The sequence below is a fragment of the Nicotiana sylvestris genome, chromosome 5, assembly GCF_000393655.2.
Source record: "Nicotiana sylvestris chromosome 5, ASM39365v2, whole genome shotgun sequence".
Taxonomy (NCBI): Eukaryota; Viridiplantae; Streptophyta; class Magnoliopsida; order Solanales; family Solanaceae; genus Nicotiana; species Nicotiana sylvestris.
In genome coordinates this window covers 95,590,438-95,662,526 of record NC_091061.1, presented here as the reverse complement: position 1 = coordinate 95,662,526, position 72,089 = coordinate 95,590,438, and the positions used below count along the sequence as shown (strand labels likewise).

The following is a 72,089-nucleotide window of genomic DNA, read 5'->3' as shown; positions in this document are numbered from 1 at the left end:
AGTAAATTTCATATTACGGTATGAGTTTAGACTCAGGAAGATTAAGTGACTATGTAATGTGTATGACAGTGGAATACAAAATGTTAATTGGAGGCAAAACAGGTGGGTTATCTCATCCGGAGTGTTCTAAGGTGGTGTGATCCTTATGTTGTCTATTAGAAGATCTCATTCACAAGTGAAGAATATGCGTTGAAATCTAAATTGTGTTGCCTAGAGAGTGGGCTTAACTGTTGTGTGAGTGAATGCAAGAATTGTAGAAGAGTTAAAATTCCAAATGATTTGTGTTTCCACAAGCTTATGAAGGAGTGAGTTCAATCTCACTATGGTATTACAGCAACAATAGAGTATGTGCATTATGATTTATTGAGTACGTTTTATTATATGGCTTTGATCAAAGTTGGGGAGTATGCTATTAATTAAGTTGATTGCACGGTTAAGAGCTATATTGTTCCATTCTGCCACAGAGATGCCTCGGTATTATTTGATCCCGGTTCCACCTTTTCTTATGTGTCATCATACTTTGCTTGTTATTTGGGTACGCCCCGTGAGTTTCTTGTTTTACCTGTTCATGTATCTACCCCAGTGGGCGATACTGTTGTTGTAGACCGTGTGTACCGGTCATGTGTGGTGACTATTGGGGGTCTGGAGACCCGAGTGGATCTATTGCTATTGAGCATGGTGGATTTTGATGTCATTTTGGGCATGGATTGCCTATCTCCGTGTTGTGCTATTCTAGATTACCATGCTAAGACAGTCACTTTGGCTAACGTAGGGTGTACCGTGGATCGAGTGGCGTGGTGTGACTGATTATATCCCTAGTAGAGTGATCTCTTCTTGAAGGCCCAGCGTATGGTTGGGAAGGGTTGCCTTTCATATCTAGCATTTGTGAGGGATGTTGGGGCTGAGACTCCTAGTATTGATTCTGTCCCAGTTGTGAGGGATTTTCCCGATGTTTTTCCTACAGACCTGCTGGGCATGCCACCAGACAAGGATATTGATTTTGGTATGGACCTGGTGCCGGGCACTCAGCCCATTTCTATTCCGCCATATCGTATGGCACCAGCAGAGTTGAAGGAATTGAAAGAACAGCTTCAGGAACTCCTAGATAAGGGGTTCATTTGGCCTAGTGTGTCCCCTTGGGGTGCACCGGTTTTGTTTGTGAAGAAGAAGGATGGCAACATGAGAATGTGCATTAATTATAGGCAATTGAACAAAGTAACAATTAAGAACAAGTATCCGTTACCTCGCATTGATGATTTATTTGATCAGCTTCAGGGAGCGAGGGTGTTCTCCAAGATTGATCTCCGTTCGGGTTATCACCAGTTGAAGATCCGGGATTCAGATATTCTTAATACTGCTTTCAGGACTAGATATGGTCATTATGATTTTCTTGTTATGTCCTTCGGGCTAACTAATGCCCCAGCAGCATTCATGCATTTGATGACCAATGTATTTCGGCCTTATCTGGATTCATTCGTTATTGTATTCATTGATGATATTCTGGTGTACTCGCGTAGTCAGGATGAGCACACGGAGCATTTGAGAGTTGTGTTGCAGATACTGAGGGAGGAGAAGCTTTATGAAAAATTCTCCAAGTATGAGTTTTGGATCAGTTTAGTGGCTTTCTTGGGGCACGTGGTGTCCATCGAGGGCATATAGGTTGATCCGAAGAAGATAGAGGCAGTTCAGAGTTGTCCCAAACTGTCCTTAGCCACAGATATTTGTAGCTTTCTTGGGTTAGCAAGCTATTATTGCCGGTTTGTTCAGGGATTTTCATCCATTGCATCGCCCTTGACCTAGTTGACTCGGAAGGGTGCTCCATTCGTATGGTCGGACGAGTGTGAGGAGAGCTTTCAGAAGCTCAAGACAGCCTTGACCACATCTCCAGTGTTGGTTTTGCCATCAGCTTCAGGTTCATATACTGTGTATTGTGATTCTTCAAGAGTTGGGATTGGTTGTGTGTTGATGCAATAGGGTAGAGTTATTGCTTATGCTTCTCGGTAGTTGAAGCCCCATGAGAAGAACTACCCCGTTCATGATTTGGAGTTGGCTTCCATAGTTCACGCATTGAAGATTTGGAGGCATTACTTGTATGGCGTATCTTGTGAGGTGTTCACTGATCATCGCAGTCTTCAGCATTTGTTCAAGCAAAAGGATCTTAATTTGAGGCAGCGAAGATGGTTGGAGTTGCTTAAGGATTATGATATCACTATATTGTACCATCCGGGAATGGCCAATGTGGTGGCCGATGCTTTGAGCCGAAAGGCAGTGAGTATGGGGAGTTTGGCATATATTCATGTTGGGGAGAAACCTCTTGTAGTTGATGTTCAGGCCTTGGCCAATCGGTTCGTAAGGTTGGATATTTCAGAGCCCAGTTGGGTGTTGGCTTGTGTGGTTTCTCGGTCTTCCTTATATGATTGCATCAGAGAGCGACAATATGATGATCCGCATTTGCTTGTCCTTAGGGACAGAGTCCAGCATGATGATGCCAGAGATGTGACTGTCGGTCATGATGGTGTGTTAAGGATGTAGGGCCGGATTTGTGTGCCCAATGTGGATGGGCTTAGAGAGCTTATTCTGGAGGAGGCCCATAGCTCGCGGTATTCCATTCATCCGGGTGCCGTGAAGATGTATCAGGATTTGAGGCAGCACTATTGGTGGAGAAGAATGAAGAAAGATATTGTGGGATGTGTAGCTCGGTGATCAGCAGGTGAAGTATGAGCATCAGAGACCGGGTGGCTTATTTCAGCAGATGATTATTCCTTAGTAGAAGTGGGAGAGAATCACGATGGACTTTGTGGTTGGACTTCCTCGGACTATGAAGAAGTTCGATGCTATTTGGGTGATTGTGGATCGGTTGACCAAGTCTGCGCACTTCATTCCTATGTGTACTTCCTATTCTTCAGAGCAGTTGGCAGGGATTTATATCCGGAAGATTGTTCGGTTGCATGGCGTTCCTGTTTCCATCATCTCAGATAGAGGTACTCAGTTTACTTCGCAGTTCTGGAGTGCCGTGCAGAGAGAGTTGGGTACTCAGGTAGAGTTGAGCACAACGTTTCATCCTCAGACGGACGGACAGTCCGAGCGTACTATTCAAATATTGGAGGACATGTTGCGTGCTTGTGTTATTGACTTTGGAGGTTCATGGGATAAGTTTCTACCACTTGCAGAGTTTGCTTACAACAACAACTACCAGTCGAGTATTCAGATGGCTCCATATGAGGCTTTGTATGGGAGGCGGTGTAGATCTCCAGTTGGTTGGTTCGAGCCCGGCGAGGCTAGACTATTGGGGACAGATTTGGTTCAGGATGCCTTAGAGAAGGTGAAGGTGATTCAGGAGAGGCTTCGTACAACGCAGTCACGTCAGAAGAGTTATGCGGACCGGAAGGTTCGAGATGTGTCCTACACGGTCGGTGAGAAGGTCCTGCTGAAGGTTTCGCCCATGAAGGGTGTTATGAGATTTGGGAAGAAAGGCAAGTTGAGTCCTCGGTTCATTGGGCCTTTTGAGGTGCTTCGGAGGATTGGGGAGGTGGCTTATGAGCTTGCTTTACCACCCAGCCTATTGAGTGTGCATCCGGTATTTCATGTTTCTATGCTCCGAAAGTGTATTGGGGATCCGTCTCATGTTTTGGACATGAGCACGGTTCAGTTGGATGACGATTTGACCATTGATGTGGAGCTAGTAGCTATTTTGGGTCGCCAGGTTCGGAAGTTGAGGTCAAAGGATATAGCTTCAGTGAAGGTGCAGTGGAGAGGTTGGCCCGTGGAGGAGGCCACCTGGGATACCGAGCAGGAGATACAGAGCAGATATCCTCATATGTTTGAAGCTTCAGGTATGTTTCTTGACTCGTTCGAGGACGAACGTTTGTTTAAGTTGGGGAGGATGTGACGACCCAGCCAGTCATCTCATGAGTTACCGCTCCATTTCCCCCATTTCAGCTTTTTTACTCTTTGTTATCCGTATTTTATGGGATCGAGATGATTAGTTCGAGTTCGGAGAGGATTTGGCAAGAAATGAGACACTTAGTCTCTTTTAAGAAGACTTAAGTTGGAAAAGTCAACCGGATGTTGACTTATGTGTTAGAGGGTTCGGATGTGAGTTCTGATGGTTCGGTTAGCTTCGGGAGGTGATTTGTGACTTAGGAGAGTGATCGGAAGTGGTTTTGGAGGTACGGTGTAGAATTAGGCTTGAATTGGCGAAGTTAGTATTTTGGCGAATTTCGGTTGATAGGTGATATTTTGATCCGAGGGTCGGAATGGAATTCCGAGAGTTTCTGTGGCTTCGTTATGTCATTTTGGATTTGACTGCAAAATTTGAGGTCATTCGGACGTGGTTTGGTTGGGTTTTTGATCAAAAATGGAATTTGGAAGTTCTTAAGATTCATAGGCTTGAATTCGAGGTGATTTGATGATTTTGGTGTTAGTCGAGGTGTTTTGATGATTGGAACGAGGTTGAATAATGTTTAGGATGCGTTGGTGCTTTTGGTTGAGGTCCCGGGAGCCTCAGGTGCGTTTCGGGTGAGTTTTGAGCGAGTACGGACACCCCGGAACTTGGAAAAATGGAGGGATCAGCAGATTTGGCGCGGACCGCGCTCCTTTTCGCGCTGGGCGCGCTGGCCTAGTGTTGGACGCGTAAAAGTGGTCGCGGCCGCGGTCGTGAAGATTGCAGGTTGCTGGTCCTACTTCAGAAGCTCATATCGTTTGATACACAAGGAATTTTGAGGCAATTCAAAAACGAAAGTTGTAGCTCTTCGTATCTAATTTCCAGAAAGGCAACGATATCGCAATTTGGACATCTATAGCGATTGTTATGGCCAAAATACTAGAGTCTGTCCCTGCAGAGCAAGACCTGCGCGGCCGCAGTCATTTTTGCGCGGACCCCTCTGATTTTGCACGGACCGCGGTCATTTTTGGGTTTTATTTGATATTTTGACCTAGAGAGCTCGGATTTTGGCGATTTTTCGATGGTTTTTCAAGAAAATTCATCGGGTAAGTGATTCTAACTCAGATTTTGGCTAGAGTACATGAATCTATCACTGAATTCATCATTCAATTCGTGATTTAGGATGGAATTTGGGAAGAAAATTGTGACCTTTAAAAAATGTAAAATGATGATTTGAAGGGCCAAATGGTATCGAAATTGGATAATTTTTGTATGGTTAGACTCGTGAGGGTATGAGGATTCTGAAAATGTAAATTTTACCCGATTCCGAGACGTGGGCCCGGGGCTCGAGTTTTGCTAATTTCGAGATTTTTGATATTTTTCGTATGTTTTCGCTTGGGCTTTGTTCCCTTAGCATATTGTGACGTATTCGTTCTGATTTTGGATAGATTCAACGCGCGTGGAGGACAATTCAAGGGGAAAAGGCGTCGTGAGCTAGAGAATTAGCCAGTTCGAGGTGAGTAATGGTTGTAAATGATGTTCTGAGGGTTTGAAACCCTGGATTGCACGTCGTAGTGCTATATTGAGGCAAGATACGCGCTGGATGATGAGCATGGGGTTTTCACTACTGGGGATTGTGACTTGGTCCATCCCGATTGATGATTTTACCGAATATTTGACTGAAATTCATTTTTACCATCATGATTTGGGATGATTGCCATAATTAGGCTTCGTGCCAACTATTTGGACCCTTCGGGGATTTTTATCATTGTTTCCTTACTGCTTGACTTATTATTTGAACTCAGTCTTGTTGATATCTACTGTTTTACAAACCCAGCCACTTTTACTCAGATATGAAACTTAAATGATATTTCTACATAATGTTTCGGGCTGAGAACTATTGGTTTACTAATGCCCAAGGGGCTTATGATGATTTCTGGACTGAGTGAGGCCGAGGGCCATATGTGAGGATATGCTGAGTGATATGAGGCCGAGGGCCTGAGATACTATTTATGCCATGCGGTGGCTTGAGTGATGTGAGGATATGTTGAGTGATGATGCCACGAGGTGGCTTGATATAGCGCTTGGGCCGTAAGGGGCCCCTCCGGAGTCTGCACACCCACAGTGAGCGTGGGTACCCATGTGATTTGAAACAATGGTAACAATGACACTGTTTGATGAAAGTTGGTCAGGTAACAATGGCTGACCATTATGCTGAGTGATTATGTGGTAGCCCGCGGGGCTGATACTGTACTGAGAGTGAGCCCGAGGGGCTGATACTATACTGAGCGATTGATACTATGCCCGAGGGGCGGATTTCTACTTGTTAATTACCTGTTAAATTACCTGTTTTACTTGTTTTAAAAAGCAATATCATTCAATTTCTTCACTGATTTACTGCTTTAAGTGATTTTACTGCTTGATATGGAATTGCTTTGTGCCTTTACGTGTTTTCATACTTTCAGCCATTGTTTGTAATTATTACTCACTGAGTCGGAGTACTCACATTACTCCTTGCACCATGTGTGCAGATTCAGGTATAGCAGAGTCTGCACCTGAGCGCTAATTCCTTCCAGGCTAGGCAGTGATTTGGAGTTACGAGGTAGCTGTTGACGTCCGCAGCCCCTCGACTCTCTTATCCTCTATCATTTATGTTTTCTTCAAACTGTTGTATTGGATCCCGTACTTTGTAGACCTATAGTAGATTCTGTAGTAGCTCATGACATGTGACACCCCGATTTAGGCTGTGTCGGGATGGTTCCTGCTGCTATTATCGTTAAATTCCGCAATTTATGAGCATTATATTATATGTTATTACTGTTTATGATGAGTAACTGTTTAAAAGAGGTGTTCCGTTTTTGTCTGGGTGGCCTTGTCTTCACGAGAGGCGCCATCACGATCAGGTTTGGGGATCGGGTCGTGACATGGATAAAGTGTTGAAGTTTCTTGGGCTAGAAATTGAGCCCAAAAGTGAAAGGAAAAACGGAGCAGGTACACGTTGGGCCTGATTTTAACAAGCTGCCTCATCTGGGCCAACATCAGGCCCAACTATTTTATCAAGAGGACCTGCAACGTCTATGCCCTAATAAGGCCTAATTTCCTTTACTTTTACATATGACAAAAAAGAACTACATAAATACTAGAACTACATAAAGAGCCTTCGACATTAAGGCCCAATGAGGCTCAATGTCCTCTAAATCACATGTAACACAAAACAATACAAAAATAATAGAAAAATCAAAGGCTGACAAACCATATCATAAGTTTAACCTATTAACATGTTATTAACAACAAAATATTAAACACTAAACTTATTCATGAATAAACTTATACATACAATCGCTTTAACAATGTTGAAAAGCGAAATATTTCAACTAAGTGTACCCAATAATCAAACATGGCCTACTTTGGGCATGTCCAGTACATATCCAGCATTCTCAATAAACGACCAAAGGAACTACTATAATTACATAGCATTTCAAAACTGTCAAAACATCACATGGAACAGCCAAACTATTTTGAACATTCATACTTACAAATATTTCAACTAAATTGAAGATTAGAACACTAGTTTTAGCATGCTTAAACAAAGCTAAAAAGAAACTATAAAGCTAAATACATAGAATACATCATAGGCAAAGAAAATGATCCGAAGTTCAATTTCAAAACAACATGTTACAACTTCATCTTTTGTCACTCAAAGTTCATGAGGTACTTGGATACAACAAAGAATAAAGTATAGTAAGAACTTCAGCAAGAAATGAGTAGAAGACAATTGCAAATCACAGCAGTACACAACTTCAGCTTATACCAAACTCGAATCAGAAAACCAGAAATCCCAGAGAGAGTTTTCAAATTTTTGCTAAAAACAGAGGAAAATAAAATCAGCTATCAATGAAACAGTAGCTTAAGCCTTTTTGAGTGTTTTTAGGGTTCGAAAATCTATCTCTAATGAATGCAATGGGTCTTATTTATGGGCATCAAAATGCCATGTGTTAAAAAGGATAAGGGAATTATTCCCTTCAGCCTACAAAGAGCATCTTTCAACAGATGGACAGTTGCTTGCCCCTAATTGGTTTCAGTATTTTTGTACATGCCAAATAGGGCGAGCTGCGCATATTCTAGAACCTTCTGACATGATCTTATCCCATTTTCCTTTTTTCCACCCCTCAAATGACCCCTCAAAGTTTCCTTTTGTTCAATTGAACCCTATAAGTTCCTAGTGACTTACAAATTAAGGAAAACAGAAACAAGCAAGCCAATATCAATTGACAAATCAAACAGCAAACAAATCTAGACAATGTAATTAAATTTTAAACGTCTGAAAATTTAAAAATAAACCTAAACCCTAAAATGAACCTAGTTGATAATGAACTCCACAAGCGCTCTTCAGACTAACAGGTTTGATGACTAGTATAGGCAAACAAGTTTAGACAAATAACAACAACACAAGACAACTGAATGAAATAAAAACTAACCCTACGCTAATTTGGCAGATATTAATTAAACAAAACTATTGAAGAGTCAAACTAATTAGGCAATTTAGGAATACTAACAAATGATTACGAACAACAAAAAAAAACTAAATGAACATGAATTAACCCAAGTTAATAAACCCCTAAAAAAGACTGATTTTTCAACATGACCAAGGATTGAAGCAGGGACGACTCTCAAACAAAACAAACAAATTAACGAACTAGAAAAAAGAATTTACTAACTCGATCCTAAAAAGAAGAGAATGGAGAGGACAGTGGTGATACCTTACCATTTATGAAATAAAAGAAACATAAGATGGCCTGAGATGTCTTTCTCCGCGCTAATTGACCAACAAAGGTCTTTTATTTCAAGGGATCCGGCCTTGCATGGATTTTGACCGGCTCTCCATGAAAGAAAATACTCATGGGAGCCTAAACCGTGAAGAAGGCATCAGAGAACAAGCCTTTGAACTTGAACACTGAGGAAATAGCGAACTCGAGAGTTTTTTTGAACAAACTAACTGCCTCTTAGATTTGGAATTCCGAAATTTTGTGTGGTTGTTTGGGGAAATCAATAAGGGATTTGAGTTTAGGGGGTGTGGAGGTTATGGGGTGTGATTTTCAGTAGATTTGGAGGAGTTTGGGTGAACTAGGGTTTGGGTTTCAGATGTGGAATTGACATACTTGGATGGTGATTTAGAGGAAATTGATAGTAGGATAGTGTAAAGGGGAGGCTTAGAATTGTTGAGGGTGAATTTGGTGATGCTCCGCCGTCGTAAGGCGATTTCCCGACGGCAGAGAGAGGCGGAGTCGGCATGGGGTGAGAGGGCGTCTAGGGTTTAGTTTATTTGGGAGAAGGAGACGGAAATGAAATGGGTGTATAAGGTTTGGGGGTGTCTCGGTCAGTTATAGGGTTTTAAAGTATTAAGTTCTGAGCCGTTAGATCAAATGAATCCAATTGATGTGATGAAAGAACGTGGAAATGGGGTAGTTTTGGGTGAGGGCGTTGGACCAGGTATATTTGGGTATTGGGCCTGGGTTTGAACAAGTATAAGAGCCGTTTGGGCCATTGCATTTAGTCTCTTGTGTGGCCCAAATCTAAAACAAAATCAACCCTTTTTTCTTTTTTTTTTCTTTTTCTTTAATTTAAAATCCTAAACTAAATTAAGTAAATTCTAATTTTAAATCTATAAAATAAAACTAATTGTCTACTTATAATAATTACAAAATTAGTTAATCCTAAATTAATGAAGAGAAAATTGTTAATCTAAAATAAAAATCTAAAATGTAAAATGAGCATTATTTTTTTGTGATTTTATTTTAATAATGCAATTAATTAAACAATTAATCCTAAAAATAGGAACATAAAATCGATTATTCAATGCATAGTATTTTTGATATTTTTCATGATTTTAACAAAATTAAACGTGTACAAAATGCAAATAAATTAATAAAAATACTATAAAATTCCTATAAAAATTGAAAAACCATTTGGAAAAAATCTATTTTCTTTTATTTTGTAGGAGTATTTCTAATAGGGCAAAAGTCACATGTTCACAGCAGCTCCTCTTCGGAAACACTAAGAGTTTTCGAGCAAAGATAAAATGAGAAACTACGAGCGATTTTTGCCCGCTTAAAACTCCATGGAAAGCATTTTTGGGAAAAAGTCTGACCGAACCTTGCTTTGGAGGTTGCCTACATATCCTTGGCTATAAAGGAATCAGGTCAGTGTAGTTCTAAAAGTTTTGGTAGCTGGGACTACCGAGAAACTGTGATTTCACTAATGTTGCTGATGTTTCTTCTTGATGAGCTCCTAATTACACCAAATGATAAATGAAAAGCTAAAGTAGCTAAGCCTATCAACTACGAGTTACAAGATTCCTATCTATGAACCTTCTAAAGCTTGATCTTGAGTGTTGGTTGGTTCTTGCTATAGACTCGGATCTGAATCTTGATGCTCGTTAGCTGCAACCGCGGGTTCATTCTTCTTCAGCTTTTCGGATCAAGGCAGGACATGCAAAGCTTGTGACTTCAATCATATCTTCAACAGTCCGCATCTTTTCTCCGCTCCTGCACTTAGAGTTCAACTTCCTTTCTTGTTTTTCTTTCCTTTTATTGGGACTGAGACTTCTTCTTTTAGTCATCTCAAACCTCGTGGCTTATGGTAAAAACCTGTTCAGGCACCAAAACAAATAAACGAACACATTTTTTCTGCCCAGTTTTCACTAGGAAAATTTCGTGAGTTATTGCAAAAAAAATCTAAATTATTTCTTTATTGAATGCAATAAAATTAGGATTGTGTATCCTTGAGAAAAAGATATTAGAGAGTGGAGACCCTATATCTAAAATAAAATCAAATGGCGATCGAAGGCCCTAAGTTGGAAAGATTACCCGGTTATGCTGACATCAACAAGGGAGCGGGACCCTATACTGGAAAAGACTACCAGGTTATGCTGGCAGAGTCATTGGGTTATGCCGGGAAAGTCCTCGGGTTATGCCAGGAAGGTCATCGAGTTATGCCGGAAAGGTCCTCGGGTTATGCTGGGAAAGTCATTGGGTTATGCCGGAAAAGGTCATCGGGTTATGCCAGAAAAGTTCTCAGGTTATGATGGGAAGGTCATCGGGTTATGCCGGAAATGTCCTCAGGTTATGCTGCGAAAGTCATCGGCTTATGCCGGAAAGGTCCTCGGGTTATGCCGAGAAAGTCATCAAGTTATGCTGGAAAGGTCCTCGGGTTATGCTGGGAAGGTCATCGGCTTATGCCAGAAAGGTCTTCGGGTTATGCCGGAAAGGTCCTCGGGTTATGCCGGGAAAGTCATCGGGATATGCTGGAAATAACTAGGGGGTGGGACCCTATGTTGGAAAGGTTACCTGGTTATGCTGGCATCGACTAGGGAATGAGACCGTATGTTAGAAAAAACGTAGCTAGAGATTGGAGACCCTATGCTACCATGGTTTTGAATTTTTTATTTTTGTTTATTTCACTTTTCATTTTATTTAGAAGAATGAATGAAGAGTTTGAAAGGTACCTCCCTTTTTCGGGTTAACTTTTGCTGCAGACCCGTTTTTGTCTCTGCGTATTTTGCTTTTATCGCACTTGCTCTTTGTTGAGTTGTTTTGGATTGTTCTTGTATACCTGTTTTCAAATCAAAAAACATTTTGTCAGTTTGAAACGGTGGTCAGTTTCGTGTCCTTGATTGTTTCAATCACTTGATCTTGGCCCATCTCCTTTAATAAAATCTCCCTTGCTCGCTGGCTCTCTGGAAATTGGTTTCATTTCTAATCCCGGGGATCTTGACTTTCCAAAGTTCCACATGATGATTGACCCGTGTGGGGCTTGGCCTTTTTCCATCTTATTTTGCCTTTATCGGCACTTGACTTTGATCTCCTTTATTTTTAAGACTTTTTGACTATTGAGAATCGGCCATCATAGCTAGTCGAGGTCGATTTGATGCATCTGCTGAGGTGGGGTGCTTTTCTTGAATTTTAGCTTTTGTCAAACAAAACCCTATAAAATCAATCTTGCCATCTTTTCTTTGTATTATTTTCGGAGGAGAATTAGACCGAAAGGGATACAAAAGAGTAAACAACGGACATGAAAATGAATTTAAACGAGAAATGTCCCTTTCGAGAAAAGGAAAGAAAGACTTATCTAGAGTGCATGCAGACTTTAATAGACATGACATGCTTCTTAGACTGGATACCCGATCTATTCAAACCGTCCAACTCTCATAAACCCATTGTAACCCATACCTCAAAATCGAGAAACCCTGTGCGGACTCTATTAGTGCCAATGGTTGTAAGGGATTCCTTTTTCTATCAGTGAAGCCCTTTGCGGGTTTTGACCAACCAACCTCTCTCATTTCTCTTCTCACTGTCACCTTATAGTGCTCATTGCGAGTTTCCACTAACAAGAGTCTCTCATTTTCAATTTCTCTGCTTACCTCGCCTTATGGTGCCCATGTGTGTTTTCACCAATAAGACTCTCTCATTTTATTTCTCTCATTTGATTGTATCAGATCCAAGTAACCACATCCTCCAATTTCAAACATCATTACCGATTGATCTGAAGGATTTGAATAGGATTTGGGGTAAAAAGAGTTTGGGGATTGAATTACAACTTTGGAACCTTTTAAGCAAACCTTCACCAAACCATTATAACTTCTGCCCCAATTTCAACCTTTGGAGAAATGTGGATTTTTATTTTGGTGTGACTGAACCCCAGAGAGAGGCTGCCTACATATCCTTTTGGAATCAAGTCGAACGTAGTTCAGGAATTCTTTTTTCTTGATTAGCTTTTTTGTTTTTTGCTGTTTTGCTTTGTTTTTTTATTTTCTTTTTGTTTTTTGTTGTTTTGCTTTGTTTTTTTTCAACAACAGTTTTGGGTTCCAAAGAGGATAATCAAATAAGGGTAACCAGCTGAAAGGGTTTGCGAAGGGTTAACATTGTTTGGGTAGCGAGAATGAAAGCCTTCGTCATCCTAATCGGAGAATATCAGTACCAAAAAAGGGTTAAACATAATACCTTTTGACCGCGTCTGCATTGACAGCTGTTTCAGGGTCACTTCCTTCAATGTCTCCCAAGTACAATGCTCTTGTTGGCAACAATTTTCTTATAATGTACGAATCCTTCCAGTTTGAAGCGAACTTCCCTTTTGCTTCCTTGTGGTATGGGAGAATACGTCTCAAAACGAGTATCCCCACTTGAAAGTTCCTAGGCTACACTTTCTTGTTGTAGGCACGGGCCATTCTTTGTTGATACAACTGCCCGTGGCAAACTGTGGCCATCCGCTTTTCATCAATCAGGGTTAACTGTTCTAGATAGGTATTGACACATTCATTGTCCTCGATCTCAGTTTAAATGATGATTCGAAGAGATGGAATGTCAACTTCTGCAGGTATTACGGCTTCATAAACCAATATACGGGGTGTTGCCCCCAGCTGATGTGTGCAGGGTTGTATGATATCCCAACAATGAAAAGGAAACTTTTCATGCCATTGTCTAGAAGTTTGAATTATTTTCCTAAGAATCTCCTTGATGTTTTTGTTTGCTGCCTCAACAACACCGTTAGCTTTGGGCCGATAAGGGGTAGAATTACGATGCATGATATTAAATTGTTCGCATACCTCCCTCATCAAATGACTGTTCAAATTTTCAGCATTGTCCGTAATGATAGTTTTAGAAATACCAAAATGACAAATAATGTTGGAATGCACGAAGTCCACCACTGCTTTCTTTGTGACAGCTTTGAGAGTGACTGCTTCAACCCACTTTGTGAAATAATCAATGGCAACTAAATGAATCTATGACCATTTGAAGCTTTCGGCTCGATTGGCCCAATGACATCCATACCCCAAGCAACGAATGGCAACGGTGCTGACATAGGATGCAATTCTGAAGGCGGTGCATGAATCAGGTCATCATGTACCTGACACTGATGGCACTTTCGGACAGAACTAAAACAATCCTTTTCCATAGTTATCGTGTAATAGCCTGGCCGAAGGATTTTCTTTGCAAGGACATATCCATTCATATGGGGTTCACCCACTCCTGCGTGCACTTCATTCATGATTCTTCCAGCCTCTTGGGCATCTATGTATCTTAAAAGGTTCAGATCTGGAGCCTTTTATACAAGATATCTCCGCTCAAGAAGAAACTACTAGTGAGCCTTCTAATGGTTCTTTATTGGTCTCCATTAGCTTGTTCGGGATATTCCTTTGTTTTCAAGAATATTTTGATATCATGATACCATGGCAGGACATCTGGTTCAATCTCAATTGTATTGCAATAACCATGTATTTCTTAAATTTGGATTTCCAGTGGGTCAATGCGGACATTGTCTGGATACGGCAGCATCGAGGCTAAAGTAGCTAGTGCATCGGCTAGCTCATTGTGAAACCGAGGAATGTACTTGAACTCGATGGATTAAACCGCTTCCTAAGATCTTCCATATGTTTCCTATATGGAATAAGCTTGATATCCCGAGTTTCCCATTCATTTTGAGCTTGTTGAATAATCAAGTTGGAATCTCCCATGATTAACAATTCTTCCACATCCTGATCGATTGCGATGTTCATACCCATAATGCATGCTTCATACTCGGCAGTTTTGTTCGTACAGAAAAACTAAAGCCGGGCTGTGGCCGGATAGTGCACACTATTGGGCGAAATAAAAATTGCCCCAATCCCGACACCTTTTGCATTCATAGCTCCATCGAAGAACATTTTCCAACCATTGGTGTCTTCTGTAATTACTTCAACTGAATTTACTTCCTCGTCCGGAAAGTAAGTACTCAAAAGTTGATATTCATCATCAATAGGATTTTCAGCTAGGTTATCCGCCAAGGCTTGAGCTTTCAATGTCGTGCGAGTGACATAGACTATGTCAAACTCGGTGAACAGGATTTGCCATTTTTCTAACCTTCCCATGGGCATCGGTTTTGGGAATATGTACTTCAAAGGATCCAATCTGGTTATGAGGTAGGTGGTATAAGCCAAAAAGTAATGCCTAAGCTTCTGAGTGACCCAAGTTAGGGCACAACAAGTTCTTTCCAACAAAGTGTACTTGGCTTCATAACTAGTGAACTTCTTGCTGAAATAGTATATGGCTTGTTATTTCTTCCCGGTCACATCGTGTTGTCCGAGAACATATCCAAAAGAGTTTTCCAATACTATCAAGTACCAAAACAAAGGCTTTCTAGGCTCGGGTGGAACCAACACTTACGGATGCGACATATATTCTTTGATTTTGTTGAAATTTTCCTCACACTCATGTGTCCATCTAATCACTACATCTTTCTTCAACAACTTAATAATGGGCTCACATGTGGAAGTCAACTGAGCAATAAATCTGCTGATGTAATTCAACCTACCTAGTAGACTCATAACTTTTTTCTTGGTTCTCGGAGGTGGAAAATCTTGAATAGACTTTATCTTTGTTTGATCTAGCTCGATGCCTCTATGACTGACTATAAACCCCAAAAGTTTCCCAGATGGTACTCCAAATGCACATTTAGCTGGATTCAACTTCAAGTCATACTTACACAGACGCTTAAAGAACTTTCTTAGATCTCGCACATGGTCGTCCTGCGTTCTGGATTTAATAATCACATCATCTACGTACACCTCAATTTCCTGGTGCATCATGTCGTGAAAGATGGCAGTCATAGCTCTCATGTAAGTTGCCCCGGCATTCTTTAAACTAGACGGCATGACCCTTTAACAGTAAGTACCCCAAGGTGTGGTGAAAGTTGTCTTTTCTACTTCTTCTTCATCCATCAGGACCTGATGATACCCAGCGTAACAATCCACGAAAGACTGTATCTCATGTTTGGCATAGTTGTCAACAAGGATGTGGATGTTTGGTAATGGAAAGTTGTCCTTGGATCTTGCTTTGTTCAAATCCCGATAATCAACACACACTCGGGTTTTCCCATCTTTCTTTGGCACTGGGACAACATTATCTAACCATGTGGTGTATCGGATCACACCCGCTTTCAACTTTTTGGTGACTTTCTCTTTGACCTTGTCACTGATGTCCATTTTAAACTTTCTCTGTTTTGTTGGACAGGTGGATAACCGGGATAAGTTGGCAATTTGTGCACCACTAAATCAACACTCAGTCATGGCATATCATCATAGTACCAGGCAAACACGTCTTTGAATTTGAACAAACGTTGGACCAATGCATCCCTAGTTCTTTCATTAACGTGAATTCTTATCATGGTTTCCTAGACCTCTTCCGAACTACCCAAATTAACTGGCTTAGTTTCATTTAAGTTTGGCTTAGGCTTATTCTCAAATTGTTCCAGTTCTCTGTTTATTTCTATAAATGCCTCATCTTCATCATCTTCTGGTTCTTGATTCATTATTTCACAGTTAGACAACCTGTTCGGATCTAGTCATGAAGTTCACAAGCATGTCATGTTATTTATGTCCGCATTATTAGAACTGAAAAGAGATATAAGAAAAATAACAAAAATTCGGAAGAATAAAGAGAGTGATTCATAGACGATGAAAAATTGATTTCATTTCATTGAATTTGAAGATAGAAGGGTTTACATCGGAATTTAAAAAGCAATAAACCAAAACATTCGAGTTACACCCTGAAATAACTCGGAATGCAGAAAAGATGGCAAGACTGAACTACCAGGATTCCCGCCTGACTAGGAACAGAGTGGCCTTTCAATTTTGAAGCATGGCATTGGGCCCCATATATTTCACCTCAGCAGTGCTTGAGCCTTCACCTAACTGGACCATGTGAGCCTCATATAAAATTTGCCTCATTGGCGTATAGATGTCCTCATTTTCTTCGGTCGTGAAGGCCTCATCTTCTTCTTCTATGTACCTTGGCTTAACTAACGTTCTAGTAAGATGTGGGACCAGCTGAGCCAAAACTCACCCATCGTTCTTACCTTTATTAGCCCATTTTACGTCGGCTTCTGTAGCTCAGAAGTCGACACCAAAGAAGTTCTCATTGGCAGTCAAAGTGATAGGCTCTCTAATGCCTTGCAAAGATGCCCCGAGCCCTTTCCCGAGCTTGTAACCATGTTTGATCATTTCACTAGCGACCATGATTATTGTGTTTAACAAGAATGGTTGAGGAAAGGGGGTTCCTTCCTCACACTGGTCCGCAACCACGATCTCAAAAACTTATTAGACTATGTGCTCACTACCTTCCCTATCCTCCAAACATAGGATGGATGGGTCCATATAGATTGATTGCTCATCTTCTTCGTGGACCACGATTTCCTGGTTTTCATGTTCAAACTTAACCATTTGGTGGAGAGTACAGGGTACGGCCCCTGGCGTATGGATCCAAGGTTTTCCTAGTAGAAAATTGTAGGAGGTGTCCATGTCCAAAACCTGAAATGTTACTTCAAAATTCACCTTGCCGATGGTTAGGATGAAATCAATCTTTCCTATCGTATCCCTTTTGATGTCGTCAAATGCATGTATGTAAACATTGTTGGGCCTAATCCTTTCACTTCCAATTCCCATTCTCTGTAGGGTCGAGAGAGGGAAGATGTCAACCCCATATCCGCCATCCAACATAACCCTTTTCACGTAGTATCCTTCACACTTGACGGTCAAATAAAGAGCTTTGTTGTGGGCAGCCCCTTTCAGAGGCAAGTCATTTCTACTGAATAAGATTTGGTTGACTTCAAAAAATCATCTGCCATTCTTTTGAATTGCTCAACTATGGTCTCGACCAGCACATATGCCTCATTGAGTGTCTTTAACAACACTTTCTGATGCTTATTTAAACTTATCACCAATGACAAAAGTGATACCTGAGAGGAGGACTTTCTGAGTTGATCAATCACGGCGTAGTCCGAAGGTTTCATTTTTCGGAAGAATTCCTCTGCCTCTTCAGCACTGACTGGGTTTTTAAGCGGAAAACGCTTCTATTTGGTCTTGTCCAATTCTTCCAAGTTGAGGTACTTTCAAGATGGGTTCATTTCATTCATCTCCCCCATGATTTCCTTTCCTTTGTATGTTACCGCTGCTTTATTTTAGTTACAAAGGATGACAGTGGGGTCCTTCGTAGGATTCTGCGGTGCGTGGCTGATAACCACGAGCTCAGTCAGCCTGGGTGAAATTATTAGCCTCCATGCCACATAAGTCCTCTTTGGTACGTACATCTTTGGTACATTCAGTGTAACCTTGTTTTGCTCCAACCTTTTGGGGGGACTCAACATAAACTGTTATTTTCTAGGGGCCCTGAGAACATAGAGAACGACATCTTTAGGGGGTGCTAACCCTGTCTTGGTTTCCACAACCTTTTCTATACTTTGAGGAGTGGAGCTATTTTTCTTTTCATCCTTAGCTTGCTTTGCTGCCGCTTTGGGCTTCTTTTCAACATCGTCAAGAGCAATGATAACTTTAAAAGCTGGGCCCAACTCTTTGTCCTCACAGATCATCACAATAACTGCCCCGTTGTTGTGAGCAGGCAATGGGTTATTGGTTACATTGGGGACCTCCTCATCACTCAACACTACCCATTTTTGTTCTATTAGGTTTTTGACCACTCTCTTAAGAGTCCAATAATCTTCAGTGTCTTGCCCTTCTGCCCTTGAATGATAAGCGCATCGGGTACCAGGTCGGTAAGAGTGTGACTCTAGGTTTTTCCTGTTTGGAGGTCTGACTGCAACAAACCCATTTGGACCAACTTTGGGAAAATGCTAGAATATGATTCACTAATGGGTGTGAAGTTGGTTTTTCTTGGTGGCTCACGGGCGCTAACGTTATATGGAAAATTATTTTGTGGTGGATGAGGATTATATGGAGCTTGGTGAGGAGGGCTATTTCTTGAGGTGGAGCTTCATTTTGGTTATAATGTTGTTGTGGCCGAGCATATGGCTGGGCATTCATTACTGCATAAGGCTAAGGAGTCATGGCATATGCCGCATCTTGGTGAGGGTAGTAATGTTGCGGGGTGCTTGAAGAGAAACCAAATTAAACATGGGGTTGAGGGGGTTTCTATAGGCTTGAAGCCATCATTGCCACTTCTTCTTTCTTTTTCCGGTTTACTGCAGCCCCTGACCCGCTCTAGATTGCTTGAGAGGTGGCTCTTATAGCTGAATGGCTCAGGATGCGACCCGTTTTCAAACCATTCTCCACCATTTCCCTAATCTTTATGGCTTCTGCAAATGGCTTACCCATAACGGACATCATGTTTTGGAAGTAATTAGCCTCTTGGGCTTGCAAAAAGACACTAACAATCTCTGTCTCATCCATTGGGGATTTCACCCGGCAGCTTGTTTATGCCACTTGATAGCATACTCTCGGAAGCTCTTTAAGGACTTATTTTTGAAATTGGATAAAGAGTTTTGATATGGAGCTAGTTCCACGTTGTACTAGAATTGTCTAACAAAGTCTCGGGCCAAGTAATCCCATATGTGCCAGTGGGAGATGTCTTGGTCCATATACCATTCGCATGCAATTCTGGCTAAACTCTCCCTGAAGTAAGCCATCAAGAGTTCTTCTTTCTCGCCCGCTCCTCTTAACTGATTGCAATACCTTTTCAGGTGGGCTATGGGGTCTCCATGTTCATCATACTTTTCAAACTTGGGAGTCTTGAAACTGACGGGTAGGTGAACATGAAAGAACATGCATAAGTCAGCGTAGGAGACACTCTCCTGGATACTCAGGACTTGTATGTTCTTGAGACTTTGTTCTATGCTTTTCATTTTTTGAGTGATCTCTTCTTGGTTGAGATTCTTTACTGTTCTCTCTTGTCTCGTGGTAAACTCATACCGAAGTTGTTGAGGGTAGGAGTTTGGGGTGACATGAGCCGTGTCCAATGGAAATGGTGGTATTTGGAAAGTAAAGGATGACGGCGCAAAACATTGTCTGGATAGTGTTGGCTATGCCGTAGCCGAGGTTGGTGGTGCGGTGAATATGTTAGAAGACACTCCCGAAATCAATGCTTGGGGCGAACCTCAGAAGGCATTCCAGCGAAATGGGCCGACATAGTGGGGTATCTGAATGGGGTGGTCGGGTAGTTTATAGGGATGTTGGAGGTTCCACTTTTTCCGGGAATCAACTCAGGAAAACCAGGTATTGCACTAGGCAGCTCTCTGTCATTATACCAAGCGTCCCACATTTCCAACATGCGGAGGCGCAATGTCCTATTCTCTTCAGCAGTTGCTGACTCCGACATCGGGATAACCGATAACGAGCTGTCCTCTATGGGGGGGGGAATTGTTGGTAGATGACTCTCTGATGTCATTTCGACACTTCCTTTGGATCTTGTAAAGTAAGGGTGTGAAGCCAGGTTACCACAAAACCAATCACCATAAACACAGAACCTAGTCTCAACAGCATACACAACAAACCGATTAGTTCGAGACAACTAACACATAGGGAATCACACGTTGGGGAATCAATGCACCTAGACAGTTAAATGTTTTTATACATGTTTTGCAATAGTTGCGTGCCTCATCTCGGCTTTTGTGACCTCCCACCTCTTTGAATCTTTTATTTTCTTTTGCGCTTTTCATTATTTTGCTCTCTTTTCTTTGCACTCTCTCTTTTGCATTGTTTTCTATCTTTTTCTTGTGTCCTATTTTCATAATTTTCTCTCTTATTCGAGTTATCTATAGTTATAACCGGATCTGATGGGGATTGCTTATGTATCACGACACCGCGTGAATCAGATTATTACGTAGTTCAGGGGATAAATGCGGAATAAAAGAAAGAAACAATTTGGGTTTTTCGAATTTTCATTAAAATAAAAACTTCTAATTTTTCTCTATTACAACGACTCCATCATACATACCTAAGAACTGAAAAACTAAGACAGACTCAAAATAGACTGTAAAAGGAAACTAAAATACAAACTCGAAAAGAAAAATCAGGAATACATAAGTGCCTCCAAAACTACTCCAGGAGTTCGCGGGACATCAGTCGGTCTCGACACGGTCCTACGTGCAAGATCTCTTTGGAGGCGATCCAAGTCATCCGTTATCTAGCGAACAAAAGGCATCACTGTGGTGAAGAAAATGGATCTATTCATATCCTCACACTCATGGCATTAATGACGATGTAGTCAGAAATTACTATAATCCTTACAGTGTAGTCAACAATTCCTTTAATCCTTTCTCTAATGATGCCTTTCTCTTGGAGCAGGTGCCCAATTTGTTGAGATCTAGCTTCAATAACCTGGGTGTCATTATGGCTTTTATCCTATAATAATTGCATGTCCTCTTCTAGTCGGGACATCAATGCATAACAATGCTCCCTCTCTTCCTTGAAGTTCTATGTCTGTTGAGCCATTTCATTCTCGAGGGTGGTTAGCTTTTTCATTAGATTTGCGACCTCTCTATCATATTTTCCTTTTAATTGCTGAACAAACTCTGCCCGTCCTTCTACGTTCTTCGCCAACTTTGCCTGGGCTCTTGCCAATCTACCTTCGAACTTTTCCAAATCAGTTCCATACTCGCATACTTTCCGCCTAAGACCGCTTATAAGTCTTTCATATGTTTGTCTCCTTCTCGGGTTTTCAGTATCTATCTTCATCTTTTGAGTTTGGGCTCGGAAGGCGTTGTTTTTTGTAGAGCCAACTTTTTCTTCTCCCCTTCATCAGCAGCAGCCTATACACTACTATCAAATTAAAGATCTCTGATTTGCCCTTCTAATTTGCTTATCGTGGCCCTGTAGTTTTTCTCTTTTGCTAACCAATTCCATTGTTCTTGAGACCCATCAGTGAACTGTTGTACGTGGGGCCTTTTGGCAGGCCGTTCAGGATCTTGATGGACTTGAACCCTTTTACCATACCAGGCCGTGTAGCTAGGCTCTATATCACCTTTGGCCAAATCTCGTACTATAGTTTTTGGCTCCAGGAACCTACACTGATGCCAAATATAGCGAACCTTTTCCTCCAGGAATGTAGCTTTTAGACCTAGTTCAATTACTTTTCAACTCAAATCTCCATCGTGAGGGACGGTTTGGTATCTGCCTAGCTGGCGTAGAACCCTACGTGGAGCATACGACTGAATACTCCGAAAACCCATTAACAAAAGAAAGCACACACCGGCCGACATATAGATAACTTCATTGACCGGAAGCCAACTGAATGTCCACTCAATTTTGCTGGCAGACAAGGAACTCAAATGAGCAAACCATGCCTTTGTACCTTCTAGAAACTCATGACCATTTACTCGATTTTCGTGCTCTTCAATGTAGTTAAGACCAGTCATACTATAATTCATGTACCCCGAAAGATGGCAAAGATGTTCTTCCATCCAGATTGGTAGAAGCAAGTTTCAACCTTCAAAAAACATTCCCAGCTCGACAAACAGTTAAGGCTCGGTAAACTTCTACCAGGACCATTGGTATGATAGTGCCATTAGCCTTTTTGATCATGAAGTCAGCCACTCCTACGAGCCCCAACTCTGTATGTCCATCACTCCTTGGGCAGATTACGGTGCCTAAAAATGCCACTACGAAGGCTAGTCCCCAATGTGCTTCCCATTTGCCTTTATTCCCGTGATGACTTAAACCGACATCCGGAGCCTCAAAACCATTGGGGTCCTCATAACGGCGGTATAGGAAGTTGAATGTGAAAAATCCTTCAGCCAACTTTCCATCTTTGACTTCCCGACTAATGCTCAGAAGATCCAGAAACTTGTGAGGGGTTACAGCCCTTGGTGCCACTGGGTATTGGCTCCAAAGATTCCCGTTAAGGCCAACATAACCCACTATCTCCTCAAGTGTAGGGGTTAACTCAAAATCAGATAAATGGAACTCATTGTGCGCCAGGTCCCAAAAAGGTATTAAGGCTTCAATTATGTCCATCCTTGGTTTAATCTCCAAAATACCAATGAGCCCGCCTGGAGCTTTTATCACAGCACCTCTGTTGACCTCCCCTAGGTCATTCCACCACATATGGAGTCCTATCGGGATTTTCTCTGAGCTTTGAAAGGTTCATTTCAATAGTGCTCATCCCGGGTTCCATGGTTCGAGCACGGTCTCTTAACTATTAATAATTGGCCTAATTATCTGATTTATTACTTGTTTTAAACCTATTGTGCATTTTTAACTTTATAACCGTTGTTATTTAACCACTTTTAGGATTTATTGATTCATTTATTGAACAAGTTACGATTGTCGTACACTTGCTTATTTTGGAACATGCCGCAAACCACGCTACATGAAATGCACCCGCAATTCGTGACATGTTTATTTTATTATTATTCGAATTTTGTACGATCATGTTACATGAAATACACACCCAAATTTGGGAATTAGGTATCACGACTATGCCACAGGAACCGTACCCATTGTCACGATAATTTATGATAAACGCGCCAAAATCAAACTATGAATGCTCAAAGTATTTTCCACACTAGTTTTAGTATTGACATGAGGGCCATAGATTATGGGATTCATTTGTGAATGGCACGCCTCAATTTATTTCAAAAAAATATTGTACTCAACTAAATCAAACTACAGGTATTCATACTAAAAAAAACTAATTTGAGGTTCAATACAAGGCTACCAATTGTAAGTAAGAATTGTAAGATAAGCTAGGCTTTTAATTATTAAAAAGATTTGGTCCAGCAGAAGGCCCATTGCATTATTAAGGACATCATTAAACCTAAAGGCTGCTGCCAACTAGGCTCAAAATTGAGCCCAAGAATGAGGATGTGGACACCAGCTTGCCTGACTTTTACTTGGCAAATGATCGAGCCAATAACATGACCAGTTTTTTAAAGAGAAAAGGCCTTCAATGTTAAATTTATTTTTTCATTATCTAAAAAGTAAACTTAGTGGAAAAAGTGCTGAAGTTGTTTGGGCTCGAAATTGAGCCCAAAAGTGAAAGGGAAAATGGAGCAGCTACACGATGGGCCTGATTTTAACAAGTTGCCTCATCTGGGCCAACATCAGGCCCAACTATTTTAATAAGAGGATCTGCAACGTCTAGGACCTAATGAGTCCTGATTCCCTTTATTTTTACATATAACAAAAAAAACTACTTAAATACTGGAACTACATAAAGGGCCTTCGACATTAAGGAACAATTGAGGATCAATGTCCTCTAAATCACGTGTAACACAAAACAATACAAAAATTCTGGAAAAATCAAAGGCTGACAAACCATATCATAAGTTTAACCTATTAACTTGCTATTAACAACAAAAGATTAAACCCTAAACTTGTTCATGAATCAACTTAAACATACAATCGCTTTAACAATGTTGAAATGCGAAATATTTCAACTAAGGGTACCCAATAATCAAACATGGCCTACTTTGGACATGTCCAGTACATATCCAGCATTCTCAATAAACGACTAAAGGAACTACTGTGCTTACTTAGCATTTCAAAACTGTCGAATCATCACATGTAACAACCAAACTATTTTGAACATTCATACTTACAAATATTTCAACTAAATTGTAGATTAGAAAACTAGTTTCATCATGCTTAAACAAAGCTAAAAAGAAACTATAAAGCTAAATACATAGAATACGTCATAGGCAAAGAAAAGGATCTGAAGTTCAACTGCAAAACAACATGTTACAACTTCATCTTTTGTCGCTCAAAGTTCATGAGGTACTTGCATACAGCAAAGAGCAGAGTATAGTAAGAACTTTAGCAAGAAATGAGTAGAAGACAATTGCAAATCACAGCAGTACAAAACTTCACCTTAAACCGGACTCGAATCAGAAAACCAGAAATCACAGAGAGAGTTTTCGAGATTTTGCTAAAAATCAGAAGAAAATAAAACCAGCTATCAATGAAATAGTAGCTAAATCCTTTTTGGAGTGTTTTTAGGGTTCAAAAATCTATCTCTAATGAATAAGATGCGTCCTATTTAAGGGCATCAAAATACCATGTGCTGAAACGGATAAGGAAATTATTCCCTTCAGCCTACAAAGAGCATCTTTCAACAGAATTGAACAGTGGACTACCCCTAATTGGTTTTAGTATTTTTGTAGAGGCCAAACAGGGCCAGCTGCCCATATTCAAGAACCTTCTAACATGATCTTATCCCATTTTCCTTTTGTCCACCCCTCAAATGACCCCTATAAGTTTCCTTTTGTTCAACTAAACCCTATAAGTTCCTAGTGACTTACAAATTAAATCAAACAGAAACAAGCAAGCCAATATCAATGGACAAATCAAACAGCAAACAAAGCTAGACAGTGTAATTAAATTTTAAACGTCTGAAAACTTAAAAATAAACCTAAACCCTAAAATGAACCCAGATCATGATGAACTCCACAAGCGCTCTTCAGACTAACAGGTTTGATGACTAGCACAGGCAAAAGAGTTTAGAAAAATAACAACACAAGATAACTAAATGAAATAAAAACGAACCCTAGGCTAATTAGGCAGACATTAATCCAAACTATTGACGAGTCAAACTAATTAGGCAATTTAGGCATACTAACAAATGATTCAGAACAACAAAAAAATGAACATGAATTAACCCAAGTTAATAAATCCCTAAAAAAGACTGATTTGAACATGACCAAGAATTGAAGCAGGGATGACTCTCAAACAAAACAAATAGATTAACGAACAAAAAAAAATTACTGACTCGAGCCTAAAGTGAAGAGAATGAAGAGGACAGTGGTGAAACCTTACCATTTATGGAATAAAAGAAACATAAGACGGTCTGAGATGTCCTTCTCCATGCTAATTGACCAACAACGGTCTTCTCCTTCAAGGGATTCGGTCTTGCATGGATTTTGACTGGATCGCCTTGAAAGAAAGGACTCATAAGTGCCTAAACCGCGAAGAAGGCATCAGAGAACAAGCCTTTGAACTCGAACACTGAGGAAATAGCGAACTAGAGAGCTTTTTTTGAATAAATTGAATGCCTCTTAGATTTGGAATTCCGAGATTTTGTGGGGTTGTTTGGGGAAATCGATAATGGATTTGGGTTTAGGGGTGTGTGGAGTTTATGGGGAGTGATTTTTAGTAGGTTTGTAGGAGTTTGGCTGAAATAGGTTTGGGTTTCAGATCTGGAATTGACGAAATTAGGTGGTGATTTAGAGGAAATTGATAGTAGGATGGTTTAAAGGGGAGGCTGAGAATTGTTGAGGGTGAATTTGTGGTGATGCTCCGCCGCTGTAAGGCAATTTTCGGACGGTAGAGAGAGGCGTAGTCGACGTGGGGTGAGAGGGTGGCTAGGGTTTAGTTTAGTTGGGAGGGGACACGAAAATGAGATGGGTGTATGGGGTTTGGGAGTGTGTCTTGGACAGTTATACCGTTTTAAGGTATTATGTTCCGAGCCGTTGGATCAAATGAATCAACGGCTGTGATGAAAGAACGTCAAAACGAGGTCGTTTTGGGGTAAGGGTGTTGGACCGGGTATATTTGGGTATTGGGCCTGGGTTTGAACAGGTATAAGAGCCGTTTGGACCATTGCATTTGGTCTCTTGGGTGGCCCAAATAAAAAACAAAATCAACCCTTTTTTCTTTGTTTTTTTTTCTTTTTCTTTAATTTAAATTCCTAAACTAAATTAAGTAAATTCTAATTTTATATCAATAAAATCAAACTAATTATCTACTTATAATAATTATAAAATTAGTTAATCCTAAATTAATGAAGAGGAAATTATTAATCTAAAATTAAAAGCTAAAATGTAAAATGAGCAATATTTTTTTTTATTAGTTTATTTTAATAATGCAATTAATTAAATAATTAATCCGAAAAATTGGAACATAAAATCTAATATGAAACACATGGTGCTTTTGACATTTTTCATAATTTAAACAGAATTAAACATGCACAAAATGCAAACAATTAATAAAACTACTATATAAATCCTATAAAATTGAAAAACCATTTGGAAAAAAATATATTTTCTTTAATTTTATAGGAGTATTTATAATAGGGAAAAAATCACATGCTTACTCACATAATGTCATGACCCAAACCGATGGGCCGCGACGGGTACCTGAGTTCTACCTGTCAAACACCCCTAAGCATGCGTTTAGGATATGAACATGTGTAACATCTGTTGAATTACGAAGATAACATAAATGAAGGAAACCTTCAAACAAGGCATATATATGCATACATATAGAATACATTGGGCGAGCCGGCAAGGCTGTTATAGACAACTATACATCCAATAACTGAAAGTCGACAAGACCAAATACAACACAACTTGACATACTGTCTACAGACCTCTAATGGAAACATAACTGTAGAAAGACGTGACTGAGCCACGTCATACACACACACACACATATATATATATATATATCGTACCAAAATCAAAAGCAGCTCCGGATCAAGTGGAGCACGCCAACTCTCGATGATCAAGGATCCTAAGAAAGGGGACTGTCAGCTTTCCTACTTGCACCTGCGAGCATGAAATGCAAGATCGTGAAATAGGGTGTCAGCACGAAAAATGTACTAAGTATGTAAGGTATGAAAATTAGTACGTAAAAGACATAGATGAAACATGGAATATAGAAACACATCTTTAAATCTGAATAACTTTCTAGATTCTGAAACATTTATAATGTCCTGCACGTGCGTATAAATGTTGTGTCATGCATAAGTATGGGTGTACATTATATCATCAAGCCACTGAAGGCATCCCATCATATCGTCTCGGCCACTGTGGGAAACATCATCAACATATATCAACTGATCAGGTGGTTGTGCATATATAACGTCGTAACCTTTCCCCATATCCCATATATATATATATATATATATATATATATATATATATATATACACATATATACGCGTATATAACGCTATCTAGTCATGGGTCAATGCACATGAATAAAATGGTGAAATGCATGAAAAATACGTAAAAATCTCAATATTCCTTCCGGATAAACTTTTTTGACTGCGTATTATTCTGAGACCCATGAACAAAAGATAATAATAATTCTCATAGGTAATCAAGAATATAGACACCCCTAGTATCTCTATGGATAGAGTAATTTATTGAAACTGTGCGTTTGCTCGTTTCTTCAGTATAATTTGGACCATGCCAAAAGAAAGAAAAGATGGCCTTAACATACCTGGAGTAGGGAAAGCTCCGTCTAATATTCTTGATGAAGATTGCACCGTACTCTTTTGAAACTGCAAATTTTTTATGGAATTATGCTAAAGTATCCTGAACGAAGATAAGCTACTGCTTCTTTGAAATATTTTTATGGAATTAGTTGAACGAACTTAAGCTTCTGTTCTCTTAACGTGTTTGAACCAAATGATACATTAATGGTTCAAGGATGTCCTAATCCTTGATCCTAATGAGATGGAGAAGAGACTTATAATTAAGTCTTATCTTGGTTAGGTTTTAACCTTACCCTTAGTTAGCCACATGGCAATAATGACCAAGAGTCATGTTTAGACATTGTGGCTTTATGCCATGTTTTTTGTGGGGGGGGGGGTATAATTTATAAAAAAATTATTTCACTTATTAGTTAACTGGGTAATGTTATGTTACCCGATAATTAATCAACTACCCGCATAATTTAAAAGTTGCCACAAATTTACTTAAAATTCTACTTATTTTTAATATACTTTATACATTATACTACCGTGGCCATATGGTACCTTTCATGGTACTAGTTTATAATTATCGGGTATTATCGCTCGACCCGTATTTTATTCCAAATTGGGCACTTTCAACGAAACTCGTTTTCTTTAATTCGTGTACCCACTTATCCTTCATAAAACTTATTTATCCCTTGTTATAAATAGCGTAAATATGTTAACATCATGATGATCTCATCCCTAAGTCTACGTCAATTAACTGAAGACGAAACTTTTAACGTACGAAAACGTGAGATGTAACATCCTCCCCCCTTAGAAACATTCGTCCTCAAATGTTCAACTCACCGTGATCTATACTTTGGCAGGGTCTCCTTTGTAACAACACTACTACCAACTCTCCCTGTTGAAGCTTAATAATCCAATGCCACACAGGACCACAATTATCAATAACGACAATGGCCTCACACGACCAACGACAATAACCAATAAAACAATTTTGTACACGTACCTTATGGTTATGATGTCTCAGTCGGAACCTTCTCTGGAGGAGGAAATAAGTAGGGATATCTAGACTTCATGTCTTCCTCGGTATCCCAAGTCATTTCTTCCACATTGTTGTTCCCCCAAAGTACTTTCACGGAGGCTACCTCTTTATTCCGTAGCTTGCGGATTTGTCGGTCTAGGATGGCAACTGGAATTTCCGTGTATGACAAGTCCTCTGTAATATGTACATCATCCATGGGCACAAACTCGGGTAGGATCGCCAATGTACTTCCTATGAAACTACGAGAATATTGTTTAAATCCAATCCTTGTGGATACGATATTATACAATACTATATTTGATTAGCGATTATAATTTAAGTGTGAGTTTTGTGCTCGTCAACTACTACTTTGGAGGTAGTCAAATTTCACTTGGATCTGACATTATATCATGATTTCCTATGAATTTCTACACCTAAAAGCTGGGATTTTAAAGTAAAATTTGGGGATTTTTGAGAAAACTTTTGGAAAGAAAATAATTGAGATTTGAACCCCGATTTGGAGTTTGTTTTAGATTAAACTTATATTACTGGACTCGTATTGGAATGTGTATTCGAGATTTGTGGGTTTTGTCAGATTTCATGGTGCAGGCCCGGTTGACTTTGTGTATTTGTATAAAGATTGAATATTTATTATTTGGGATTAGTTCCTATGGCTTTATTTGATGTTATTAGTTGTTTTTATTACATTTGGCTCATTTGGAATTGAATTTGGACAATTAGGCGATTATTGCTTGATTTGAGGTTGTCGAGTAGTGGTAAATCTCTTGTCTATCCTTCAAAGAGGTAATTGTACCCATAGGTGACTTGATTGTTATTTGATTCTTGATTTAGAAGCCATGTATATGCAAAGTGACGAGCATATATGCGTTGCTAGGTTTTCGACTGTATCCGATATTTATTGACTAAATTGTGCTTAATTGAATTATGTGAAGTTGCTATCCACGCTCAATTGATGCTATGACTACTAAATAATATATATTTATAATTTAAGAGCATGTCCAGGCTTATGAATTTTTGATTTGACATGAGGTTTATATTGCCATTTCGGACATTATTATAAATTCATAGTCATATGCTTGATTTGTTTACTCCATAATTGCTACAGTTTCTATAGCCTAATTTGCTCATGATAATAATATGATTAAGCTAGAAACACGATAAATAGCTTATTGATCTGTTATGATAATATAACTTATATGATTTACCATAAATATCAGTTAGCCATTTGGTCTTTTTATCCGCATTCATAATATCATGATTTGTGACCCTTTATTATATGCTTTCTCACACATATGCATGAGTGAAAAGTGGCTATTGATGCAAGTTATGGATTTTAGCACTTTAAGCACTTGAGCAGATATTGGCACTGATTATTGGATTGATGATGTTATGGTTTGGGCCGGGATGTGCGCCACAACATTTGATTGATGATAATTAAATATAAAATGATTGGCGCTTGGATTATGGATCCATCCCTCCGAAGTCAAGTGATTACCCATGTTACCTTGAGCCCTATGAGTGTATTCTCCCGTGATTCTTTTGGTGCTTGTTGGATATGTGGCATGTGTTAGGCACATGATTTATATTGTGAGTTGTTGAAAAAGCGATCCAGAGCATGCATAATTATATTTGTTTAGACTCATGCTATGAATTGAAGTAAGTGTTATTGACTGGTATCCGTTTTACTCGACAATTGGGATCAGTGTATCTTATTTGATTACAGTTTTTTGGAAAGCATGTCTAAAGTCTGTATGACTTGTAGTTTGTGCTTTTGTATTTGTTGATGATATAATCTTTGCCTTTCTATTGGATCATCTCTCTAACCTACTTATCTGACTGCTAGTGAGTGTTAGAGATGACATCTCGCCACTACTTCTTTGAGGCTAGACTTTATACTTACTAGGTATCATTGTTTGTATTCATACTACGCTTCTACATATTTTGTGCAGGTTCTAAGACTGGTACGAGTGGTATTCATCCGAGACAGTAGGTGGATTCGTGCAGAATTCGTGGTGAGCTTCTCTACTTGATCGATTTTCAGCACATGAATCCCCCCTCCCTACTTCTCTCTTATGTCTATCTATTATATTAAGACAAACAATGTGTTTAGATGTTTCTCATACTCCATTAGATGGTTATGATGATTGTGACATCCAGTTTTGGGGCAATATTGGCAATTGTGGTCATGTTTAGACCCTGCCTTGGATAGTTCTCTATATTATTAAACTTTAGAATTATTATGTTTCTTATCTTATTGAGCATTTGGTTAAAAACTAATTAATCTACTTTAGATTTATGATTATTGTTGTGTTTTCTTGCCTAGAAAGCGACTTAGGCACCAACACGACATTTGGTGGGATTTTGGGTTGTGACATTGGATTTTCATGACTGGAGCGCTAGAGTGAGATTTTTGTGCGACTTAAGGTTGAAGACTAGCCGGATTTTTGCCTTTTTTGGATTGTGTTCCACTTGTTCTATGCTTTACTCGATTGAAAAACTGTGTGAGCACCATGAACAATGATAGAGATAATGTTTAGGTTAATGATACCCTATTTTGAGCATGATGAACTATTCTTTATCACTGTTATATGTTTTTTTAGATGTAGTCACATGTATATTATAAACATATACATGTACTAGGAGTAGAGAGATATTTGCAGTTTCGTGAGACTGCACATACTGCATAGGTGAAAAGTAGGTATCTCACCAAAGCTTTTTGAGCAATACATGTCGTGTGTTATATGAAGTCATTTTGGAACATAATATATACCAAATTAGAGGTCTTGGAAATTAGTTTCTAATGATCTTAACCGGATAAAAAGATATAAGCGTCAGAAAAAGGGCCAACGTAAGGGTGCCAAGCTAGCACCTTAGTGACTATATATATATATGGTTTTAAATCCTCTATCTCCTCATTTTTCATTGAACACGACCAGAGAAACCCCCAAAAACTTACCTTTAAGCTCTCTACAAGGGTTCCAAATAAGATTAACATCACAGATACGAAATCAAGAAGCGATAACATTAGAACAATCCCTACGATGTAAGCATCGCATTATCGCCTCTCTTTTCGTTATATTTTGAGTTTTGGAAGGTACTTCATAGTAAAGAAAATGCATACTTTCTGTATTTAATCATTTAAATGTCAAGGAAGGTTGATAAATTCGTTTCCTAATAGTTATAACACATTGGACGGTGATCGGAAGTCGTGAATTTGATTTATTTCACTTTTAGTGGATTGTTTAATAGCCCACTTGTATTGGCCCCTTGTACTGATGTTTTATGAAGTTTTGGAGGAGAAAAGGTGTGGAGAAACACCACATAATGACAAAATGGTGTGCTGGTCATTCATATTTGAGTCCCAGGTAAGCATATTTTAAAATTGTATTTGACTCCCATGTACTTTCAGTTATTAAATTATCAGTTCAGCTTCAGTTTTCAGTTATTCTATTGTCTTTCATACTCGGTACATTATTTTATGCTGATATCCCTTTTTTCTGGGGACACTACATTTCATGCCTGCATGACCTGATAGATAGCTGGATAGACCTTCTTAGTAGACAAAGTCAAACATCAGCTTGGTTGGTAAGTTATACTTCCTCAGAGTTACCAGGTCTATACCTTGGAGTCGATTTTATATATAAGGGTTTGATGGGTAGGTCGAGACCTTATCCCGACCATGATACATTTTAGTTATCCCTAGAGGCTTGTAGACGAGTTCAGTGCATCTATTATATCAGTATTGTGGCTTTACAAGCCCTATGTAGACATTTAGTTTGGTATTGCCCGTTGATGACATTATTTTCATATGATTCAGAATATGGCCTCATCGGCCTATGTGGTGGGTTACCCCACCAGAGTTCATAGTTACAAAGCAGTATGCTCGGACCGAGTATGGCACTTGGTGCCGGCCATTCCTCTTCGGGTTTGGTGCGTGGCAAACTTGGTATTAGAGTAGTTCTACCCTAGGGAGTCTACAAGTCATCTCTAGTAGAGTCTTGTTTATAGGTGTGTTGTGCACCACACTTATAAGTAGGAGGCTATAGGGAATTTAGAATTGTCACTCTTTCTTCTTATTTTAGATCGTGTGGTAGACCTTAGTTGTAAGATTCAAACTCCTAACTTTTATTTTATTCGTAATACAACGGTACCTACATCTAGAAAGACAGTTGGTAAAAGATTGAATGTGGCTATAAAAGAGTTAAGTCTGAAGACTCGATTTTGCATCATGTCACGACCTAAATTCTCCCTCCGTGAACTGTCGTGACGGCACCTTGTCTATACGATCAGGTAAGCCTAAAAATTTGCATAAAATGAAGTAAGGATACAAAACTAACAATATACAGGTAAATATAATAAAAGGGTCTTGTGTGCGGTCGACACCAGGGGCCCCGATATCGAGGCCTTTATGGCATGTCAGGCCCAATCTCGAGGGGCTCGGAGTAAATATTGAAGTTCGACCCCGAAATGCATGCATAGAGAAAGCATGTCGAAGGCTCATCGCGACCTACCTCGAGGTAGAATAAAATCGATGACCATCATGGAAAGGCGGGAAAACTCCCAAGGATGCATGGTTAGAGCTGATCAGGTCTGCAAAGAAAGTACACGCTCGTACAAGTCTGTTACATAACTGTACCAATAGCATTTGTCTATCATGATTAGACTTGTACTGTGTTGGGATTCATCCCTCATATATAAAGGCGACCCAAACATTCTTGCAAGGCAACATTCTTTAATTTGGCATCACACATGAATATTGAATACAATAGAACATTCTCCGCGTTCTTGCCTAAACATGCTCAACAATTACTCTACAGCTTTATTGCTCCTTATTTATTGTTCATTACCAACCGTTAAAGGCTGCCCTCGAGGTTTTATATTGCTGAGCTTGGGGACCTCAACCTTGTGACCACACTGGTTTGCTTATCATTTCTTGCTCATTTACACTTAGCATTATTCACATAACAACTAGAGTCAAGACAAATCACGTATTTTTAGAACCACAAATCAAATATATTTGTTATTACCATTTTCAAGGTAAACAGTTTGGCGCCCACCGTGGGGCTAAAAATAATATTGATTGTTTTGGTGCGAGTTTTCGGATAACACACGTTATTCTTCACACTTTTTCTTGTCAAAGATTCTTTGATTTAAGGCTTAATCATGTCTAGCACAAAAATGCACCTCTTCATAATAGTGAAGGACTTGGAGAAAACAACGACAAAGGGCTTGCTGTACCACCTGTAAACCCTGAGGGAGTGCCAAACATGGAGTCTGTTGATATCAGCTCCCATAACGCTCTAAACAAGAAAGTAGGCACAGACCTCATAAGGAATTGATGCAGGAAAGCCCAGGCTGGAGGCCAAGAAACACGAGAAAGGAAGAAGGATAAGTCACCCTCCAAGTGATATTCGAGATGCTGCAAGCTCAGCAAGTCGCCATCGCTCAACTTTAAAGTCAGAATAGAACCCTTAACACCGCCAAACTAGTCAATATGCAACACGAACCAGTGCTAGAAAGACCCGATGAAAGCGGTTCGGGGGTTGACCTCACAATCATGAAAATGCTCGAGGATTTTACTAAAAGAATCGAGTCGGGAGAAAAGAAGATAAAGGCCAACGATAAAAAGGCAGAGAGTTATAACTCGAGGGTTGATCAGATCCCAAGCGCACCCCCGATTTTGTAGGGTGTAGATTCAAACAAGTGAGTGCAGAAACCATTCCCATCAAGTGTGGCTCCGAAGCCCATCCCGAAGAAATTCAGAATGCCCGATGTCCCGAAGTATAACGGTACCAGGGTCAATAATGAGCACATTACCACTTATACTTGTGCTGTAAAAAGGAATGACTTAAAGGATGATGAGATTGAATCTCTCTTGCTGGAGAAATTTGGAGAAACACTGTCGAAGGGAGCCATGATGTGGTATCACAACCTACCCTCGAACTTGATGGATTAATTTGCCATGTTGGCAGATTCTTTTATGAAGGCACATGCCGGTGCCATCAAGGTTGCTACAAGGATGTTTGACATCTTCAAAATCAAACAAAGAGAGAACGAGATGTTGAGGGAATTTGTATCTCGCTTCCAGATGGAGCGAATGGAATTACCACCGGTCTTTGATGACTGGGCAGTGCAAGCCTTCACTCAGGGCTTGAACGAGCAAAGCTCGATAGCTTCGAAGCAGTTAAAGCAAAACTTGGTTGAGTATCCTACCGTGACTTGTGTAGATGTACACAACAGATATCAATCGAAGATCAGGGTCGAGGACAATCAACTGGGAGCCCCCTCTGGCTCAGTATATCCAAGCACCCTCCTAGCAAAAGAATCAAGGTCTATGAAAAGGGAGTCGAGATCGGGCAAAGAAAGGTATCAACCATACTTCAAAGATCGAAGAGACACGTGGAATTGGAATATACCCGAAATGATCGAGGAGTAGTTTGAGGCCGATATTACCGGGGACTTTTGAGCAAGACCGGGTTTGTCAGGCATTTGAGGCCAATGGAGGCAACCCAATTATCATAATACAATTTCAACATTGGTGTCTCAGGCATCGTATCGACCATGGGTAGAATCATAGATACCAGATGGCCAAAGCCCGCATAGTCAGATCCTTCCCAAAGGAACCCCAACTTTATGTGTGAATACCAAGGCACTCACGGTTATAGGACCGAGTATTGCAGGTAGCTTCGAGAAGAGGTAGCCTGACTGATCAGCGAAAGGCACGTTCGAGAGTTCCTTTGCGACCGAGCTAAAAACTAATTTCGGGAAAGAGAGGAAAACATGAATAATGAACTAGAAGAACCACAACACGTCATCCACATGATCATTAGAGGGATCGACACCCCACAAGGACCCTTTGTCAAGAAAAGAAAATATCCATCACTAGGGAAAAATGAACTCGGGGTTACATACCAGAGGATGCTCTCACAATCGACGAGGACACCGAGACCTTGTCTCCACCTCATAATGACACATTGGTAATTTCTTTTCTTTTGAATAAATTCCAAATTAAACGTGTGCTCGTGGATCCAGGTAGCTCAGCCAACATAATCAGGTCGAAGGTGGGGGAGCAGCTCGGACTACTCGATTAGATCATACCCACTTCTCGAATCCTCAATGGATTCAACATGGCAGCTGAAACAACAAAGGGAGAAATTATCCTCCCAGTTAATGTGTCTGGTACAGTTCAAGACACCAAGTTTCATTTCATCAAAGGTAACATGAGGTACAATGCCTCACTAGGAAGCTTGTGCATACACAACATGAAGGCGATACCATGAGGTCGAATATGGGGATCAAGATCAACCCTGACAAAATCAAGGCCATTGAAGAAATCACAATGTTGAACAATGTGAAAGTCGTACAACGGCTGACCGGATGGATAGCGGCCTTAGGTCGATTCATCTCGAGATTGTTAGATCGGAGTCATCATTTCTTCTCCTTGCTTAAGAAGAAAAATATCTTTGAGTGGATTCCGGAATTCCAACATGCTTTAGATGAATTAAAGTGGTATCACTCGAGCCCGCCTTTGCTCCACACCCCAAAGAAAGATGAAACATTGTACTTGTATCTTGTCGTATCCAAAGTAGTTGTAATTTGTATAATGGTTCGGGAAGAACAAGGTACGTAATTCCTTGTTTATTACGCAAGTCGGACTCTAAGAGATGCTGAAACCAGGTATCCACACTTAGAAAAATTAGCTCTTGTATTAATAAGTGCATCTCAAAAATTGAAACCCTATTTTTGATGCAATTGTATTTGTGTTTTAAAAACGTACCCTCTTCGAAATATCTTGCACAAACCTGAATCATCAGATAGATTGGACAAATGGCCCATCAAGCTCGGTGGGCATGATATCGAGTACCAACACCGAACGGCTATCAAGTCCCAAATTTTGGCAGACTTCGTGACCGACTTTACGCCTGCTCTCGTGCCCAAGGTTGAGAAAGAACTCTTGCTAAAAATGGGTATATCATTGGGAGTATGGACCCTTTTCATTAACTTTGTCTCAAACGTGAAAGGGTCCGGCCTCGGTATCGTTCTGACACCACCTACTGGCGGCACAATTAGGAAATCCATAAAAACTTCAAAGTTTACTAATAATGAGGCTGAGTATGAGGCTATGATTGCAGGTCGCGAAGTATCCAAGGGCCTAGAAGCAAAAGTCATAAAAGCAAAATACGACTCCCTTCTGGTAGTCAACCAAGTAAATGGGAGCTTCAAGATTCGAGAAAACATGATGCAAAGATAATTAGACAAACTTTAGGCCATGTTGCATTGCTTCAAAGATTGGACTCTGGTCCACATTCCTCGGGGTAAAAATAGTGAGGCAGATGCACTCACGAACCTGGGGTCATCAGTTATCCAACTCGGTGATTGAAGAAGGCCACGCTGAGATCAACTCAACAAGTCTAACATGGGACTGGAGGAATAAATACATCGACTATTTGAGAAACGGGAAGCTGCCAACAGAACCAAAAGAATCGAGGGCCCTTTGAGACAAAGCAGCTCGATTTTCACTCGACGAGAATGGAATACTATATAGAAGGACCTCCGAAGGACCTCTGGCAGTATGCTTGGGACCGGGGGACACCGATTATGTACTACGAGAAATCCATGAGGGCACTTGTGGAAATCATTCTGGTGCCGATTCTTTGGTTCGAAAGGTGATCAGAGCAGGCTACTATTGGGATAGCGTGGAGAAGGATACCAAGGAATTTGTTTGACGGTGTGACATATGCCAAATATTTGTGCCAATTATTCACCAAATCGATGAACTGCTACATTCAATCTTATCACCATGGCCATTCATGAAATAGGGGATAGACATCATCTGCCCCTACCAATGGTGCTAACTAAAGCTAGATTTATTTTGTTTATGACTGACTATTTCTCGAAATGGGTGGAAGCACAGGCCTTAGAGAATATAAGAGAAAAAAAAGTCATTGACTTCATATGGGACCACATCATATGCTGATTCGGGATCCCCTCCGAGATTACATGTGATAATGGGAAGTAGTTCATAGGCAGCAAGATAACGAAATTCCTCGAAGATCATATGATCAAGAGGATCCTATCAATGCCCTATTACCCGTGTGCAAATGGATAGGTCAAGTCCACGAACAAGACCATCATCCAAAACATGAAAAAAAGGTTAGAAAATGTAAAGGGGAAATGGAGAGAGGCATTGCTCGAAGTACTATGGGCATACCGAACAACTTCGATGTCAAGCACAGTAGAGACTCCGTTCTCTATGTTATACGGGTCCGAGGAGTTGATACCGGTTGAGGTTGGAGAGCCAAGCGCCAGATTTCGACATGCCACCGAGGACTCAAACAGCGAGGCTATGACTATATCCCTAGAACTACTAGATGAAAAGTGAGAGGCTGCACTAGTCCGAACGGCCGCCCAAAATAGAGGATCGAAATATATTATAACAAGAGAACAAACCACCAATACTTCGAAGTCAGGGACTTATTCCTAAGGAAAGTCACCTTCAACACTTGAAACCCAAATGAAGGGAAGCTAGGCCTAAGCTGAGAAGGACCGTACTGCGTCCTCGGAGTAGTAGGCAAAGGGTCGTACAAACTTGGCACCATGGATGGCGAGCAGCTTCCAAGCAATTGGAACATATCGATGCTCAAATGCTATTATTGCTAAGGTGTAACCTTCTGCCTTTTCGCTTTATGTCTCATACTAATTTATTATAGGTGTTCGATAGGAGACGCTGAAGCACCCTTTGACTCGAAGACCTTAGGTTTTAAAACATTCGTCACACTCCTTTTCCCTTTGATTTTTATCCCAAATGGGTTTTACTGGTGAGGTTTTTAACAAGGCAACATCTATATGCTACCTAAGGAGAACTCATCAAGTATTTAAGGCTTCTTCTCAATCAACCTCAAATACTAGGGGGCATCACCTAGGGGGGTCACCTCTTCAAAGAAATTGAACTATGCCTAGAAGGACCTCGATAGGAGAATGTTGTATTAGGCCAAAACGGTCAATTAAACCGTGTTCATGTAGAATAGTCGAGTCTCCAAAGGCAAAAAACATGTGTGCATACATCAAGTAATTGATAAAGCCTCTTTTCTTATCAAAATACTTTGCACCTTGAAGAAGTTTACTATATTCACGCAAAACGGCTCAAGGGCAAAAATATCCTTGAACACTCGGGGACTATCATCGATAGTTAGCTCATTGAAGCCATCAAAAATTCGAATTCATAAGACCTCAATAAGGCAACCTTGAGCTCGTAAGACCTCAGTGAGGCAGCATCGAATCTGTAAGACCTCAATAATTCATGCCCAAACTTATAAGACCTTAATGAGGCCATACTGAGCTTGTAAGACCTCAACGAGGCGTACTCAAATTTTTATAAGGCCTTAAAAGGGCATAACCCCAATATGAAGGCCAAGGCTATATATTCCTCGATAAAGACGTTGAGGTCTCCGTACCTGGGGACTAAAGGATATTGCCGAATTAACGCGGCTAGGAGACATCCGAGTGCCGCCATAAAACTAAAGGCCTTCAAATACTTTGAAAATATTTCGAAAAGAACTGGTTAATCAAGCTATCCTCAGTATAAGAAAAGGAGATTCAATAATATCATCTCCGGACAATAATGAGGCTTCAAAATGAATCAGACTTTGATGAAAAGGCTTCAAAAATTTAGCCTTCGAGCGAAATCTCTAGGTACTCATCTATCATCACATATCGACTCATAATCGAGGTTCTCATTTGAACCGTCGAAGAGTTGGACGAACATAAAACATGCCAATGCATAATCAAAACTTCAAAAGTATTTAACCAAAATGAGGGAAAACAATTAGCCATATTAGAGGTTGCATCGACCCCAATCTAAAAAAAGCCTAAGGGCCAATGCATAAGAGCCTAAGGGCCAGTTTAAAGAGCATAAGGGTCAATGTGTAAGAGCCTAAGGGCCAACCTAAACAGCCTAAGGGCCAATGCGTAAGAGCTTAAGGGCCACCCTAAAAAGCCTCAGGGCTATCTTTATTTCGAGTTCGAGCGAACTCTCACTCGACTATTAAGCCCAAAGGCTACGTGAGTTCGAGAAAATTCTCACTCGGGGACTGTATATAAATCCTTAGGGCTATCTTTATTTCAAATTCAAACAATTTTTCACTCAAGGGCTACCCGAGTTCGAGCAAACTCTCACTCGAGGACTTTTTGTAAAAGCCTAAGGGCTATCCTTATTTTCAGATGATCAAGCAAACACTCCCGGTTGCTAAGTACAAAGGCTACCTGAGTTCGAGAAAATTCTCACTCGAGGACAATCAACGAGGCCCAAAAAGGCTAGCTTTATTTCAAAAATCGAGGCCCAACTCTCACTCAACTCGGACTCAGAAGTCCCGGTGGCCTAAGTTCAATTCAAATCAATACAATCTTAGTCAGAGGGATAACAAAGGACTTTAGGAAGCATCATATTAGTCAATTAAAATCATAGGGGTTTATTATGTTCCGGGTCCAGTATTCGGACTAGTCGTTAGTCATACACTTGAATTTTTCACAAACAAAGGCAGAATGAGGCTCAACTCAAATCGAAGGCGAAATGAAGAAATTATTATATTGATAAAAGATGTCTACAAAGCCCATGAGGGGCCCTTACACAGAAACAAAGGAAAACCTAATCTATCACCGAGGTCATTTGATCAGACTGAGCTCCCTTAGAAGTTGTGTCTTCAACGGTTTGGCCCTCTAGACCCAGAACATCAACGGCCTCCTCCCCTTCGGGGACTTCACCTTAATCTTCATCATCTAAGCCGCTGGTTGTACTACTTGCTGAACCATCGTCGGAAGAAAGAAGACATGCCGATTCTTCCTCTAGAGCTTTCACCCTCTTGATCTCAGCAGGCAAATCGATGCCCTTGCATGTACATCCTCTAGAGCTTGCCTCTGAGATCTTAATAAGGCATGCTTCAGGGCTCGGGTTAGTTCAAGCTCGGCCTCTTTAGATACCTTCTTGGATTGAGCATTTGCAGCAGCAACATCTTCTCGGTATGAGGTCATGAGTGCATCCATTTCAGACTTGGCTATAGATAGCACGGCGAATGATTCTGCATGGAGATCCTTATACTTGCTACTATCTTCCTTTACAACCTGAAGATGGTGCTCAATCGAGGTCAACTTCCCTTGGAGGGTATCCCTCTCGGAGGTTATCTCATCCACACGTTGCTTGAGTCCGAGAATCTCAATATCCCTGGCTCTGAACCCCTCCCTTATCAGGGCATCTTTCTTCTCAAGCTGCAAAAATAAACCCGAAGGTGGTAAATGATAAAGTCGGAGAAGCATGAAGATAAAAACATATGAAGACTGTGGTACCTACTCAGCAAGATCGGTCCTCTCTCGAGACACCGTCTCTAAACAAGCCCGAAGGCCATGGAGTTCTTCCTCCTTTTTGGTAAAAAGAGCTCTGAGCTCGTCAACCTCTGATGAGAGCCTCCTACACTCTTCCACACAGTGGGTCAACTCAGCTTGGGACTTAGCAAATGTCTGATTGTAAAGCAATATAGCCTAAAAGCGTGAAAACAAAATTAAGAAGATGAAGATCGAAGCTCAGAGCATAGTCGATGGAAGGTTACATGTTTGCAGAGACTCTCGGCTTTCTCGAAAACGAGCAAGGCATTAAGCTCGGGGTTTCCTTCGATCCAAGTGAAGAATCCTTCAAACACGTAATTTTCCCAAGGGACACCCCTGCATCGGAAGTCTCTCTATTACGGGCATCCCGTGTCTCCCTCGGAGGAAATGCCATACCTGGTGGAGAATCACCCACATCAATAACCCCGGCTGGATCGATAAGATCCTTCTCTTGCCTACGAGGAGCCTCAGAACTGGGCTCCTCTAACTCATCTACTGAATGCTCCTAGGCTCGAGGAATGTTTTGTCGTCGACCGGCTCAGGAACCCCATTTGATCGACCCTTGAGAGCCTCTTCGACATGATGTGGGATAACATCACCAACTTCTGGTTTAAAATCCTTTGGCTTAACAACCATCGGCTCAGCAAGGTTCGAAGTAGTCACGCTTCCCTTTCCCCCGTGTGCTAACAGGGATTCCTCTTTCTCTTCGCCCCCGGCTCGGGAGCTCTCTGCTACTTCTGAAGTTAAGGTTGTTCAATGGACCTTGGGCTTTTGAACATTAGCCTTCTTCGGCTTCGAGGACTCAGCTGGTGATTTATTCTTTCTCGTTTTCTCCTTAGCAGGCTTCGGGGTATCTGCTTCCCTAGGTGGGGGTTCCCTCTTCAAAACGGCCTCTCCAAGGCCTGCATAAGCGCAAAGGGTGGGATTAATATCAAGAGATACCTTCTTTAAGGAGCTCAAGTATGGTAGAAATAAAAACTCACCATAGTTTTTGCCCTCCAAATGTGACTTAGCTAGATCACGCCACACACGCTTCACATATGGGGATTGTCAAATCGAGTTGTCGGACCCAGCCCGAGAGATCATTGATAGAAACGGGGTACCACTCGACATCATCATCATCAAAGGGAGTTAGTTCAAAGGCAAGAAAAGATATCCGATTAGATAAACATGTTTACCTACGTTTCTTATTCCATTCCTCAGGGAATGGAATTTTCTCGGCGGAGATCAGATACGAGGTCTTGACTAGGACAAAGCGGATCATCCACCCTCAATCCTTGTCCTCGTCAATGGTAGCAAAAAAGGCCTTCGAGGATTGACGTTTTAACTTAATCAAGCCACCTCGATAAAGTCGGGGGCTAAACAATCTAATTAGCTGATCAAGGGTAAAAGACATCCCCTCAACCATGTTCGAGAAATGCCTAATCAGGTAAACAATGAGCCAAAATGATGGATAGATTTGTCCCAGCGTCACCCGGTATTGTCTGCAGAAATCGAGGATCACTAGGTCTATCAGTGGCAAAGAGGCTTCTACTAGGCCCAAGGTGAAAGGATATGTGTATACACTAAGGAAACCAAATTTGTGTTTGTTTATGTCTTCTTCACGTGAAGGAATCTCTACGTGCACCACCTTCCCCCAATGGCAGTCGACCTTCACTTTATCAGTTTCAGTTATTAGGATGATGTATCGAGACATAGGTTCGCATCGTCCCGGAATAGAGGATGGTTTTTTGTCTTGGAAATCAGAAGATGTTTCACAACGCCCAGGAATGCACTCCTCAATATGAGGTGTTACTACCGTTTTGCTCTTAGACGAGCGTGATGACGAAGGAACTTACTCCTTTTGGGGAATAGTTTTAGAGGTTTTTACCATTCTTGCTATAAAATTTCAGAAGGAGAGGAAGAAATCGGTTCAGAGATGAACACAAGAAAGAAGTAAGAAGAGTTGTTGAAAGTTCGGAGATATAATGAAGAGTAAGGAGTAAAGGATTGGAGTATTTATATGGGCCAGTACTGCGCGTTGGGGAAAGCCAAAGGATGGACAACTGTCATAATCAATTCGAGGCTTTTTGAAAAACAGTGCAAACGTGACTTTTGAACATCCCCTTTTGTCGCACCAGTCGGTTACATAACATGACTGACATAATGAATAGTTGAAGAATTCAAATCGTTACTTGTTATTTCATTCCAAGAAACCCGGGGACTATCTGTGTGCGGTTGATACCAGGGGGCTTGATAACAAGGCCTTTATGGAATATTAGGCCCAATCTCGAGAGGCTCGGAGTAAATACTAAAGTTTGACCCTGAAATGCATGCTTCGAGAAAGAATGTCGAAGGCTCATCGCAGCCTACCTCGAGGCAGTATAAAATTGATGACTGTCATGGAAAGGCAGGAAAACTCCAAAGGACGCGTGGTTAGAGCTGATAAGGTCTGCAAAGATAGTACAAGTCTATTACACATCTGTACCAATAGAATTTCTCTGTCATGATTAGACTTGTACTGTGTTGGGATTCACCCCTCCTATATAAAGGGGACCCAAACATTCTAGCAAGGCAACTTTCTTTTACTTGGCAACACACATGAATATTGAATACAGTAGAACATTCTCCACTTTCTTTCCTAAATGTGCTCAATAATTACTTTATAGCTTTATTGCTCCTCATTTATTGTGTTCATTTATTGTTCATCACTTGTTCATTTATTGCTCATCATTTCTTCATTTATTGTTCATTACCAACCATTAAATGCTACCCTTGAGGTCCTACATTGCTAAGCTTGAGGCCCTCAACCTTTTGACCACACTGGTTTACTTATCATTTCTTGCTCATTTACACTTAGCATTATTCACATAACAACTAGAGTCATGACAAATCACGTATTTTTAGAACCACAAATCAAATATAATTGTTATTAACGTTTTCAAGGTAAATAGTTTGGCGCCCACCGTGGGGTTAAAAATAATAGTGATTGTTTTGGTGCTAGTTTTCTGATAACACACGTTATTCTTCACACTTTTTCTTGTCAAAGATTCTTTGATTTTAGGCCTAATCATGTCTAGCACACAAAATGCACCTCTTCATAACAGTGAAGGACTTGGAGAAAATAGCGGCATAGGGCTCGGTGTACCACATGTAAACCATGTGGGAGTGCCAAATGTGGAGGCAGTTGATATCAGCTCCCACAACGCTCTAAACATGGAAGCAGGCGCAGACCCCACAATGTACGTGGGGAATCCTAGACTGGAGGCCAAGTAGCACGAGGAATGGAAGAAGTAGAAGTCACCCTCCAAGTGATATTCGAGATGCCGCAAGCTCGGCAATTTTGCCATCACTCAACTTGAAAGTCAAAATAGAATACTTAACACCGCCGAACAGTTAACATGCAGCACGAACTAGTTCTAGAATGACCCGATGAATGCTTCTTAGGGACTGACCCCATAATCTTGAAAATGCTCGAGGAATTGACTTAAAGAATCGAGTCAGGAGAAAAGAAGATAGAGGCCAACGATTAAAAGTGGAGACTTATAACTTGAGGGTCGATCAGATCCTAGGCGCACCCCCGATTTTGAAGAGTGTAGATTCAAAAAATTTCGTGCAGAAACCATTCCCATCAAGTGCGGCTCCGAAGCCCATCCCGAATAAATTTAGAATGCCCGATGTCCCGAAGTCTAACAGGACCATGGACCCTAATGAGCACATTACTGCTTCTACTTGTGCTGTAAAAGGGAATGACTTAAAGAATGACGAGATTGAATCTGTCTTGCTGAAGAAAGTTGGAGAAACACTGTCGAAAGGAGCCATGATGTGGTATCACAACCTACCCCTGAAGTCAATGGATTCGTTTGCCATGTTGGCAGATTCTTTTGTGAAGGGACAAAGGATCTCCTGGGATACCGTCCCATAGTCCAAATTGTAATGTGCAGGGGGATCTCCCGAAATACCTTTCTATAGTCCTAAAGTAAATATCCAGTATAGGGGATCTGCCGGGATACCGTCCCATAGTCCCAAATAGAAATATGCAGGGGGATCTCCCAGGATACTGTTCGGTAGTCCCAAAGTAAAAATACAACCAAATCAATATACACAACAGTCTCAAAAGAAAGTCTATAGTTCTATTCAAGTTTGTATCAAAGAAACAGGTAATTTGTACCCTAAACATACTACACAGAATCCAAGTAAGCAGATAAAGCATATAAGACAGTTAAGTCATGTGAGCATGTTTTCCTAAGCTAAACAGGAGGCTACATGTACTAGTATTGCTAAACTTAAAGGAAAACATAAATATTTACTTAATGAAAATGGGTTTCCCAAAATTAGCACGTGTACGCACTCGTCACCTAATGTACACGACATTCATATAACAACAGTAACAAAATCCTAATGGGAGTTCCCCACACAAGGTTAGGCAAGACACTTACCTCGAACCAAGCTCAAATCAATTTGGAATCACGCTCTTTCCATGAGTATCCAACTCCGAGTGTCCCAAATCTAATCAAATCAATTTCTTAACGTAAATATAACTATAAACTATTAGTTTAGATAATAAAATCGAAGCTAAGGCTAGACAATAGGAAAATGCCCAAAAATCCTTCCCGAGCCCACGTGTCGAAATCGGGTAAACATTACCAATTATGAACACCCATTCACTCACGAGTTCCCTCGTACAAAAATCTTGCCAAGCCGACATCGAATTCCTATTCAAAACTCAGATTTTCCATTGGGGAACTTTTTCCCCCATTTCCAAACATCCACCCTCAAATTCCTTAATTAGATGAGGAAAATAACAATAGATTAATATATTAGAACCAAATTAGAGTTAGAATTCGTTACCCAATAGTTCTCCTTCACAATCTCTCAATAAATCACTTCCCACCGAGCTCCAAAGGTCCCACAATTGAAAATGGGATAAAACCCTTGATTTGGCCCTTTTTATTCTAGAGATCCCGCTTCTGCAAGGGGTCCACCATATCTGCAAGACCGCAACTGCAGAAAAACCATCACAGGTGCGGAAATCACTTATCCAGGCTGGGGCCGCATCTGCGGTCACTAGGCCGCATTTGCATTTCCCCAGCTGCATCTGCGATCCCTGATGTACAAGTCCAATTCTGCTTCTGCTGTTCACTCAGCCGCTTCTGCGGCACTGCACATGCGGTCCATAATCTGCAGGTGCAAAAACAACAGGTTCAGCACTCCAGAAATTTGCCTAAGCCCAAATTCTCATCCGTTAAGCATCCGAAACTCATCAGAGGCCCCTGGGACCTCAACCAAATAAACAAAACAATCCTAAAACATTGTACGAACATAGTCGAGCCCTCAAATCACATCAAACAATGTTAAAACTACGAATCACTCTCTAATACAAACCTAATGAGCTTGAATTTCAAAAATTCTACAATCGATGTTGAAACCAACCAAACCATGTCCGATTGACCCAAAATTTTGCACATAAGTCATATTCAACACTACACACCTATTCCAACTTTCGAAATCAGATTCTGACCACGATATCAAATTCCACTACCTGCCCAAAACTCCAAAAATTCAACTTTCGCCATCTCAAGCCTAAATAAGCTATGGACCTCCAAAACACAATCCGAACACGCCTTTAAGCTCTAAATCACCCAACAGAGCTAACAGAATCGACAAAATTCCATTCAGAGGCCGTCTTCACACTGCTCCTACTAAAGTCCAAATTCTAAGACTTAAGCTCTCATTTAGGCACTAAGTATCCCAAAACACTCTGAAACTCAAGATGAACCTCCCCGGCAAATCAAAATAACATAACTAGACAACGGGAAACATTCAATAGGGGATCGGGGAATTAATTCTCAAAATGACCGGCTGGATCGTTACATCTTCCCCCTATTAAAACATTCATTCATCCTCGAACTAGCATAGAGACATACCTGAAGTGGTGAAAAGATAAGGGTAACGGCTACGCATATACTGCTCGGTCTCCAAAGTTGCCTCCTCGATCGGCTGACCCCGCCGCTAAACCTTTACCGATACAATGATATTTAACCTCAGCTTTCGAACCTGCTTGTCCAATATAGTCACTGGCTCCTCAACATGAGATAGATCCTTGTACAACTAGACTGAACTGAAATCAAAGACGTGGGACGGATCACCGTGATATCTCCGGATCATCGAAACATGAAATACCGGATGAACTCCTGCCAAGCTGGAAGGTAAGGCAAGCTCATAAGTCGCCTCCCCAATACGAGGCAATACCTCAAAGGGGCCAATCAACCTTGTGCTAAATTTTCCCTTCTTCCCAAACCTCATAACGCCCTTCATAGGTGAAACCCGAAGCAAGACCTTCTCTCTAACCATAAATGAAACATCGCGAACCTATCAATCTGCATAACTCTTCTATCTGGAGTGGGTTGTGCGGAGTCTATCCTGAATCACCTTAACCATCTCCAAAGCGTCTTGAACCAAGTCTGTGCCCAATAATCTATCCTCGCCCGACTCGAACCAACCCACTAGGGATCTACACCACCTACCATACAGAGCCTTATACGGTGCCATCTGAAGGCTGGACTGGTAACTGTTTTCATAGGAAAACTTCGCAAGTGGTAAGAATTGATCCCAAGAACCTCCAAACTCCATCACACATGCACGGAGCATATCCTCAAGAATCTAAATTGTTCTCTCGGACTGTCCGTCCGTCTAGGGGTGAAATGTTTTGATCAACTCCACTTGAGTACCCAACTCCTGTTGTACGGCTCTCCAGAACTGCGATGTAAATTAAGTACCTTTATCCAGAATGATGGAAACTGGAATACCATGCAGACGAACAATCTCTCGGATATAAATCTCTGCTAACCGCTCAGAAAAATAGGTGGTACACACAGGAATGAAGTGCACGAACATGGTGAATCGATCTATAATCACCCAAATGGAATCAAACTTCCTCAAAGTCCGTGGGAGTCCAACTACGAAGTTCATGGTAATTCGCTCCCACTTCCTCTCTAGGATCTCAATCTGCTGAAGCGACCCACCCGGTCTCTAATGCTCATATTTCATATGTGGACAATTGAGGCATCGAGCTACAAACCCAACTATATACTTTTGCTTCCTCCTCCACCAATAGTGTTGCCTCAAATCCTAGTACATCTTCGCGACACCTGGATGGATGGAATATTGCAACCTGTGGGCCTCTTCCAAAATCAACTCCCGTAGACCATCAACATTGGGTACAAATATCCAACCCTGAATTCTCAATACCCCGTCATCACCAATGGTCACATATTTGGCATCATCATGCAGAACCTTGTCCTTGAGGACAAGCAAATGAGGGTCATCATACTGACGCTCTCTGATACGATCAAACAAGGAAGACCAAGAAACTACACAAGCTAGGGCCCAACTGGGCTCCGAAATATCCAATCTCACAAACTGGCTGGCTAAGGCCTGAACATCCATCGCCATGGGCCTCTCAGCTGCTGGTAGGTAAGCCAAACTCCCAAACTCTCTGCCTGGAGACTCAAAGCATCAACCACTATATCGTCCTTCCCCGAGTGGTACAAAATAGTGATATCATAGTCCTCAGCAGCTCTAACCACCTCCTCTTACAGAAATTAAGGTCCTTCTGCTTGAACAGATGCTGCAAACTCCGGTGGTTAGTATAGATCTCACAAGGAACATCGTACAAATAATGATGCCAGATCTTCAAGGGATGAACAATAGAAGCTAACTCAAGATCATGGACAGGATAATTCTTCTCATGCACCTTTAGTTGTCTCGATGTGTAGGCAATCACCCTACCATCCTACATCAATAGCGCTCCAAGGCCAATCCTTGAGGCATCACAATAGAGAGTATAAGACCTCGAACCTATAGTAATATCAATATTGGGGCTATAGTCAAAGCTATCTTGAGTTTCTAAAAGCTCTCCTCACACTCTTCCGTCTATTTGAGTGGAGCACCCTTCTGGATCATCCTTGTCATATGTGTTACAATAGATGAAATTCCCTCAACAAATTGACGGTGATAAACTGCCAAGCCAAAAAAACTACAAATCTCTATAACTGCGGATGGTCTGGTCCAACTCTACACTGCCTCCACTTTCTTCGGATCTGCCTTGATCCCTTCACTCGATACCACATGACCCACGAATGCCACGGAATCCAACCACAACACACATTTCGACAACTTCACATATAATTTCATTTCTCTCAAGGTCCGAAGCACTATTTGCAGGTGCTGCTCATGATCCTCTCCACTCTGGGAGTATACCATAATGTCATGAACAAAGACAATGACGAACAAGTCAAGATATGGATGGAATACACTGTGCATCAAATGCATAAATGTTGTTGGGGTATTGGTCAAGCCAAATAACATAACAAGGAACTCGTAATGACCATACTAAGTCCTAAAAGCAGTCTTCGGGCTATCTGGCTCCCGAATCTTCAACTGATGATAACCTGAATGCAAGTCAATCTTAGAAAACACTCGAGCACCCTGTAACTGATCAGACATGTCATAAATACGAGGCAAAGGATATCGGTTCTTCACTGTAACTTTGTTCAATTGGCAATAATCAATGCACATACGCATAGAACCATCTTTTTTCTTCAGAAACAAGGAAAGAAGTACCCCAAGATGACACATTAGGCCGAATAAAGCCCTTATCAAACAATTCCTGTGACTGTTCCTTCAACTCCTTCAACTCAGGAGGAGACATTTGATAAGGAGGAATAGAAATAGGCTGAGTGCCCAACAACAAATCAATGCCAAAATCAATATCTCTGTCGGGCAGCATACCCGGAAGATCAGCTGGAAACACATCAGAGAAATTCCGTACTATTAGGACTTAATCAAGTGTATGGGTATCAATACTGATATATCTCACATAAGCTAGATATGCGTCATACACCTTCTCAACCACTCTCTAAGCTTTAAGAAATGAAATAACTCTACTAGGAGTGTGATCTAAAGTACCCCTCCACTCTAATCGCGGTACACTTGGCATAGCCAGCGTCACGGTCTTGGAGTGACAATCAAGAATAACATAATTGGGCGACAATAGTCCATGCCCAAGATAACATCAAAATCTACCATGTTGAGCAATAATAAATCGTCTCTAGTCTCAAAACCACTAAGAGGAATCAAATACGACTGATATACGTGGTCCACAATAAGGGAATCTCCCACTAGAGTAGAAACATAAATAGGGAAACTCCAAAAATCCTGAGATACACCCAAATGCGAGGCAAAATAAGAGTATACATAAGAGTAAGTAGATCCTGGATCGAATAGAACCGATTCATCTCTATGACAAACCGGAACAATACTTGTGATGATAGAATCGGAGGCAACATCCTCAACACAGGTAGGAAGGGCATAGTATCTGGATTGGCCTCCCCTTCTAGGGCGACCTCTACCTCTCTGACCTCCACCTCTAGTTGGCTGAGTAGGTGGGTTAGCAACTGGTGCTGTAATCATAGCTTGGGAACTCTACGGAGCACGCTGTGGCTGGGAAGTATGTGAGGTGCACCCTTCCTAAGTCTAGGGCAATCCTCACCACATGGCATGTGTCGCCACACTCAAAACAAGATCTAAGAGGATGTGGCAGTTATGACTGTCTCGGACCAGGTGTGGTGGACTGACCACTGAAAGCACCTCGTGCAGGAGGCACACTAGATACTGAAGGTGCATAATAAGTCTCCTGAGGTCTAGCAGGAGCTGGAATACCACTGGCTGTTGTAAGAGCTGAATGAACAAGGCGACTCACATAACCCCTACCATGACAAACTACAGCTGGGGCACGAGCCCCAGAATAATGGCCTGACTCTCGAGACCTCTTGGCCTCTTGCTCATCCTTATCCCGAGCAAGCATGCCCTCTACTCTCCTAGAAATGTTCACCACCTACTGATAAGCAATATCCACCTCTAACTCCCAGGCCATGCTAGACCTGATGTTGGGAATGAGCCTCTCAATAAACAGACAAACTCTCTCACGAACTGTAAAAACCAATGTTGGTGCATGCCTAGCCAAGTCACTGAAATGGACATCATACTCCAAAATATTCATAGTACCCTAGAGCAAATGCTCAAACTATTCGTGCCATGTGTCCCTGAGGTTGTGAGGGACATACTCCCTCAAAAACATATCAGAAAATTAGATACATGAAAGGGAAGCTGCCTCAGCCAGACTGTCCAACTCAAAAGTATGCCGCCACTAATTGGCTACCACTCGAAGCTGGAAGGCAGCGAAAGAAACCCCACTTGACCCTGCTACACCCATCGTGCGGAGGATATAGTGGCACTCCTCCAAAAATCCCTGAGCATCCTGTGATGCTAGACGACTGAATGTAGGAGGCTTGTACTTCTTCAACATCTCATGCTTCTGCTGCTCCTCTTCTGAAGGTGCTGCCCTATCCTCGGGCTGAATTGGGGCTACAGGCGGTACCAGTATAACCTCTGAGAGCTGATTAACCTAAACTCGATGCTCTGGGGTGCGGGCGGCGGGAGTCTGTGCTCCTCCCCCAGCTTGAGATGTGGTTGTAGTAAGGGGAATCAACCCTGTTTGAGCTAGAGTTGTGTACATGCTCATGAACTATGCAAGGGTCTCTTGGATAGCTGGAGTAGTAGTAGCAGTAGGCATATCAGGCACATGTGCTCCGGCTGAAGCTGCTGGTGGCTCCTCTATAGCAGCTCGCGCAGGTGCTCTAGATATACCACGTATGAATCCTCAGCCTCTACCCTGGCCCCATCCTCTAACGGCTCTAGCAGGGGGCGCAGGTGCCTGGTCATCTCCGGTAGCACATGTCCGCACCATCTATGAGAGAATAGAAGATAGAGGTTTAGAATTTCAATATCAATAATCTCGTATGAAGAAGGAATTAAGATAAGTACAGACGTCTCCATACTGATCTTTGAGACTCTAATAAACCAGCTTGTCATTCATGACTCCTATGAACCTAGAACTCTGATACCAACTTGTCACGACCGAAGTTCTCCCTCCGTGAACTGTTGTGACGGCAGCTAGTCTCTACGATTAGGTAAGCCTAACAATTTGCAGAAAATGAATTAAATATACAAAACTAACAATTTACAGGTAAATATAATAAAAGAGTCTAAAATGCCACTCAGCATATACAATAATAACACTCCCGACTAAACATATCACTCCCATGACCTGGAATCTCATGAATCACAAGCTAAAGAAATACATAGTGTTTCTAACTCAATAAATCTAATAACGAAGAAAAATACATAAAAAAGGTCTATAACTGAAGGGAAAATAGAGAGGGACTTCTAGGTCTACGGACGCGGAAGATATACCTCGAAGTCTCTAGATCGACTCGCCTCACTGGAACTATGGCTGAGAAGAATAACCTGGATGTGCACATGAAAAACATTTGCAAGAAAGGGCATGAGTACACCACAGCGGTACCAAGTAAGTGCCGAGCCTAACCTCGATCGAGTAGTGACGAGATCAGGTCAGGGCCCTACTGGTTATGAGTATATAACAAGGTAAACAGTATGAAATATGGTAGTATAGTTAAAATACAAACAGTCAATGAGAAATGAAATCACAGAAAGAAATAACTCAGTACATAGAGATAGCAACAGGGGATCTCCCAGGATAACGTCCTGTAATCCCAAACGTAAATGTGCAGAGGATCTCCCGGGATTCCGTCCCGAAGTCTAAATCGTAAATGTACATAGGAATCTCCCGAAATAACGTTCTGCAGTCCCAAAGTAAATATTCGGTACAGGGGATCTCCTTGGATATCGTCTCGTAGTACCAAATATAAATGTGCAGAGGGATCTCCCGGGATATCATTCTGTAGTCCCAAAGCAAACACACAATCATATCAATATACACAACAGTCTCAAAAGAAAGCCTACAGTTCTATTCAAGTTCGTATCAAAGAAACAGGTAATTTCTACCCTAAACATGCTACACGGAATTCAAGTAAGCAGATAAAGGAGATAAGACAGTTAAGTCATGTAAGCATGTTTTCCTAAGCTAACCATGAGGCTACATGTACTAGTATTGCCCAATTTAAAGGAAAACATAGATATTTACTTAACGAAAATGGGGTTTTCGAACAATTATCACGTGTACGCACTCGTCACCTCATGTACACGGCATTCATATAACAACAACACCAAAATCCTAAGGGGAGTTCTCCCCCCCCCACAAGGTTAGGCAAGCCACTTACCTCGAACTAGGCTCAAATCAATCCGAAATCACGCTCTTGCCAAGAGTATCCAACTCTGAGTGGACCAAATCTAATCAACCCAATTTCATAACGTAAATATAACTACAAACAACTAGTCTAGAAAATAGGAAAACGCCCAAAAATCCTCCCCAGGCCCACGACTCGGAGTCAAGAAAAAATTGCCAATTATGAACATCCATTCACACACGAGTGTCACACCCCCTTTTTATTTCGAAATTAGGTGTCAACATTTGACGACTCCTTTGAGAGAGTAGGTGTTGATACCCAATTTTTCTCTATGTATATTTATATACAAAATACTTTCAAAATAGCATGTATATGCATACATAAACATACCCAAGTGTTTTAGTATTTTTCCAATCTTTTGAAGAGTTTTTAAACCAATTTACTATCCATTTTAGCAGTACAAAATCCATAAGTATTCCCAAAATCATCAATTTTAGAGAATAATTTATTTTATTCCCTTATTTATACCAAAATAGAGTTAAGACAATTTTTGTACATATTTACAAATTTATTTGGTATTTAAAAGACTAAATTGCATATAATTGCAATTATAGCATATTTTAAGATTAATAGCATTTCTATAATTGTAAAATTGGCTTCAATATTTTTAAATCAATATTTATGTATTATTAGGTGGATCAGTACTTTTAATTTGTTTTTAAATCTTTTTCGCTATTTTTATACAATAAAAGAGGAAAATTGGCTATTTAACATTTAGCCTATTTCTATTTCAATTACAGCCTCATTTCCTTTCAATTTTAACCTCAATTTGACCCCAATTCCGCCCAAATTAAAACCAACCAAGTTTCAATTTGGATCCAACCCACGACCCAATCACAAATGACCCAAACTGTTCCCCACCAACCACTTAAATCTAGACCGTTGATCACTCAAGATCAACGGCCAAGACTCACCCTTCCATAATTAAACCTAAACGACTACCCTAATCTCCCTCATTCTCAACTGACCCACCACCTTGAAACCCTTCATCTCTTTAAACACTCTCAAGCTCCATGAAACCCTAGCCATCTCCCACTTTATTCTACCATGTTTCCACCGAAATTCGTGGCTTCTAAGGCCATGGATGGTTGGTACTCAACCCCCTCCACAATCAAACTGTGGTTGTTCAAAGCTTTGAGGCCTGACCTCGATGGTTCTCCTTCAGATCCTCTCAGAGCTACAGTTCTATGGCCTCTTCAGCCATGCTCCGACCTATTCAAGCAGTGGAAACCTTTTCTAACTCAGCCGACTCCAGATCGGATTTTCTTCCAAGCCTTTCTCATTTCTAGGGTTTCATCGAAATCCTGAGCTATTCGAGGGTTTTTCTCTATTTGTTCTCTTAGATCTATGATATATCTGTGTTCTACTGGATGTTTAAAGTATTTTCCCCAATCTTTCTTTCAAAAATTGCTTCTCTTCGATTTAGTGTTTCTGAAAGGTTCTCAAAACCTCTTTTTGATTCTTCCTTTTCTTTTCTTTATGTGTATTATGCTCGTGTGTATTCTTTACTACCATGCATGTGTTGTTCTTCTGTTTTCTTTCTACTATACATGATTGTTCTGTACCTTTGTACTCTACTGTGCCTCTAGATTAGGCTCACATGTTAATGTTTGTTATGTTTTCCTACATGTTCTTTGCTATACTTTCCAATATTCTTCTACTGTATGTGTTTCTTGTAGAGTTCTTTAACTTAGTTTGTTTTATTGGGCTCCTTTTGGAGTTCTAAGGATGTCTCACTACTATTTCTTAAACTTATATCACCCTTTTTCTCTTCTGAACTTGCTTAAGTTATGACTTTTCTCGAACATGTTCTTTATGCTCCTCAAATCAACTTTTTACTTTGTTGCTTCAAACTTGCTATCATGTATGTTGGTTTTTCATGAGTCTCTGAAAGAGACCCTGAGCCTGTTATCTGTCTTCTCGTATCTGCTTCTGATTAAAGTTGAAAACCCTAAGCTTTGAGTTTTGGAAAGTTTTATTTTGGACTAGGGCTACTTTGGAACTCTGGACTCTCGGACTCATTATGAGTCTACAAACTGAACTGGTATCCCTTTTTGACTCTGAACTCTTTCTATGATAGTCTTTTCTAATCAACATGACAACTCCTTTCTGCTTGATATTTGTGTGCTTTATAAATGAGAAATTCTTCTTTCAAAAAGGGTTTTGACAATTTGTGATTGAATCAGAATTCCTTTTAATAAGGTTCGATTGATTGTTACTAATTTTCTTTAATTAAACCTTTATTCACCTTTTCTGGTTGGTTTCATTAAAACCAAAACTCAATTTCTGATTATTACTGGCTGATGATTGATTGCCTTTCCTTATTTGCACAAACCGTATTGCTATCAAACTCTTTCCTTAAATAGTTTCTATGTATTTTCCCTTCTTATACTGCTTTGGAAAAGATTTTAAATCAGAATCCCTTAACTGAAGGGAGATTCTGTGTGATTGATTGAAAACAATTGCCTTACCTTTTCTTACTTGTTTTCTGCACTATAAAAGGGGCACGACTCTTCTGCACATAAGCACCTTGAACCTTCAGTTCAACACTTATAATTAAATACTTTACACACACACCTCTCAATTACGATACTCTTTCAATACTCTACTCTCTTCTGAGATCTTTTGTACTATTTGCTTGCAATTTGTTTTACAAGACTTCAGCTTTCACTTATTTGTTTCCCTGAAACTGGTATGCCCTAATTTTAATTTCAGTACCATCTCTATGTGTTTATTTTATAGTTTCTACACTCCTGTCTACTTTGCTATTCATGTTCTATATTGAATATGCTACTCTCTCTTTACATCTGTTGTTTGTTATGAACTCCCTATACCCTCACTCCCTTCTATGTGTTTGAGTTAAGGTTCATGTCCTGACAGCAACCAAATTGTTGCTTAGGTCTGAACCTGATCCTCAATGGATCCTAACTCTCAAAATGTGGATAATAGGCTAGTTAGGGGTGTGCCAGCACTCCTGATTGCTGGGCATGACCACCAGCCTTCCATGGCTCTCCCTAATTCCCCCTTATGCACTTACACTTAGTCTTAGATTCTAATTTATGCCCCCCTCTTATGAGCCTTGCTTTGAAACCTTGAGTTCTCTCTGAACTTGGACATCTGAGGGCTGACATTTCCACACTACACTACGCTCTTAATTCTGCAATGTGTTTGGGGTGTAAGCATTGCCCGGAGCCCTTTAAGACTTTTGGGAACTGTGATACATCCCAAATATGATAAAGGCTTTGGAACCTGATCCTGGAAGTTGGTTCACCTCATATTGTTAGACCTTGCGTCTGAATTAGGCTCTTTGGTTGTAGCTTAATTTATTATGTAATTTTACTTTTCTTAATTCATTCTGGTCTGTAATATGTTGTAAAAACTTATGGGGTTATAGTGAAAAGGGGAGGGTCACTTATGTATGCAAAGGGTAGACAACATACTCATAGGTGTTACTATTTACAAGCTTTGCATTTACGTATATCATGTAGAAATCATGTCCGTAGGTTTTTCTGCACCTCCGCATATGTAGAGATCATGTCTATAGGTTTTCTGCACTTTCGCATATCATATAGAAATCCTTCCTATATGTTTCTGCACTTCTGCATATAGAAATCATGACTATAGGTCTTCGGCACTTCTGCATTTTACATCTATCATTAGGCAAACAGTTATAGGTTAAGTAATAATAAGTTTCATTCTAGATACCATGTCTATAGGACTCTTGCATTTTTAGAATCATCTTAAAATCAACAACGCCTAGAAATCATGCCTATAGGAGTAACCAGTTGAATCTGATTCGTTTATTTCATCTACAAGTCTAAAATCAGTAGTAATGTCATTTAACATCTGCAAAACTTATGTGTTTTTTACAATCAGTAAGCCTTCTTTAAAATCGGAGTAAGCACTGTTTGATATCATGCCTATAGGTCTCACATAGGCAAACCAATAGGTAATTAATTAACTGCATCAGCCATTGATAAATTACAACCAGGGAAGGCTAATTCGGACTCCTCATCTGAGAAATATGTGATGAATCATCCTATCCTACACTTTAATTTAATTCAGACCATAACCAGTACATACAAGTCATGCTAAACAATTTGTTTCTTTAAATAAGGAGGCCTGTATGAGCCTTTAAATGTTATGTATTTTCCCATATATGCTCTATGTGTTTTGTTTGTCGCCCTAGATTTTGTCCTTTAAACCGTAAAAGCCAAATCTCCCTTCCTTTTAGGGCTAGTATTCTCAATGCCTCCAAGGCTGATAGGATTGGGGTGGGTACTAGCATGCAATAAGTAACGACACCATTCTGAGCTTTAATACCTTAACAGGGTAGGAAGGCGTATTTGCGGTAAAACCAGTCGATCAATGGTGTAGTCGACGGTTCCGTGCCTTTCCCTCTTGATTTGTACGCTCAAGGGTACCAGTCTAATACTTTATAGAAACCCTACTCTGTTCAATTGTGCATGCATCACTGTCAAAACCTAGCCTAGTCAGTTATGTTGTCCACATAATGACTCTTTAAGATAGCCTTGTCCAAAGTCCACTAGGTTCCCCGGGAACCCAAACGGACGTTACCATATTCTGTGCATTTATTTGGAGAACTAAATGTTGTTTATGCAAATTATTAATTTAAATAGTCGAGTCCGGCGGGGTAAGAGTCTAACACTTTGTTTTGCAGAAATGAGGCACGAAGTCCCCAGATTTGGCATAGTCACCAGCATCCACCCAAGGTTGCTAAGCTGGTGGGAGGATCTTCACTCCAATGATCAGGCTCTTATCCGAAAATACCTAGGAAATTTGTCTTCTCTCCTAGAAGTCCAACCCAACAACCAAATCATAGAAGCTGCTACACTGTTCTGGGACTGCCATAGGTCGGTGTTTCGCTTCGGGGAGATTTAGATGACTCCTCTGCTCGAGGAAATAAGAGGATTAGCTGGTATTCTGTGGGAGACTCCGGGTTTACTTATGCTGGAAAATCGCAAGGGTAGGGGTTTTCTCAAAATGACGGGACTAAAGAAAAACACAGACTTCACCTGTTTGAAGGATTCCTACATTCCTTTCGACTATCTATACAAAAGGTACGACCATAGTAAGTCCTACTACACTTACCCAGATGAATTTGCCCTTACCTCATTGGGGCATATCCACAGAAGGGTCTTTGTCTTTATGTTCTGCTTCTTGGAGATAATAGTGTTTCCAATGAAGAAAGCAAGGATTCACACCAGGCTAGCTATGGTCACTAAAACCTTAATGGAGGGAATTGGTGGGCAACCATTTAGCATAGTGCCCATGATCGTTGTAGAAATGTATCGAGCCTTGGAAAAGTGTTAACAAGGAGCCCCACACTTCAAAAACTGCAACTTGCTACTCCAGCTCTAGCTCATGGAGCATCTCCAACGGGGTGAATATCGGCAAGAGATTCAGTGGAGAGACTGGGACGATCACATATCCTTCCATCAACCAAGGCAAATGAACTACATGCCCGACATGTTTGCTAAGCCAAAAGATTCCAAAGGATGGGTGGAGCTGTTTCAAAATCTAACTGAGGATCAAATACAATAGATGTTCGAATGGTTCCCTACTAACAAGTTCATCTCCCGATCCAGGGACACACCGTTTTTGATACTGATCGGTTTAAGAGGGACCTACCCTTATGTCCCCTCTAGGTTATGAGACAGGCTGGTAGGAAGCAGGTTATACCAAGGGTAGACAAGATGAGTCACTTCTGGGCTGATTTCCAAGCCGATGACAGTCCTTATAAGTGCTGAGCACAGCATATGTAACATTGCAAGTTCATCATGGGAAGAGATACTGTTGAGCTAGACAGATACCATGTTGGTTGCACCCCATACTATTTAGGATGGCTAGAGGATAATCACAACGGTCTGGGCCAACCTGGGTTTGTTCGAGGTCATAGGATTATCGATGAAAAGGCTGAAGCATAGGTCATGTACAACCAATTGTGCAAGAGGATACGGGAATGCGAAAGTGAGCACCGTGAGATTCAAGAAGCCCATTAAAAGTTGATCAAAGAATGGAAGGATATGGCTGTCAGTGTCAACAAGCAATTGAGGTATTTTGAGCAGGGTTTAGTAGAGTTGGAGTGGAAGTTCATCCAGAGGATTGAAACCTGCTAGAATGCTGAGGGAAACGAAGGAGGACACTTGGCTAAAGCCTATTTGCTATTGGGACTGCGTGAGCTGGTGAAGCTGTTCGATGGAGTTAAAGATGCCGAGTCTGGGGAAGGTCCTTCTAGGACCAAGTAGTTAGGAGTCTTTTCTTTTGCTTTAAAAATGTAATAAGGCTAATGGCCATTAGTAACATTTTATTTTCTACTATTAGTGTTGTTTTTGGATTCGCCTTATTTTTTATCAATAAAATGAGGCATTTATTTCTTCTCATAATCCGCACTAAAATGCTACCTTTTTGTTTTACCTTTTGTTTATTCCCCTCCCTAAAGGATAGTTCGTGAAATCTGGCATTGTCATCATACTCCACAAGATCTAAAGGCCCTCCACCTCCTCCTCTTCCGAGTCCTATCAGAAACAAGAACAAGGAAAAGATGGAAGAGAGCAATATCAGAAAGGAGAACTCAGTTAAAAGGGTAGAGGTTCCTCAGGGTATTCAGGTTTCCAAGGAAAGTGCCTCCCAACTCGAACAAAAGTTATTGATGTTTCAGGATGAACTGGACCAAGTTCGGAACATGGCAAAATTGTCATTTTCCCTCACTACCCCAAATGTCAACTTTGCCAACACTCAAAACCCCACACTTCTACAAAGCATCCCGAAACCACAAAACCAACCAGCTCCCCATCACCACTGCAACAAATGCCACACTTCAAACAACACCCCACTACTCATTCCTGAACCACTAAACTCCACAAATGATGATACCCACAATACCCCCATCTATGTGGAATTCACACCACACTATACTCAACCTATTCAAGCATACCTGAGTCTGACTCTCTTATCAGGAATCTAGTTGCGGAACTCAAGAAGTTGACTAGCCGAGTTCAGGGTGTCGAAGGAAACAAGGGGATTGAGGGACTGAATTACGAGGACCTTTGCATTCAGCCAGATGTTGAATTTCCTGAGGGGTACAAACCTCCCAAGTTCTAGATGTTTGATGGCACAAGGGATCCTAGAGTCCATTTGAGGACGTACTACGACAAGCTGATCGGAGTAGAAAGGAATGAAAAGATTCGCATGAAGCTCTTTATGAGAAGTCTGAAAGGAGAAGCTTTGTCTTTGTACATTAACCAAGACCATAATAAGTGGTCAAATTGGGTAAGTATGGCGTCCGATTTCATGGACAGGTTTAGGTTCAACGCGGAAAATGCGCCAGATGTGTTCTACATCCAGAATTTAAAGAAGAAACCCACAGAGACATTCCACGAGTATGCTACTCGTTGGAGATCAAAAGCTGCTAAGGTCAGACTGGCTTTAGAAGAAGAATAAATGAACAGCTTTTTCGTCTGAGCTCAAGACCCACAGTACTATGAAAAGCTAATGCTGATTGAAAGCCAAAAAATTTCGATATCATCAAGCTAGGGGAAAGGATCGAGGAAGGTATCAAAAGCGGTATGGTCACTAACCTTGAAGCTTTGCAGGCCACCAACAAGGCTCTACAGTTTGGTGGCACGTCCAAGGAAAGGGACGTGAGTGCCATCATGGTTACACAAAGAACAAAATCCCCAATTGAATACCAAATCTACCCAATACCTCCACTCACATATCAACCTACACCAAATTACCAAGCACCCTCGCCCTCTTACAAAACTCCACCACCTACTTACCAATCACCTCCACCTCCCACATATCAGCCTACTTCGCCCAGATATTCCCAACCCGCACGTGTCGATCAAGCCTACAATACTCAACCCTCTCACTATCAATCACCTCCCACCCGCCAAACGTTCCTAGACCCCGACCAAACTTCAACCACAGACCCCCAAACAATATACCGCCATTGCTGAATATATCGACCAGCTATATGAAAGGCTCAAAGTTGCTGGTTACATCACCCCCATCCCTGTCGTACACCCTGAAAACCAATCCCAATGGGTCAAACCAAACAAAACTTGTGCATACCATTCCGGCATAAAGGGTATACCATTGATGAGTGATGCTCTCAGAAGGATAAGATCCAAGCTTTGATTGATAACAACATCATCGTAGCAAAGGAGCCAACTTTGAATGTCCGCAACAACCCTTTGCATGTCCACAAGTTTGGAGGCATTCACATGATTGAGATAGAGGACGACTGGGACCCTAAAGGGTGGATCGGATTGATCCCTGAAGGTGACAAGACAAAGGAACCAACGGTCACACTTAATCCCATTGTGGTCCAGATCCAGCCTTTTGAAAACGCTGAAGTAGACATGTCCATACCACTAGAGTTCGAAGCACCTTCTTCTGCAAAGACGCCAGGACCTATTGAGGTCGAGTTTGGGTCTTCAAAGACACCTGTACCATTCGAAGTGGCTGTGTTACCATCTAAGGCAAAGGTGCCCCTTCTGGTGGCCATGACAGCCGTAACACTGTTCCATACGAAGGCCATACCATAGGATTACATCGCTGAGGCAAGAAGGAAAGTGAAAACCAAATTTGGAGAAGTAATTGCAGCATAGGGTATGACAAGAACTAGCAAGGTTTATACCCCAGAACATCTACCCGAGTCCAGTAAGCAGGCCTCTGGACGACCAACCATCACTGAAACTATGCCTGATGATCTCTGGAGGAAGATACAATCCATAGAGTATTCGGTCATTGATTAGTTGAACAAAACGCCAACCCATATCTCTATCTTGGCTCTGCTACAAAGCCCTGACGCACAAAAGAATGCCTTATTGAAGGTGCCGAGCGAGGCATATCTACCCAGCAACATAACTGGAGGAGAAATGGAAAACATGGGGGGACAAGTATTGCAGAGTCACAAAATCACTTTCTACAATGATGAGTTGCCACCTGAGGGGCTAAGCCACAACAAGGCATTGCACATCACTGTGCAGTGCGGAGATTATTTCATCACCAGAGTCCTAATCGACGGAGGGTCCAGCCTCAATATTTGTCCATTGGTGACTCTCAGAACATTAGGAAAGAGCCTGCATGAGATCAAGGATTGAGCCATCAATGTCAAAACATTCGATGGATCCCAAAGGTCCACTATTGGGGAAATTAGTTTCTGTCTACAAATGGGACCGAATTGGTTCGACGTTGATTTTCAAGTGATAGACGTCCCAACATCTTACAACTTGCTATTGGGACGGCCCTGGATCCATGCTGCTAGGGCTGTAGTATCAACCCTACATCAAGTAGTGAAATTCGAGTGGAATCACCAAGAGGTAATTATTCACGACGACGGTAGCAATCCCACATGCAGCCGCCAGACCATCCCAGCAATTGGAGGAAGAAGGAAGATAGGCGGAGAAACCTACCATCACATTGAGCGAGTCAACGCCGTGGACAAGGACAAATGGTGGGATAGAAAAATTGAAAGTATACTGAATTGGTGTGGATACGAACCTGGCAAGGGACTCGATAAGAATCTCCAAGGAATCGCTAAGCCTATCAAGTTGAAGAAACACGGTACCACTTTTGGTTTGGGATATTAATACACTTGGGAGGAATTCAACAATTGGTCGCCACCATGGAACAGTCCCTACTACCCACTGGAGCATCCAATACCTTGCTTGGAATAAACTTTCCAGCCCGCGAATATCATATATGGGTCGGGAGAAGAGGAAGCACTGGCGGTGGTGAGGAATTTATTTTTGGAAGATGATAATATGGACTGTTGTGTCATTTTCGAGGAGGATGGGGAGGAAAGACCTTCTATGCAAGCTATGAGTTGAGGAGCACGCCTCAACAATTGGTCCATCAGAACCACCAAGGCCCGGAAAGCTTCGGGGTAGCAGGGTTGAACAAAACACCATGCATTATCTTTATTTTTTGCTAATTGACTTTCTTTTCGCATTTTTAATATTGAAATAAGAGCTCCAATGTTCAAAACAATTATGAAATTTACCAAAGCATTTCAGTTTCTTATAAATTTTGCTCTTATTACCTTTTATTTTTTACTTTATTTACATAACATTACTATTACTTATCTTGATAAACTGACAATTGTGACGTGCAACGAGGCAACACAACAAATGGATATGGACTCAAAAGAAGATGATATACCAGAAGAGGTTGTTAAAAAGGTTGAGGATTTTGAGAACAGACCTAAGTCTAACCTGGACGAAACTAAGATTGTCAACCTGGGAGATACAGAAAATGTCAAAGAAACATGAATCATCGTTCATCTGTCACCACTAGAAAAGAAAGAGTACACAGAATTTCTAAGGGAATATGAGGAAATATTCACCGTGTCTTATGATGACATGACTGGTTTTAGTACATCTAATGTAGCTCAAAAATTGCCAACCAATCCGACATGTCCACCAGTAAAGCAGAAGCTCAGGAAGTTCAAACCTGACATGAGTTTGAAAATCGAGGAAGAAGTCACCAAACAAGTCAAAGCCAAGGTTCTCAGGGTAGTAGAGTATCCAACATAGTTAGCCAATATTGTGCCAGTACCGAAGAAGGATGGGAAGGTTAGAGTCTGTGTCGACTATCAGGATCTCAACCGGGCCAGTCTGAAAGACGACTTCCCCTTGCCGAACATATATATTCTAATTGACAACTGCGCCAAGCATGAAATGCAGTCATTCATTGATTGTTTCGCTAGGTATCATCAGATATGGATGGATGAGGAAGTCACGGAGAAAACGGCTTTCATTACGCCATGGGGGATGTATTGTTACAAGATGATGTCGTTCGGGTTAATGAATGTTGGGGCTACCTACATGAGGGCCATGACTACTATTTTCCATGACATTATACACAAAGAGATCGAGGTGTATGTAGACGATGTCATCGTCAAATCCACAAGAGCCACTGACCACATGGAAGATCTAAGGAAGTTCTTCAACAGACTAAGAAGGTACAACTTGAAGCTGAATCCCGCCAAGTGTGCATTCGGGGTTCTTGCCGGAAAACTACTTGGGTTCATTGTGAGTTGTCGAGGAATAGAACTGGATCCATCAAACATCAAAGCCATCCAAGAATTGCCACCACTGAAGAACAAGAAAGAAGTTATGAGTTTCTTGGGAAGACTTAACTACATCAGCCGGTTCATAGCTCAATCCACTGTCATTTGTGAGCCAATTTTTAAGATGTTGAAGAAGGATGCCGCTACTGAATGGATTTATGTTTGTCAGAAAGCCTTTGACAGAATCAAGGAATACCTAGCAACGCCGCTAGTCTTAGTTCTGCCTGAGCCGGGTAGACCTCTATTACTCTACCTTGCAGTATTGGATGGAGCGTTCGGATGTGTTCTGGGGAAACATGATAAAACGGGGATAAAGGAGCAGGTCATCTATTACCTTAGTAAGAAGTTCACCTTGTACGAGGCTCGGTATTCTCTATTGGAGTGCACATGTTGTGCTTTGACTTGGGTAGCTCAGAAGTTGAGGCACTACTTTTGTGCCTATGCTACATATCTAATATCAAGAATGAATCCCTTGAAGTACATATTTCAGAAGCCCATGCCCACTGGCAAGCTGGCCAAGTGGCAAATCCTGTTGAGTGAATTTGACATTGTCTACGTGACTCAGAAAGCAATCAAAGGACAAGCACTAGTAGATCACCTTGCTGAAAATCCCATGGACGGAGAATACGAACCCCTGAAAACATATTTTCCTGATGAAGAGATATCATTCATAGGAGAAGACATTGCAAAATCCTATGACGGTTGGAGAATGTTTTTTGATGGAGCAGTAAATTTCAAAAGAGCTGGCATAGGAGCAGTCCAAGTATCAGAAATCGGTCAACATTATCCGGTATCTGCCAAGCTCAGGTTCCCGTGCACCAACAACATGGCCGAGTACGAAGCCTGCATCTTAGGGCTCAAGATGGCCATTGACATGAACATCCAAGAGTTGCTAGTAATTGGGGATTCAGACTTGCTTATACATATGGTCCGAGAAGAATGGGTGACCAAGAACTCGAAGATACTCCCTTATCTACATCATGTGCAGGAGTTGAGAAAGAGGTTCACAAAGATAGAATTCCAGCATGTTCCCAGGGTCCAGAATGGATTTGATGTTGCATTGGCTACCTATCATCCATGATACAGCATCCAGATAAGAACTTTATTGATCCCATTCCGGTAAAGATCCATGATCAGCCAGCTTACTGTGCTTATGTCGAAGAAGAAGCAGATGGAAGGCCTTGGTTTCATGATATCAAGGAATACATGGCAAAAGGGGAATACCCAGAGCTCGCAAACGCTATTCAGAAGAGCATGCTTCGGAGGTTATCTAACAAATTATTTCATAGCAGAGGAACCCTGTATAGGAGGACTCCTGATTTGGGATTACTAAGGTGTATTGACGCAAAGGAAGCATCCGGGCCATTGGAGGAAATTCATGCAGGGTCCTGCGGTCTGTATATGAATGACTTTGTCTTAGCCAAGAAAATACTCCGAGCTGGTTATTTTTGGATGACTATGGAAACGGAAGTATGTCCGAAAATGCCATCACTGTTAGATACATGCATACATGATAAAGGTGCCTCCGAATGAGCTTACGACAACAAGCTCACCATGGCAGTTCGCCGCTTGGGGAATGGATATTATCGGACCTATCAAGCCTGCAACATCAAAGGGGCATAGGTTCATTCTAGTGGCAATTGATTATTTCACCAAATGGGTTGAAGCAGCATCGTACAAAGTAGTAACTAAGAAATGGTAGTAGATTTTTTCTGCGACCGCATTGTTTGTCGGTTCAGAATTCCGGCGTCAATCATCACTAATAATGGTTCCAATCTCAACAGCGACCTGATGAAAGCCATGTGTGAAACCTTCAAGATCAAACACAAGAATTCTACAGCTTACAGACCTCAGATGAACAGAGCTGCAGAAGCCGCCAATAAGAATATCAAGAAGATACTGAGGAAGATGATAGAAAAGCATAATCAGTGGCATAAGAAGTTATCACTTGCCTTGTTGGGATACCTCACCACAGTCCGCACATAAACCGGGGCAACTCCCTATATGTTACTTTATGGTACAGAAGCAGTCATTCCCACCGAGGTAGAAATTCCCTCCTTAATAATCATACCAGAAGCTGAACTTGACGATGTAGAATGGGTAGAGAGTCGCTACGAGTAGCTAGCTCTTATAGATGGAAAGAGAATGAATGCAGTTTTCCACGGTCAACTCTATCAGAACAGAATGTTCAGAGCCTTCAACAAAAGAGTCAAGCCAAGACAGTTTACACCGGGGCAGCTGGTGTTAAAGAAGATTTTCACACATCAAGAGGAAGCCAAATGGAAGTTCTCTCAAAACTGGCAGGGTCCATACATGGTTCACCGGGTCCTCACCGGAGGAGCCCCCATACTTGCAGAAATGGATGGTGAAGTTTGGCCGAAGCCGATCAATTCACATGCAGTGAAGCGATACTATGTGTGACTTTTATGCTTTCCTCATATGATGTAATTTGAACTACGCCTTACCTGATTCCCGTTTAAGAGGGGATACGTAGGCAGCCCTATGGGTTCGGTCAAAATTTAATAAAATTTTAATTTCCCCCCGCTATTGGAAACTGGGGCGGAATTTTGAGGAGGACCCTCAAAATTCCGAAGTGATTTTAGCCATTCGACACAAGCAGCCGTCGGTAGCAGCAGCCCGGTAAACTGGGGTAGAATTTTGAGGAGGACCCTCAAAATTCCGGAGCAAGAGAAGTTGCAGTATCTTGGACTACGTCGCAATCGTAGTTCATCTAAAGAAAACTATTCTTAATTATGTATTTATTGTCACATTTATTTACTAAATCATGCATGTCTATTACCAAAGTTTCTTTATTTAGCAATGATACGCCCAATATCATCAGAGCAGAGCAGGTCAAGTAGAGCCAGTGGGAATAAGAACTAACCTCCCCTCTTTATAAAACTCATGATTTTTCTTTGAATGCAAGCACTTGAGTTGCAAAATCATCAAATATACTATACACTCATGAGACTCACATTGCTCAAGAATATAACTCTCAGAATCGTTGCACTTACTCACATCTGCTATCCGCACACAATGCTCCCAGCAGACACAGTATCCCCACTAGTCGCAATATCCCAATCCGCTATCAGCTAAGAAAATTCTATCATCATTTTTCCCTTTTACTCCTTGCATAAGGCTACTTTTCTGCCTTCCGAGGTCAAGCTCTACCTCCATCTGCATTTCCTGCATTGCATAAGGCTACCTTTCTGCCTTCTGAAACTAAGCATTGTCTTCATCTGCATTTCCTGCATTGTATATGCCTACCTTTCTGCCTTCCAAGGTTAAGCTCTACCTTCATCTTCATTTTCCTACATTGCATAAGGCTACCTTTCTGTCTTCCGAGACTAAGCATTGTCTCCATCCACATTTCTCTGCATTGCATAAGGCTACCTTTCTGCCTTCCGAGACTAAGCTCTGTCTCCATCTGCATTCCTGCATTGCATAAGGCTACCTTTCTGCCTTTCAAGACTAAGCATTGTCTCCATCTGCATTTCCTGCATTGCATAAGGCTACCTTTCTGCCTTCCGAGACTAAGCATTGTCTCCATCTACATTCCTCTGCATTGCACAAGGCTACCTTTCTGCCTTCCGAGACTAAGCTCTGTCCCCATCCTGCATCGGCTGAAATATCGCCACCTTTTATTTACGTCTTGCATCGGCTGAAATATTGCCACCTTCTACATTTCATGGGCTGAAAGATCGCCAAATTGTCCAATGGCGTCATTCTTTGAAGGAACCATTTGCGTAGCCTGAGAACGCCATGCCATGGCTTGAGGACCCCATTTTATCTATTGCATATTATTATGCAAAGGCATCATAGTTCGTAGGCATCATTCTTATAGCCCAAGAACATCATTTCATAGTCTTTGAATCTTTTATCATACACTTCATGGCCCAGAACGTCATAGGCCGAGGATGTCATCCTAACCGTCCGAAGAAAGCATTCATGGTCCAATGGGAACTTGCATCACGTTTAAATATATGCACAATATATGCTCATTTGCAAGTAAACCGGCTAGAAACGGCCATCTAGGCAAGGGGCGATCTCGCTCCAATTCCTGCAGTTTATTAGACTCCGACCATCCTTCTCAACCCAAACATCGCGTCTGCTTTTCAAAATCTCCGTCGGTATATTTCGCCAATGGATCCTGAACTACATATGGCCTGATTCCTGTAAGACCAAGGATATATTGTGCATATATATCAAATTGTTTCATTCGGGCAAAATTGGTCATCATATCTTTACCCGGCAACTCTTTCATCCTTCTTAGGTAAAGAGGGGCAGCTGTTGATACTCAATTTTTCCCTATGTATTTTCATATACAAAATACTTTCAAAATAGCATATATATGCATACGTAAGCATACCCAAGTGTTTTAGTATTTTTCCAGTCCTTTGAAAAGTTTTAAAATCAATTTACTATCCATTTTAGTAGTACAAAATCCATAATTATTCCCAAAATCATCAATTTTGGTGAATAATTTATTTTATTGCTATATTTATACCAAAATATAGTTAAGATAATTTTTGTACATTTTTACAAATTTATTTGGTATTTAAAAGACTAAATTGCATATAATTGCAATTATAGCATATTTTATGATTAATAGCATTTCTATAATTGTAAAATTGGCTTCAATATTTTTAAATCAATATTTATGCATTGTTAGTTGGGTAAGTATTTTTAATTTGTTTTTAAAGTCTTTTTCGCTATTTTTATAAAATAAAAGAGGAAAATTGGCTATTTAACATTTAGCCTATTTCTATTTAAATTACAGCCTCATTTCCTTTCAATTTTAACCTCAATTTGACCCCAATTCTGGCCATATTAAAACCAACCCAGTTTCAATTTGGATCCAACCCACGACCCAATTACAAACGACTCAACCCGTTCCCCACCTACCACTTAAATTTGGACCGTTGATCACTCAAGATCAACAGCCAAGACTCGCCCTTCCATAATTAAACCTAAACGACTACCCTAATCTCCCTCATTCTCACCTGACCCGCCACCTTGAAACCCTTCATCTGTCAAAACACTCTCAAGCTCCCTGAAACCCTAGCCATCTCCCACCTTATTCTACCATGTTTCCACCAGAATCTGTGGCTTCTCAGGCCATGGATGGTTGGTACTCACCCCCCTTCACCATCAAACCATGGTTGTTCGAAGCTTTGAAGCCTGACCTCGATTGTTCTCCTTAAGATCCTCTCATATCTATAGTTCTATGGCCTCTCCGGCCATGCTCCGGCCTATTCAAGCACTAGAAACCTTTTCTAACTCAGCCGACTCTAGATCGGATTTTCTTCCAAGACTTTCTCATTTCTAGGGTTTCTTCGAAATCCTAAGCTATTCGAGGTTTTTTCTCTGTTTGTTCTCTTAGATCTATGATATATTTGTGTTCTACTGGATGTTTAAAGTATTTTCCCGAATCTTTCTTTCAAAAATTGCTTCTCTTCGATTTAGGGTTTCTGAAAGGTTTTCAAAACGTCTTTTTGATTCTTCCTTTTCTTTTCTTTATGTGTATTATGCTCGTGTGTTTTCGTTTCTACCACGCATGTGTTGTTCTTCTGTTTTCTTTCTACTATACATGACTCTTCTGTACCTTTGTACTCTACTGTGCCTCTAGATTAGGCTCGCATGTTAATATTTGTTATGTTTTCCTACATGTTCTTTGCTATACTTTCCAATATTCTTCTACTGTATCTGTTTCTTGCTAAGATCTTTAACTTTGTTTGTATTACTGGGATCTTGTTGGAGTTCTAAGGATTTCTCACTACTTTTTCTTAATCTTATATCACCCTTTTTTTCATTTGAACTTGCTTAAGTTCCGACTTTTCTTGAACATGTTCTTTATGCTCCTCAAATCAACTTTTTACTTTGTTGCTTCAAACCTGCTATCACGTATGTTGGTTTCTCATGAGTCTCTGAAAGAGCCCTCTGAGCCTATTATCTGTCTTCTCTTATCTGCTTCTGATTAAAGTTGAAAACCCTAGGCTTTGTGTTTTGGCAAGTTTTATTTTGGACTAGGGCTACTTTGGAACCCTGGACTCCCAGACTCATTATGAGTCTACAAACTGAACTTGTATCCCTTTTTGACTCTGAACTCTTTCTATGATAGTCTTTTCTAATCAACATGACAATTCCTTTCTTCTTGATATTTGTGTGCTTTATATATGAGAAATTCTTCTCTCAAAAAGGGTTTTGCCAATTTATGATTGATTCAGAATTCCATTTAATAAGGTTCGATTGATTGTTACTGATTTTCTTTAATTAAACCTTTCTTCACCTTTTCTGGTTGGATTCATTCATACCAAAACTCAATTTCTGATTTTTACTGGCAGATGATTGATTGCCTTTCCTTATTTGCACAAACCGTGTTGCTATCAAACTCTTTCCTTAAATAGTTTCTATGTATTTGCCCTTCTTGTACTGCTTTGGAAAAGATTTTAATCCATTGTCCTCTACCCGTTTGAAATCAGAATCCCTTAACTGAAGGGAGATTCTGTGTGATTGATTGCAAATTATTCCCTTACCTTTTCTTACTTGTTTTCTACATTATAAAAGGGGCACGACCCTTCTGCACTTAGACACCTTAAACCTTCAGTTCAACACTTCTAATTCAATACTTAACACACACACCTCTCAATTACTATACTCTTTCAATACTCTACTCTCTTCCGAGATCTTTTGTACTATTTGCTTGCAATTTGGTTTACAAGACTTCAACTTTTACTTATTTGTTTCCCTGAAACTGGTATGCCTTAATTTTCATTTCAACACCATCCCTATGTGTTTATTTTACAGTTGCTACACTCATGTCTACTTTGCTATTCATGTTTTGTATTGAATATGCTACTCTCTCTTTGCATCTGCTATTTGTTATGAACTCCCTATACCCCAACTCCCTTCTATGTGTTTGAGTTAAGGTTCATGGCCTGACAACATCCAAATTGCTGCTTAGGTCTGAACCTAATCCTCAATGGATCTCAACTCTCAAAATGTGGCTAATAGGCTAGTCAGTGGTGTGCCAGCACTCCTGATTGCTGGGAATGACCACCAGCCTGCCATGGCTCTCCCTAATTCCCTCTTGTGCACTTATACTTACTCTTAGATTCTATGTCCTGCCCCCTCTTATGAGCCTTTCTTTGGGACCTTGAGTTCCCTCTTTACTTGGACATCTGAGGGCTGACATTTCCACACTACACTATGCTCTTAATTCTGCAATGTGTTTGGTGTGTAAGCATTGCCCGGAGCCCTTTGAGACTTTTGGGAACTGTGATACATCCCAAATATGAGAAAGGCTTTGGAACCTAATCCTGGAATTTGGTTCACCTCATATTGTTAGACCCTGAGTCTGAATTAGTCTCCATGGTTGTAGCTTAATTACTGATGTAATTTTAATTTTCTTAATTCATTCTGGTCTGTAATATGTTGTAATAACTTATGGGGTTCTAGTGAAAAGGGGAGGGTCACTTATGTATGCAAAGGGTACACAACATGCTCATAGGCGTTA

The 72,089-nt window shown here is 40.9% G+C and overlaps 1 protein-coding gene across 1 annotated transcript; it reads right to left on the bottom strand.

The window, feature by feature from the left end:
• Nucleotides 1-40,649: 40,649 nt before the first annotated feature.
• On the bottom strand, nt 40,650-42,959 carry LOC138869006 (uncharacterized). The gene is made up of 5 exons (XM_070146592.1): nt 42,839-42,959; nt 42,026-42,165; nt 41,261-41,419; nt 40,865-41,149; nt 40,650-40,772 (listed from the first exon to the last, which is right to left on the bottom strand). Exons 1-5 carry the CDS (start codon nt 42,957-42,959, stop codon nt 40,650-40,652), a joined length of 828 nt encoding a protein of 275 aa, XP_070002693.1.
• Between the last annotated feature and the right edge of the window lie 29,130 nt (nt 42,960-72,089).

Excerpts from the sequence above, each read along its gene's own strand:
- LOC138869006 (XM_070146592.1), bottom strand. The coding sequence starts at position 42,959 with ATGTCTCGATACATCATCCTAATAACTGAAACTGATAAAGTGAAGGTC. Across the intron at positions 41,420-42,025 it reads CTAATGTTCAAAAGCCCAAG|GCTATATTGCTTTACAATCA; the intron begins GTCCATTGAACA and ends TCACGCTTTTAG. Across the intron at positions 41,150-41,260 it reads TTCGGGCTTGTTTAGAGACG|CTTGAGAAGAAAGATGCCCT; the intron begins GTGTCTCGAGAG and ends TTATTTTTGCAG.